The sequence below is a fragment of the Aegilops tauschii genome, chromosome 4, assembly GCF_002575655.3.
Source record: "Aegilops tauschii subsp. strangulata cultivar AL8/78 chromosome 4, Aet v6.0, whole genome shotgun sequence".
NCBI lineage: Eukaryota > Viridiplantae > Streptophyta > Magnoliopsida > Poales > Poaceae > Aegilops > Aegilops tauschii.
Window position 1 is genome coordinate 39,462,784 of NC_053038.3, and position 71,623 is coordinate 39,534,406.

General features: G+C 49.1%; 3 protein-coding genes and 1 non-coding gene across 6 annotated transcripts; 1 reads left to right on the plus strand and 3 right to left on the minus strand.

The window, feature by feature from the left end:
• Positions 1-19,006: 19,006 nt before the first annotated feature.
• LOC109772997 (thioredoxin-like protein AAED1, chloroplastic) lies at positions 19,007-22,212 on the minus strand. Of its 3 annotated transcripts, none has more exons than XR_002235240.4 (9): positions 21,816-22,212; positions 21,479-21,525; positions 21,237-21,351; positions 20,864-20,908; positions 20,320-20,379; positions 20,125-20,220; positions 19,872-20,010; positions 19,662-19,726; positions 19,007-19,365 (listed from the first exon to the last, which is right to left on the minus strand). XR_002235240.4 is itself a non-coding variant. In XM_020331702.4 (8 exons), the coding sequence occupies exons 1-7, from the start codon at positions 22,089-22,091 to the stop codon at positions 19,891-19,893; spliced, it is 759 nt and encodes a 252-aa protein (XP_020187291.1). In that variant the 5' UTR covers positions 22,092-22,194; the 3' UTR covers positions 19,500-19,726; positions 19,872-19,890. The 3 variants fall into 3 exon arrangements, 1 of the variants encoding a protein (XP_020187291.1); XR_002235241.4 differs by having other exon boundaries at positions 19,007-19,290; positions 21,816-22,194; XM_020331702.4 differs by lacking the exon at positions 19,007-19,365 and having other exon boundaries at positions 19,500-19,726; positions 21,816-22,194.
• Positions 22,213-32,863: 10,651 nt separating this feature from the next.
• On the plus strand, positions 32,864-35,549 carry LOC109772995 (G-type lectin S-receptor-like serine/threonine-protein kinase At1g34300). Its single transcript, XM_020331700.4, has one exon. The coding sequence runs from the start codon at positions 32,864-32,866 to the stop codon at positions 35,354-35,356; it is 2,493 nt and encodes an 830-aa protein (XP_020187289.1). The 3' UTR covers positions 35,357-35,549.
• LOC109772996 (uncharacterized) lies at positions 35,418-38,600 on the minus strand. The gene is made up of 8 exons (XM_020331701.4): positions 38,316-38,600; positions 37,952-38,025; positions 36,927-37,069; positions 36,752-36,798; positions 36,567-36,675; positions 36,366-36,427; positions 36,151-36,268; positions 35,418-35,723 (listed from the first exon to the last, which is right to left on the minus strand). Exons 1-8 carry the CDS (start codon positions 38,484-38,486, stop codon positions 35,557-35,559), a joined length of 891 nt encoding a protein of 296 aa, XP_020187290.1. The 5' UTR covers positions 38,487-38,600; the 3' UTR covers positions 35,418-35,556.
• A 2,009-nt stretch (positions 38,601-40,609) lies between these two features.
• On the minus strand, positions 40,610-41,516 carry LOC109773009 (uncharacterized). The gene has a single exon (XR_005753155.3). It is a non-coding gene; the product is annotated as an uncharacterized protein (transcript).
• Positions 41,517-71,623: the final 30,107 nt, after the last annotated feature.

A 71,623-nucleotide genomic window follows, 5' to 3' on the forward strand; every position in this document is an offset into this window, starting at 1 on the left:
GCCCCGTTTTTGGCCGGACGGTCTCTCCACCGCCTCTCTCCTCATCAACGTTCGTCTGACTCGTGCTCGTGGGAACTTTGCACCACATCATCTTCTCTTCGGTAGCCCACCTTCATATGATGATCTTCGTGTTTTTGGGTGTCTCTGTTATCCTAGCACCGCCTCCACTACTCCTCATAAACTCGCACCTCGCTCCGTGGCATGCATCTTTCTCGGATACCCACCAAACACCAAAGGCTATCGTTGCTATGATCCGGTTTCCCACCGAGTTTTCACTTCACGCCACGTTTACTTTGACGAGAGGTCTTTTCCTTTTCACCAGGTACCGCCGTCGGCCGACTCACCATCGTCATCCGCGCCTCCCCGTGCCCCTAGGGGAGGCCGCTCACTTGCGGTCGGGCCCTCTCCCGGCTTCGGGCCCCGTGCAGCACGTGGGCCTCCCCCTAGCTTCGGCGCCCCCGCCGCGCCTGGGCCCCGCTCTGGGTCCGCGGCGTCGGACCCAGACCCCTCGCATAGCGGTTTGCCGGCCTTCTCGCCGGCCTCCTCGCCGGCGGCCACGGCGCCTCCGACTCCCCTTGAGTCCGTAGCCCGGTCAGCGAGCGCATCCCATGCGCCTGATCCGGGCTCCTCGCCGGCGGCCACGGCGCCCCCGACTCCCGTTGAGTCCGTAGCCCGGGCAGCGAGCCCATTTCCCGCGCCTGACCCCTGCTCCTCGACGGGCTCTTCACCTACCTCATCTCCGGCCCCGTCCGCCTCGCCAGCTGCGCGGCCGGCCCCACCGATCCCGCCGGCCGCCCCGGACACCCGCATGGTCACCCGTGCTCGCGCCGGCATTCACCGGCCCCGCACGCGCTATTCTGCAGATGAGTATCTCCTCGTTGCCTCGACGTCTGCGCCGTCACCTCTCCCGTCATCCGCTCGAGCCGCACTTCGCGATCCGCATTGGCTCGCGGCGATGCAGGAGGAGTTCGACGCGTTGGTGCGCAACCGCACCTGGCAGCTTGTCCTGCGGCCACCCCATGCCAACGTCATCTCTGGCAAGTGGGTCTTCCGGCATAAGACTCGCCCTGATGGGTCTCTCGAGCGCTATAAGGCTCGGTGGGTGGTCCGCGGGTTTTGGCAACGCGCTGGAGTCGACTTCACCGACACGTTCGCCCCGGTTGTCAAACCGGGCACGATTTGCGCGGTCCTTCAGCTCGCGGTCTCTCGCGCCTGACCGGTGCATCAGATGGATGTGTCGAATGCGTTCTTACATGGCCATCTCTCGGAGCAGGTTTTCTGTCAGCAGCCAACCGGCTTCGTCGATGCGACTCAGCCTGATCATGTGTGCCTGCTCTCCCGCTCTTTGTACGGGTTGAAGCAGGCCCCTCGCGCCTGGTACCAGCGGATCGCCGGCTTTCTACGGCATCTCGGGTTCCGGGCTACTCGCTCCGACGCCTCGCTCTTTGTCTACCACCAGGCTCCGGCGACCGCTTACCTACTCCTCTATGTCGACGACATCATCCTGACGGCTTCCTCGCCCGAGCTCCTTCGCCAGCATACTGTTGGGGAACGTAGTAATTTCAAAAATTTCCTACGCACACGTAAGATCATGGTGATGCATAGCAACGAGAGGGAAGAGTGTTGTCCATGTACCCTCGTAGACCGAAAGCGGAAGTGTTAGCACAACGCGATTGATGTAGTCGTACGTCTTCACGATCCGACCGATCAAGTACCGAACACACGGCACCTCCGAGTTCAGCACACGTTCAGCCCGATGACGTCCCTCGAACTCCGATCCAGCCGAGTGTTGAGGGAGAGTTTCGTCAGCACGACGGCGTGGTGACGATGATGATGTTCTACCGACGCAGGGCTTCGCCTAAGCACCGCTACGATATTATCGAGGTGGACTATGGTGAGGGGGGCACCGCACATGGCTAAAAGATCAATGATCGATTGTTGTGTCTATGGGGTGCCCCTGCCCCCGTATATAAAGGAGCAAGGGAGAAGGAGGTCGGCCCTAGGAGGGGCGCGCCAAGGGAGTAGGATTCCTACTCCTAGTTGGAGTAGGTTTCCTCCTTTCCTAGTCCAACTAGGAGAAGGGGGAAAGGGGAGAAGAGGAGAAGGAAGGGAGGGGGCGCGCCCCAAACCCCTTGCCCAATTCGGACTGGGCTTGGGAGGGGCGCGCGCCACCTCCTGGCTGCTGCCTCTCCTTCCCACTAAGGCTCATTAAGGCCCAATACTTCTTTCCCGTATTCCCGTAACTCCCCGGTACTCCGAAAAATACCCGAATCACTCGGAACCTTTCCGATGTCCGAATATAGTCGTCTAATATATCGATCTTTACGTCTCGACCATTTCGAGACTCCTCGTCATGTCCCCGATCTCATCCGGGACTCCGAGCTACCTTCGGTACATCAAAACACATAAACTCATAATATAACCGTCATCGAACTTTAAGCGTGCGGACCCTACGGGTTCGAGAACTATGTAGACATGACCGAGACACGTCTCCGGTCAATAACCAATAGCGGAACCTGGATGCTCATATTGGCTCCCACATATTCTACGAAGATCTTTATCGGTCAGACCGCATAACAACATATGTTGTTCCCTTTGTCATCGGCATGTTACTTGCCCGAGATTCGATCGTCGGTATCTCAATACCTAGTTCAATCTCGTTACCGGCAAGTCTCTTTACTCGTTCTGTAATACATCATCTGCAACTAACTCATTAGTTGCAATGCTTGCAAGGCTTAAGTGATGTGCATTACCGAGTAGGCCCAGAGATACTGTTGGGGAACGTAGCAGAAATTCAAAATTTTCCTACGTGTCACCAAGATCAATCTAGGAGATGCTAGCAACGAGAGGGGAGGAGTGCATCTACATACCCTTGTAGATCGCGAGCGGAACCGTTCAAGAGAACGGGGTTGATGGAGTCGTACTCGTCGTGATCCAAATCACCGATGATCCTAGCGCCGAACGGACGGCACCTCCGCGTTCAACACACGTACGGAGCGGGGACGTCTCCTCCTTCTTGATCCAGCAAGGGGGGAGGAGAAGTTGATGGAGATTCAGCAGCACGACGGCATGGTGGTGGAAGTAGCGGGATCCCGGCAGGGCTTCGCCAAGCGCAAGCGGGGAGGAAGAGGTGTCACGGGAGGGAGGGAGGCGCCAGGGCTTGGGGTGCTGCTCCCATGCGCCTCCCCACTATATATAGGGGTGGAGGGGGCTGGTTTCTTGCCCTCCAAGTCCATTGGGGCATTGACAAAGGTGGGGGAAAGAAATCCCATCATTTCCCTTCCCCACCGATTGTTATCCCCCTTTTTTAGGGATCTTGATCTTATCCCTTCGGGATATGATCTTATTCCTTCTAAGGTGGGATCTTGGTGCGCCTTGACCAGGGGTGTGGGGCCTTGCCCCCACTACCCACGTTCATGTGGGCCCCCTCATGCAGGTGGGCCCCACTTCGGAACCTTCTAGAACCTTCCCGGTACAATACCGAAAAATCCCAAACATTTTCCTGTGGCCAAAATAGGACTTCCCATATATAAATCTTTACCTCCGGACCATTCCGGAACTCCTCGTGACGTCCGGGATCTCATCCGGGACTCCGAACGACTTTCGAATTTCCGCATACTAATATCTCTACAACCCTAGCGTCACCGAACCTTAAGTGTGTAGACCCTACGGGTTCGGGAGACATGCAGACATGACCGAGACGACTCTCCGGTCAATAACCAACAGCGGGATCTGGATACCCATGTTGGCTCCCACATGTTCCACGATGATCTCATCGGATGAACCACGATGTCGAGGATTCAATCAATCCCGTATACAATTCCCTTTGTCAATCGGTACGTTACTTGCCCGAGATTCGATCGTCGGTATCCCAATACCTTGTTCAATCTCGTTACCGGCAAGTCACTTTACTCGTACCGTAATGCATGATCCCGTGACCAAACACTTGGTCACATTGAGCTCATTATGATGATGCATTACCGAGTGGGCCCAGAGATACCTCTCCGTCATACGGAGTGACAAATCCCAGTCTCGATTCGTGCCAACCCAACAAACACTTTCGGAGATACCTGTAGTGCACCTTTATAGCCACCCAGTTACGTTGTGACGTTTGGCACACCCAAAGCATTCCTACGGTATCCAGGAGTTGCACAATCTCATGGTCTAAGGAAACGATACTTGACATTAGAAAAGCTCTTAGCAAACGAACTACACGATCTTGTGCTATGCTTAGGATTGGGTCTTGTCCATCACATCATTCTCCTAATGATGTGATCCCGTTATCAATGACATCCAATGTCCATGGTCAGGAAACCATAACCATCTATTGATCAACGAGCTAGTCAACTAGAGGCTTACTAGGGACATGTTGTGGTCTATGTATTCACACATGTATTACGGTTTCCAGTTAATACAATTATAGCATGAACAATAGACAATTATCATGAACAAGGAAATACAATAATAACCATTTTATTATTGCCTCTAGGGCATATTTCCAACAGATACCTCTCCGACAATTGGAGTGACAAATCCTAATCTCGAAATACGCCAACCCAACAAGTACCTTCGGAGACACCTGTAGAGCACCTTTATAATCACCCAGTTACGTTGTGACGTTTGGTAGCACACAAAGTGTTCCTCCGGTAAACGGGAGTTGCATAATCTCAGTCATAGGAACATGTATAAGTCATGAAGAAAGCAATAGCAACATACTAAACGATCAAGTGCTAAGCTAACGGAATGGGTCAAGTCAATCATATCATTCTCCTAATGATGTGATCCCGTTAATCAAATGACAACTCATGTCTATGGCTAGGAAACTCAACCATCTTTGATTAACGAGCTAGTCAAGTAGAGGCATACTAGTGACACTATGTTTGTCTATGCATTCACACATGTATCAAGTTTCCGGTTAATACAATTCTAGCATGAATAATAAACATTTATCATGAAATAAGGAAATAAATAATAACTTTATTATTGCCTCTAGGGCATATTTCCTTCAGTCTCCCACTTGCACTAGAGTCAATAATCTAGTTCACATCGCCATGTGATTTAACATCAATAGTTCACATCACCATGTGATTAACACCCATAGTTCACATCGTCATGTGACCAACACCCAAAGGGTTTACTAGAGTCAATAATCTAGTTCACATCGCTATGTGATTAACACCCAAAGAGTACTAAGGTGTGATCATGTTTTGCTTGTGAGATAATTTTAGTCAACGGGTCTGTCACATTCAGATCCGTAAGTATTTTGCAAATTTCTATGTCTACAATGCTCTGCACGGAGCCACTCTAGCTAATTGCTCCCGCTTTCAATATGTATCTAGACCGAGACTTAGAGTCATCTAGATTAGTGTCAAAACTTGCATCGACGTAACCCTTTACGATGAACCTTTTGTCACTTCCATAATCGAGAAACATATCCTTATTCCACTAAGGATAATTTTGACCGCTGTCCAATGATCTACTCCTAAATCACTATTGTACTCCCTTGCCAAAATCAGTGTAGGGTATACAATAGATCTGGTACACAGCATGACATACTTTATAGAACCTATGGCCGTGGCATAGGGGAATGACTTTCATTCTCTTTCTATCTTCTGCCGTGGTCGGGCTTTGAGTCTTACTCAATTTCACACCTTGTAACACAGGCAAGAAACTCTTTCTTTGACTGTTCCATTTTGAACTACTTCAAAATCTTGTCAAGGTATGTACTCATTGAAAAAACTTATCAAGCGTCTTGATCTATCTCTATAGATCTTGATGCTCGATATGTAAGCAGCTTCACCGAGGTCCTTCTTTGAAAAACTCCTTTCAAATACTCCTTTATGCTTTGCAGAATAATTCTACATTATTTCCGATCAACAATATGTCATTCACATATACTTATCAGAAATGCTGTAGTGCTCCCACTCACTTTCTTGTAAATACAGGCTTCACCGCAAGTTTGTATAAAACTATATGCTTTGATCAACTTATCAAAGCGTATATTCCAACTCCGAGATGCTTGCACCAGTCCATAGATGGATCGCTGGAGCTTGCATATTTTGTTAGCACCTTTAGGATTGACAAAACCTTTTGGTTGCATCATATACAACTCTTCTTTAAGAAATCCATTAAGGAATGTAGTTTCGACATCCATTTGCCAGATTTCATAAAATGTGGCAATTTGCTAACATGATTCGGACAGACTTAAGCATCGCTACAAGTGAGAAAATCTCATCGTAGTCAACACCTTGAACTTTGTCAAAAACCTTTTTCCGACAAGTCTAGCTTTGTAGATAGTAACACTACTATCAGCGTCCGTCTTCCTCTTGAAGATCCATTTATTTTCTATGGCTTGCCGATCACCGGGCAAGTCAACCAAAGTCCACACTTTGTTCTCATACATGGATCCCATCTCAGATTTCATGGCCTCAAGCCATTTTATGGAATCTGGGCTCATCATCGCTTCCTCATAGTTTGTAGGTTCGTCATGGTCAAGTAACATGACCTCCAGAACTGGATTACCGTACCACTCTGGTGCGGATTTCATTCTGGTTGACCTACGAGGTTCGGTAGTAACTTGATCTGAAGTTACATAATCATCATCATTAGCTTCCTCACTAATTGGTGTAGGAGTCACAGGAACAGATTTCTGTGATGAACTACTTTCCAATAAGGGAGCAGGTACAGTTACCTCATCAAGTTCTACTTTCCTCCCACTCACTTCTTTCGAGAGAAACTCCTTCTCTAGAAAGGATCCATTCTTAGCAACGAATGTCTTGCCTTTGGATCTGTGATAGAAGGTGTACCCAACAGTCTCCTTTGGGTATCCTATGAAGACATATTTCTCCGATTTGGGTTTGAGCTTATCAGGATGAAACTTTTTCATATAAGCATCACAACCCCAAACTTTAAGAAATGGCAACTTTGGTTTCTTGCCAAACCACAGTTCATATTGTGTCGTCTCAACGGACTTAGACGGTGCCCTTTTTAACGTGGATGCAGCTATCTTTAATGCATAACCCCAAAACGATAGTGGTAAATCGGTAAGAGACATCATAGATTGCACCATATCTAATAAAGTACGGTTACGATGTTCGGACACACCATTACACTGTGGTGTTCCAGGTGGCGTGAGCAGTGAAACTATTTCACATTGTTTTAACTGAAGACCAAACTCGTAACTCAAATACTCTTCTCCACGATCAGATCGTAGAAACTTTATTTTCTTGTTATGATGATTTTCCACTTCACTCTGAAATTATATGAACTTTTCAAATGTTTCAGACTTCTGTTTCATTAAGTAGATATACCCATATCTGCTCAAATCATCTGTGAAGGTCAGAAAATAATGATACCTGCTACGAGCCTCAATATTCGTCGGACCACATACATCAGTATGTATGATTTCCAACAAATTTGTTGCTTGCTCCAATGTTCCGGAGAACGGCGTTTTAGTCATCTTGCCCAAGAGGCATGGTTCGCAAGCATCAAGTGATTCATAATCAAGTGATTCCAAAATCCCATCAGCATGGAGTTTCTTCATGCGCTTTACACCAATATGACCTAAACGGCAGTGCCACAAATAAGTTGCACTATCATTATTAACTTTGCATCTTTTGGCTTCAATATTATGAATATGTGTATCACTACGATCGAGATCCAACAAACCATTTTCATTGGGTGCATGACCATAGAAGGTTTTATTCATGTAAATAGAACAACAATTATTCTCTAACTTAAATGAATAACCGTATTGCAATAAACATGATCAAATCATATTCATGCTCAACACAAACACCAAATAACACTTATTTAGGTTCAACACTAATCCCGAAAGTGTAGGGAGCGTGCGATGATGATCATATCAATCTTGGAACCACTTCCAACACACATCGTCACTTCACCCTTAACTAGTCTCTGTTCATTCTGCAACTCTTGTTTCGAGTTACTACTCTTAGTAACTGAACCAGTATCAAATACCGAGGGGTTGCTACGAACACTAGTAAAATACACATCAATAATCTGTATATCAAATATACCTTTGTTCACTTTGCCATCCTTCTTATCCACCAAATACTTGGGGCAGTTCCGCTTCCAGTGACCAGTCCCTTTGTAGTAGAAGCACTTAGTCTCAGGCTTAGGACCAGACTTGGGCTTCTTCACTTGAGCAACAACTTGCTTGCCGTTCTTCTTGAAGTTCCCCTTCTTCCCTTTGCCGTTTTCTTGAAACTAGTGGTCTCGTCAACCATCAACACTTGATGTTTTTCTTGATTTCTACCTTCGTCGATTTCAGCATCACGAAGAGCTTGGGAATTGTTTCCGTTATCCCTTGCATATTATAGTTCATCACGAAATTCTACTAACTTGGTGATGGTGACTAGAGAATTCTGCCAATCACTATCTTATCTGGAAGATTAACTCCCACTTGATTCAAGCGATTATAGTACCCAGACAATCTGAGCACATGCTTACTGCTTGAGCTATTCTCCTCCATCTTTTAGCTATAGAACTTGTTGGAGACTTCATATCTCTCAACTCGGGTATTTGCTTGAAATATTAACTTCAACTCCTAGAACATCTCATATGGTCCATGACGTTCAAAACATCTTTGAAGTCCCGATTCTAAGCCGTTAAGCATGGTGCACTAAACTATCAAGTAGTCATCATATTGAGCTAGCCAAACGTTCATAACGTCTGCATTTGCTCCTGCAATAGGTCTGTCACCTAGCGGTGCATCAAGGACATAATTCTTCTGTGCAGCAATGAGGATAAACCTCAGATCACGGACCCAGTCCGCATCATTGCTACTATCATCTTTCAACTCAGTTTTCTCTAGGAACATACATAAAACATAGGGAAGCAACAACGCGAGCTATTGATCTACAACATAGATATGCTAACCGGTGCATCAGATGGATGTGTCGAATGCGTTCTTGCATGGCCATCTCTCGGAGCAGGATTTCTGTCAGCAGCCAACCGGCTTCATCGACGCGGCTCAGCCTGACCATGTGTGCCTGCTCTCCCGTTCTTTGTACGGGTTGAAGCAGGCCCCTCGCGCCTGGTACCGGCGGGTCGCCAGTTTTCTACAGCAGCTCGGGTTCCGGGCTACTCGCTCCGACGCCTCGCTGTTTGTCTACCACCAGGCTCCGACGAACGCTTACCTACTCCTCTACGTCGACAACATCATCCTGACGGCTTCCTCGCCCGAGCTCCTTCGCCCGCATACTACTCGCCTCAACGCTGAGTTCGCCATTAAGGACGTCGGCCCGTTGCACTACTTCCTCGGCATTGAGGTGGTACGACGCGCCGATGGGTTCTTTCTTCATCAGCAGCAGTATGCACAGGACCTCTCGAGCGGGTAGGCATGCCTAACTGCAAGCCTGACCCCACGCCTATCGACACGAAGGCCAAGTTCTCTGCGCTTGACGGCTCGCCCGCGCCAGATGCAGCGTTCTACCGCTCCATCGTCGGTGCTCTCCAGTACTTGACACTCACTCGGCCGGACCTGCAGTACGCCGTCCAGCACGTGTGTCTCCACATGCACGCCCCTCGCGACGCTCACTGGAACCTGGTGAAGCGGATTCTTCGGTACATCCGCGACACCATGGCTCTGGGTCTTACGTTGACGACCTCGCCCTCGACTGACCCGGTCGCCTATAGTGACGCCAATTGGGATGGCTGCCCGGACACGCGACGCTCGATTTTAGGCTACTGCGTCTACTTGGGGCCTTCGCTCATATCGTGGTCGTCTAAACGACAACCCACGGTATCCCGCTCTAGTGCCGAGGCTGAGTATCGTGCTGTGGCCAATGCCGTCGCCGAGTGCTCGTGGCTTCGCCAGCTTCTCCAGGAGTTGCTTCTTGATGTCCCGAAGGCCACCATTGTCTACTGTGACAATGTCTCTGCAGTCTACCTCTCCGCCAACCCCGTTCATCATCGTCTCACGAAGCACATTGAGCTCGACATTCACTTCGTGCGAGAGCAGGTGGCTCTTGGGCGCGTCCGCGTTCTTAATGTTCCCACCGCTCAGCAGTTTGTCGATGTCATGACGAAGGGGTTACCGACGCCTGCCTTTGAGGAGTTCCAGTCGAGTCTATGTGTCACTGGTGACGTATCGACTGCGGGGGGGGGGGGGGGGGGTGTTGAACATATTTGTGCATGTATCTGTGAGGATAATCTCCTACCGGCCCCGCCTCTAGTTTCCTTGTATAGATGAGGGTGAGGGCTGCCCTTGTACCCATATATACGTGCACCGTGCACCTGATCAATACATCGAGAGTTGCATAGCCTTCAACATGGTACCAGTTTCCCTTCCGATCCAACCCTACCTTCCGCTCCTCGCCGCCGTCGCCGCAGCTCCTCGCCGCCGCCGCCGCCATCTACTTACGCCAGCCGCCGCATCCTCACCCCGCCGCCACGCGCGCCTCCCCATCCCCATCCCCCCTCTCCCAAGCCGCCTCCCTCTCCCTCCCGAGCCACCTCCCTCCCATCCGATCGCCATCTCCCCGCCAGCCGCGCCGCCACTCCTTCCCTCGGTCGCCGCTGCACCCATGGCTTCTCCCGACTCCGCCGCCTCCCATCCCTCCAATCCCTTCGAAGGTCCGGCCCCTCCCCTGGTGGAGGTCGTCCGCGATCTCGACATCTTCGCCCGCGTGCCCGTCGTATTAGGAAACATAGGTTAGACTAGGAAATATTTTGGCTTGCCTTGTACTCCAAGTAGATCAGTACTCCTATATATATGCCCACGAGGCTCAAGCAATACAACAACTATTCCACCAAACCTCTCTCTCCCTTCTAACATGGTATCAGCCTAATCACGATCCAAACCCTAGCCGCCGCCGCTCCCGCACCCGCGCGCCGCCCCCGGGGCGGTCGGCCTCCATGACCGCCGCCGGGGGCCGCGCCGCCCGTAGCTAGGGTTCGTTCGCCGGCCGTGTTGGCCGGCTGCCCTAGAGAGTCTTTTTCCCGAGCCCTTGCTACTGGTTTTTTCGCTCTCTCGCTGGTCGTTTTGATCAGTGTTTTTCTTTTTGTTTTCCGATGTAATCTTGATCGGTTTACGTCGCCCGCCGCCGCCGTCGACCCCCGTGCGCCTCTACTCCGACCCCGGCGCGACCAGTCGGCCTCTCATCTGACCCGGCGGCCACGCGCGCCGAGGCGGCTCGTCAGGGCCAGCTGCCTTCCGCGCGCCAGCCGTCACCGCCCTGCTCCGATCGGGACACCTGCATCGCCCCGACCCGGCGGCCTCGCGCCATGCGACGGCCAATCATAGCCGTCGCTCGCGCACCGGCCCCCCATCGATCCACGTCACCCGCCTCCGTCGTGTCTGCACGGCGGGCCGGCGGTCTACCTCACCGGCCTCGTCCTCGACTGCGTCGGGCTGACTGCGTCAGACTCGTCGGCTACCTCAGCTCGGGCCCCGCTGCTACGTTGGTCGCTCGGGCCTCGCTACCCAGGCGCCGGCGGTGCTTTGGCAGCCCGGGTGCCGGTGCTGACAAGCTTGTCCGCACGACGTCCCACGCCGTCCGTCGTCGCCGGCCTCATCTCAGACTCCGCCGCCACCACTCCTCCACCGAGCGGCGTCCCCGACCTCCCGCGCGATCGGCTTGATCACTCGCTCGCCGCCGCGATCCGCCGCCTCTACGCCGCGCGACCGACCTGGCCCGTTGGTGACGCGCGCCTCCGCAGGTCCTGTGAAGATCGTCCTGAGTACCGTGCACCTCTCCGCCGATCGAGCATCGGGCTGCCGCTGCGTCGCCCCGTCGGGCCGCAGCGCCGCCGCCCCGTGGTTCTCCTTGCGGCTGCATCGACTTGTGCGTCGCCGCTGTGTCGCCCCTTCGGGTCGTAGTGCCGCGATACGCGGTCCCCGCCGCCGCCCCGAGGCCGTCCCCACGGCTAGACCGACTCGCAAACCGCCGTTGTGTCGCCCCTTCGGGCCGCAGCATCGCGGCCCGCAGTCCCCGCCGCCGCCCCGAGGTCTTCCCACCGTCGCCCCGACCCGCCTGCCGCTGCGTCGCCCCTTCAGGCCGTAGCGCCGCGGCCCGCGGTCCACTCCGCCGTCACCGCGCGTCGACCTCCCGTGGTGTTGGGAATCGTAGCATAATTTAAAATTTTCCTACGCTCACCAAGATGCATCTATGGAGTCTACTAGCAACGAGGGGAAAGGAGTGGATCTACATACCCTTGTAGATCGCGAGCGGAAGCGTTCCAATGAACGTGGATGACGGAGTCGTACTCGCCGTGATCCAAATCACCGATGACCGAGTGCCGAACGGACGGCACCTCCGCGTTCAACACACGTACGGTGCAGCAACGTCTCCTCCTTCTTGATCCAGCAAGGGGGAAGGAGAGGTTGATGGAGATCCAACAGCACGACGGCGTGGTGGTGGATGTAGCGGGTCTCCGGCAAGGCTTCGCCGAGCTTCTGCGAGAGAGAGAGAGGTGTTGCAGGGGAGGAGGGAGGCGCCCAAGGCTTAGATCTTGCTGCCCTCCCTTCCCCCCACTATATATAGGGCCAAGGGAGAGGGGGGGGGCGCAGCCTTGCCCCTTCCTTCAAGGAAGGGTGCGGCCAGGGGGGAGTCCTTCCCCCCCAAGGCACCTCGGAGGTGCCTTCCCCCTTTAGGACTCTCCCTTCTTTCTTATCTCTTGCGCATGGGCCTCTTGGGGCTGGTGCCCTTGGCCCATATAGGCCAAGGCGCACCCCTTACAGCCCATGTGGCCCCCCGGGGCTGGTGGACCCCCTTGGTGGACCCCCGGACCCCTTTCGGCACTCCCGGTACAATACCGATAAAGCGCGAAACTTTTCCGGCGACCAAAATAAGACTTCCCATATATAAATCTTTACCTCCGGACCATTCCGGAACCTCTCGTGACGTCCGGGATCTCATCCGGGACTCCGAACAACTTTCGGGTTTCCGCATACATATATCTCTACAACCCTAGCGTCACCGGACCTTAAGTGTGTAGACCCTACGGGTTCGGGAGACATGCAGACATGACCGAGACGCCTCTCCGGTCAATAACCAACAGCGGGATCTGGATACCCATGTTGGCTCCCACATGTTCCACGATGATATCATCGGGTGAACCACGGTGTCGAGGATTCAATCAATCCGTATGCAATTCCCTTTGTCAATCGGTATGTTACTTGCCCGAGATTCGATCGTCGGTATCCCAATACCTAGTTCAATCTCGTTACCGGCAAGTCTCTTTACTCGTACCGCAATGCATGATCCCGTGACTAACGCCTTAGTCACATTGAGCTCATTATGATGATGCATTACCGAGTGGGCCCAGAGATACCTCTCCGTTTACACGGAGTGACAAATCCCAGTCTCGATCCGTGCCAACCCAACAGACACTTTCGGAGATACCCGTAATGCACCTTTATAGTCACCCAGTTACGTTGTGACGTTTGGCACACCCAAAGCACTCATACGGTATCCGGGAGTTGCACGATCTCATGGTCTAAGGAAAAGATACTTGACATTGGAAAAGCTCTAGCAAACGAAACTACACGATCTTTTATGCTATGCTTAAGTTGGGTCTTGTCCATCACATCATTCTCCTAATGATGTGATCCCGTTATCAATGACATCCAATGTCCATAGTCAGGAAACCATGACTATCTGTTGATCAACGAGCTAGTCAACTAGAGGCTTACTAGGGACAGGTTGTGGTCTATGTATTCACACATGTATTATGATTTCCGGACAATACAATTATAGCACGAATAATAGACTATTATCATGAACACAGAAATATAATAATAACCATTTATTATTGCCTCTAGGGCATATTTCCAACACGTGGTATGCGCCGCGCCGTCTCCCTTGGCGCGGGAACGCCACCGTCCGCGCCGGTCTCCGTCGCGCTGTCAGGGTTCTTCGCCTACTTCGAGCATAGCTGCCGCACTCCTAACCTAGCCGCCGACGCCGCCGTCAGGCCGTCGCCACCGCTCTTCTTTGGCCGCCGCGGCCGCCCGTCCACCCCCTTCGTCTTCGTCCAAGCACCGGCCCGTCGCCAGCGTCACCGTCATATACCCCGACCACTTCGTCTACTCCGACCACCGTTGGTGACATTGGCCCCGCGCCGATGGATGCCGCAATTGTCATCGAGTTCTTCTCTGCTGGCCCCTCCGACTTCTCCGACATGGCGTACAGCTCGGTCAGGTCCCTCGTCTACGCATGCCCGGTGCTGGCAACACCGATGCGTGCCTTCATTCACGACGTGTCCCCGGGCCTGGCAAGCCTGGTCGGCGCTTCGTCAACTTCGTCTTCGTCCGTCTACGCATGCCCGGTGCTGGCAACACCGGTGCGTGCCTTCATCCACGATGTGTCCCCGGGCTTGGCAAACCCGCCGCGACGCGTCGTCAACAACATTTTCTTCCGGCGCACCCCTACTTTGACACCACTACAACCATGCTAACTCGGCGCCCTCTTGCGCCCGCGGCTCCACGACGACTTCCTCGACACCGGCCACCCCGACTCGACATCGACCACGGCATTCTTCGCACGGCTACCTCGACCACGACTCCACCACCCACGCTCTTGGTTACATCGACAAACGACACAAAGGGCTACCGCCTGCTTGAGCAACCTCGTTGGTTTCCACTCCAGCCATGACTCCGCGATGCGTCGACCGTTACGACTGTGGGGGGGGGGGGTGTCCGTCGGCTTGCCTTCGGATTCTTCTCCAGTCTCACCGTCTGCGTCCCTACCGTTGTGACTGCGGGGGGATGTTGAGTAACGTGTTTGTGTTAGGAAACATAAGTTAGACTAGGAAATATTCTGGCTTGCCTTGTACTCCAAGTAGATCATGTACTCCTATATATATGCCCACGAGGCTCAAGCAATACAACAACTATTCCACCAAACCTCTCTCTCCCTTCTAACATGTTGAAGGCTATGCAACTCTCGATGTATTGATCGGGTGCACGGTACACGTATATATGGGTACAAGGGCAGCCCTCAACCTCATCTATACAAGGAAACTAGAGGCGGGGCCGGTAGGAGATTATCCTAACAGATACATGCACAAATATGTTCAACACCCCCCCCCCCCCCGCAGTCGATACGTCACCAGTGACACATAGACTGGACCCGAACTCCTCAAAGGTAGGCGTCGGTAACCCCTTCGTCATGACATCGACAAACTGCTGAGCGGTGGGAACATGAAGAACGCGGACGCGCCCAAGAGCCACCTGCTCTCCCACGAAGTGAATGCGGAGCTCAATGTGCTTCGTGCGACGATGATGAAAGGGGTTGGCTGAGAGGTAGACCGCAGAGACATTGTCACAGTAGACAATGGTGGCCTTCGGGACATCAAGAAGCAACTCCTGGAGAAGCTGGCGAAGCCACGAGTACTCGGCGACGGCATTGGCCACAGCACGATACTCAGCCTCGGCACTAGAGCGGGATACCGTGGGTTGTCGTTTAGACGACCACGATATGAGCGAAGGCCCCAAGTAGACGCAGTAGCCTAAAGTCGAGCATCGCGTGTCCGGGCAGCCAGCCCAATCGGCGTCACTGTAGGCGACCAGGTCAGTCGAGGGCGAGGCCGTCAACGTAAGACCCAGAGTCGTGGTGCCGCGGATGTACCGAAGAATCCGCTTCACCAGGTTCCAGTGAGTGTTGCGAGGGGCGTGCATGTGGAGACACACCTGCTGGACGGCGTACTGCAGGTCCGGCCGAGTGAGTGTCAAGTACTGGATAGTGCCGACGATGGAGCGGTAGAACGCTGCATCTGGCGCGGGCGAGCTGTCGAGCGCAGAGACCTTGGCCTTCGTGTCGATAGGCATGGGGATAGGCTTGTAGTTAAGCATGCCTGCCCGCTCGAGAAGGTCCTGTGCATACTGCTGCTGATGAAGAAAGAACCCATCGGCGCATCGTACCACCTCAATGCCGAGGAAGTAGTGCAACGGGCCGAGGTTCTTAATGGCGAACTCAGCGCTGAGGCGAGCAGTATGCTGGCGAAGGAGCTCGGGCGAGGAAGCCGTCAGGATGATGTCGTCGACGTAGAGGAGTAGGTAAGCGGTCGCCGGAGCCTGGTGGTAGACAAACAACGAGGCGTCGGAGCGAGTAGCCCGGAACCCGAGCTGCTGCAGAAAACCGGCGATCCGCTGGTACCAGGCGCGAGGGGCCTGCTTCAACCCGTACAAAGAACGGGAGAGCAGGCACACATGGTCAGGCTGAGCCGCGTCGACGAAGCCGGGAGAGCAGGCACACATGGCCATGCAAGAACGCATTCAACACATCCATCTGATGTACCGGCCAGGCGCGAGAGACCGCGAGCTGAAGGACCGCGCGAATCGTGCCCGGTTTGACAACCGGGGCGAACGTGTCGGTGAAGTCGACTCCAGCGCGTTGCCGAAATCCGCGGACCACCCACCGAGCCTTATAGCGCTCGAGAGACCCGTCAGGGCGAGTCTTATGCCGGAATACCCACTTGCCAGAGATGACGTTGGCATGGGGTGGCCGCGGGACAAGCTGCCAGGTGCGGTTGCGCACCAACGCGTCGAACTCCTGCATCGCCGTGAGCCAATGCGGATCGTGAAGTGCGGCTTGAGCGGACGACAGGAGAGGTGACGACGCAAACGTCGAGGTAGCGAGGAGGTACTCATCCGCAGAATAACGCGTGCTGGGCCGGTGAATGCCGGCGCAAGCACGGGTGACCATGCAGGTGTCCGGGGCGGCCGGCGGGGCCGGCGGCGCAGCCGGCGAGGCGGACGGGGCCGGCGACGAGGCAGGCGAAGAGGCCGTCGAGGAGCCGGGGTCAGGCGCGGGAGATGCGCTCGCTGCCCGGGCTACGGACTCAACGGGATTGGTGAAATAGTTCGTTGTATTGCTTGAGCCTCATGGGCATATATATAGGAGTACAATGACCAACTTGGAGTACAAGACAAACCAGGATAAATCCTAGTCTATCTCGTCTTTCTTAATAATCAATATACTCAACATCCCCCCGTAGTCACAACGGTAGCGACGCAGACGGTGAGACTGGAAAAGAATCCGAAGGCAAGCCGACGGACACCCCCCACACACACACACAGTCGTAACGGTTGATGCATCGCGGAGTCGGGGCTGGAGTGGCAACCGACGAGATTGCTCAAGCAAGGCGGTAGCCCTTTGTGTCGTTTGTCGAAGTAGCCGAGAGCGTAGGGTGGTGTAGCCGTGGTCGAGGTAGCCGTGCGAAGAACGCCGTGGTCGATGTCGAGTCAGGGTAGCCAGTGTCGATGAAGTCGCCGTGGAGCCGCGGGCGCAAGGAGGCGCCGAGTTGATCATGGGCGCAGTACTGTCGAAGTAGTGGTGCGTCGGGAAGAAGATGTTGTTGACGACGCTTCGCGCCGGGGTTGCCAACCCCGGGGACACATCGTAGACAAAGGCACGCGTTGGTGTTGCCAGCACCAGGCATGCGTAGACGAACGAAGACGAAGTTGACGAAGCGCCGAACCAGGCTTGCCAGGCCCGGGGATACGTCGTGGACGAAGGCACGCGGCGGTATTGCCAACACCGTGCATGCATAGACTGGGACCTGCACGAGCTGTACGCCATGTCGAAGAAGTCAGAGAGGCCAGCAGAGAAGGACTCGATGACGGCGCGGCGCCCATCGGCGCGGGGCCAATGTCGCCCGCGGTTGTCGGAGTAGATGAAGCGGTCGGGTAGATGACGGCGACGCTGGCGACGGGCTGGTGCTGGACGAAGACGAAGGGGGTGGACGGGCAGATGCGGTGGCTACGGGGTAGCGGCGGCGGCTGAAGAAGAGCGGCGGCGGCGGCTAGGTTAGGAGCGTGGCGGCGATGCTCGAAGTAGGCGAAAAACCTTGACAGCGTGACGAAGACCGGCGCGGACGGTGGCGTTCCCGCGCCAAAGGAGACGGCGCGGCGCATACCACAGGAAGTCGACGCGCGGGGACGGCGAAGTGGACCGCGGGCCGCGGCGCTACGCCCCGAAGGGGCTACGCAGCGGCGGCAGGCGGGTCGGGACGACGGCAGGAAGACCTCGGAGCGGCGGCGGGGACCGCGGGCCGCGACGCGCGACGGCCCGAGGGGCGGCGCAGCAACGGAACCCGGGTCGGTGCAACCGCGGAAACGACTCAGGACAGCGGTGTGAACCGTGTGCCACGCTCGCTACGGCCCGAGGGGCGGCGCAGCAACGGAACCCGGGTCGGTGCAACCGCGGAAATGACTCAGGACAGCGGCGGCGCGAGGGTCGGTGCAGCCACAAGATGGCCAGATCGATCGCGCGACGCGGATGAAGCGGACCAGCGGACAGGTGATTAATCTAACCACTTGCAAAATCAGCGGCGGACTGATGTAGCAGGAGCATGCAACCGGCCTGAACACACGTACCGTACATGAAGGCGGATTGGAAACGTACAACCACATAAGCAGCATGCCTACATAGGACGCAACTTCAACCAAGACTGTACGAACATGTGCTCCGGGGCAAGCGGCAGGCCACACCAGAGCCCGCTCGCATGGCATGCGGTAGGGGACGGCCAGGGCAGCGCATGCGCTGCCGTTGCACGTAACGTGATGCATGGACGAAGCTGGGCCGGCCGCGTTGTGGATGGAGGCGAAGTGGATGCAGATGTTTCGATCAGATCATGGTGGTGACGGCCGGCGGATGCACGGACGGCGGCCGTTCCAGGCCGCCAAGTCGGAGAAGATGCCGTTGTAGTTGAGGCCAAGTAGGAGTAGAGACGCGTGGAGGTCGACGGCGGCGGCGGGCGACGCAAACCGATCTTAGATCAGAAAACGAAAAAGAAAGCACTGATCAAGACGACCAGCGAGAGAGAGAAAAAACCCCGGATCAAGGATCAGAAAAAAGACTTTCTAGGACAACCGATCAACACGACCGGCGCACGAATCCTAGGTACGGGTGGCGTAGCCCCCGGCGGCGGTCATGAAGGCCGACCGCCCCGGGGGCGGCGCACGGAGTGGAAGCGACGGGCAGCGGCTAGGGTTGAATCGGTTAAGCTGATACCATGTTCGAAGGGAGAGTGATGATTGGTGAAATAGTTCGTTGTATTGCTTGAGCCTCATGGGCATATATATAGAAGTACAATGACCAACTTGGAGTACAAGACAAACCAGAACAAATCCTAGTCTATCTCGTCTTTCTTAATAATCAATATACTCAGCGAGATGTAACTCCAAAAAGGCTTTTGAAGCCATCAACCTCCCTGGAGGGCTCCAGTTTGACCCCCCAAAAAAAGGCTTCCAAAATAGCAGCTTCCTTGGTCTCCACGGGGTAGGTGGGTCAGAGACTGGGGTTTTGACCATTGGAGATCCTGTGTAGCATTTGCGCTCCTTGATATTAGTACTGCCCAATTGCATGATGTGCAGGTAGCCAGGTATGCAGCATTCTACAAGAAAATGGACACTTGTGGATATATGCAACATTCCAAGAGAAATAGTACTATACATTATTGCTATAATATTTTAGAAGAAAGACCCAAGAAGCACCCGGCTTTAAATTGATAAAGCCCAATACACATGCTGAAGATAACGTATCGCTATATTTTAGCTCACTGTGCACTGTTCGTAATTAGTTACATATATCTACCAAAAACCAACCCTGCTAAGCTTCTATAATTAACAAGGTGTTAGAAAGTTTGCCAAAAATCTTAATACATGTACATGGGGCGGATGCTACCCTTACATCAGGATCCAGTATCTCGAAAGTCATCTGATGCCAAGCTTATGAAATGTCTCTACGAGAAGCACCTGCGCAGTAAGTTTATGCAGTAAGAATGGACCCTGCGCTGACATAAAAAAAACTGAAAGTACTCTTTACACCAACCAAAAAAGAACACTTAATGTGGCATTGTTGTGTGTTAGGATGGGAATAAAAGCACGAGATCTGGCATACCAGTTTGTAGGATTCAACATCAGGCTACTGGAACTTTACAGCAGATGTTCAGGACATCATCTAATGGTGCATGATCACCTGTGCCCTCATCCTTCCTTGCATATAACAGTTCTTTCCCTTTGAACACGAACATTCCACCCTAACGAATATAGCAAACAAAAATGCAGTTCCATCGATCAAGAAGACTCTGTAAAATCGTTAATGAAGTTCAGATAGTAGTTGCAGACAGTTGATTATGGGTAAATGATCTAACCTGTTGCAGGACACTTGGCCTGTCATCTGGGGTGGCTTCGATTGTATAGTTCTTTGTCGCCTCCTTGAGGGAATCAAACCGAGAAAATACTTTCACCTTCAAAGAAATGTGTTCTTGTTCAGGACAATGTCCACGCGACTTTCATGATAAAACAACTATACAAATAAAAAATCACTGCTACAAAATGATGCTTACACTGGCTGGGTTGAAGAATGTGCGACCAACACCAAAATATAGGCCCAAGAGATCATAAGCCTGAAAAAGGTAAATGGAAGTCATGCACTTAGAGACGGAGTAAGTAAAATGGTTTTGTTTGATTATGTAATTTCCAATCCTCAGATGATTGATCCTCATGTACCAAATAGTGTATGTCCATGTGTCTATCTCATTTACCTATCTACATGGCTGCATGTAAGTTTGAAGAAACGAGCAAAATGTATACATAGGCTTAACGAGGAGAACCACAGTAGCAACAAGGACCATTTCCAACAGAAAAACTAATCATTACATATGCTCATGATCGCTGGCCCAAAAATAAGATAATTTCCAACACTCTTTCTTCAAAATAGTCACATTTCTATGGGATCAATCCTGCTAGGACTTCGTACAATGCAGCCAATGGCTAGGAGATGCTAACAAGTTTAACAGATATAATGTAAATGCGAGCAGTATATGATGTGCCCATACAGTATAGCAATATCCAGTAGGTACATTAAGGCATGAGCATGCGAATTAGTACCTTGCGCTCAGGATCAGCGTAGAGGTAATCCAATGGAAAGGGCAACTGCATTAAACATATTTTAAACAAAGTTACTTAGGGCTGAAAATATTCAAATATCACCAGCAAATATAACATATATGAACAATTGTGGTTTAAAGACATCCATTGTCTAGCTAGTCCCACATGAGGTGAACAAGTTAAATTAAAACATCAGCAGGATTGTGCAATTATGGCAATGATCTATTGCAATTATTGATGGGCGAATACCCTCAAAAAGTTGAAGCTCAAATGGTAAAAAATCTGTGTCTGAATAAGACTATAGATGTCATCAAAGTTCGCAGTGTGTGCTGAGAGGGTACGAGATAAGCTATAAATAAAGTGTATTACATACACGCTCAGCAAGAATACGGGCTTTATCAGGAGTGCCAACACCAACAGCAATTAGTTTGACGCCAGCAGAATCAAATCTTTCTTTCGCGTCCTTCAGCGTCAAGGCCAACTCCCAGCTGCAGAGGACACGGTCACAAGTAGAGTTCATGATTAGCTCAGAAAAAAAAAATCAAACCAACACGCACAAACTATATCCAGGTGATAAAATTCGTCTACAGAAGGAGGGGGAGCTATCTCTCTTACCAGCAAGGACATCCGAAATGCCTTAGCAACGCCACGACAGCCATTCCCTGCACAAACAGCGAATTACTCCCCCAATTTAGTTATGTACCGCAACAAATTAAAAAGGGAAATCAAATGATTTCTTAGCTAAATGGGATTTAGTGTTTCGACCTACAGAAGGAGTACAATTTGTTCAAGCAAAGCAACAAATGAATGGACGCCCCTGATTCTGACAAGAACCTCTGAGTTGCAAACCTGAACCTCAAACTAGATACAGTAGAATATTTCCTATGCTACATCTCCTCGTAAGACAAAGACTAAGCTAATCGGAGAAAAGGGTGAGCATCTGCATCTCTACCTCGTTCTGGTCCCACAGATCCCTGATCAGGACGGGCTCGCCGGTGGCCGCGGAGAAGATGGCGACGCCACCGATGCCCGACCCTGGTTCCGGTGAAGAATACGGACCGGACGGCGAGCTCGCGGCAGCCGCAGGTGCCACCGGCGAGCGGTGGAGACGGAGGCCGAGGCGGCGGCGGTTGGGGACGGGGGCGAGGTCGGGGCGGTAGCGAGAGGAGGCGACGGCAGGGAGAGCGGCCGTCGGCGGGAGGGAGAGGCGTGGTAGCGAGGCGGCCATGGCTAGGTGTACGCGGCGAAACCCTGTCCGAGAGCAAGACAGGCCGAGCAAGAGCAAGCGGACCGATGCGGTGCGTGGAGATGGGTTTCCCGGTGGCGGGACGGGAGGCGTGGCCACAGATTCGTCAAGGAGAGTGCAATATTTTTTTCTCTCTTTTTTAATTTGATTGAAGTGCATATCTAGTCCTTATTAACTCAAAATTTGCAAAGTTTCAAAAATAAAAATTGCTCAAAATTCCTTTTTTTCCATTCAGAGGGGAGTGAAACAGACATCGTTCTCATTGAAGGTTGGCCGTCACAGCCGAGACCAAGCTCTAGTGTACTTGAAATGTAGGCCCGCCATAATTGACACACGCTAACCGTCATATACCGAGCTTCTCTTTGATCGCGGTGTGATGCAGATCTGGTTTAGATAGCAAAAGGTTTCTGTGTCTTTCCTCAAGAAATGACCCCGAGTTATCGAAGTCATCAGAGAATGTGCCCTACAACAAAGGCTCGCTAATGAATTGAATTTCAGTTTTTCAATCGGACCATTAACAGTTTTTTGGGTGTAAACACTATTTTTTTAACATGCATGGGTATGAGGTCTTACTCTCACAACAATATTTTTATGTGTGGAAACTTTTCTTGATAATAAACACAACTCTCGAAGACAACCACTATCATGCGCGTCCACTTTGCTTTCGCTGCCGTACTAACCTCTTCTTTCACTATTGTAAGGTGGCCGTAGGATGGGGTTAGACCAAGGAGGCATGTGTGAGAACTGAGAAGGGTCGACGATGTCGCTGGTGTTGGAAATATGCCCTAGAGGCAATAATAAAATGGTTATTATTGTATTTCTTTGTTCATGATAATTGTCTATTGTTCATGCTATAATTGTATTAATTGGAAACCGTAATACATGTGTGAATACATAGACCACAACATGTCCCTAGTAAGCCTCTAGTTGACTAGCTCGTTGATCAATAGATGGTTATGGTTTCCTGACCATGGACATTGGATGTCATTGATAACGGGATCACATCATTAGGAGAATGATGTGATGGACAAGACCCAATCCTAAGCATAGCACAAGATCGTGTAGTTCGTTTGCTAAGAGCTTTTCTAATGTCAAGTATCGTTTCCTTAGACCATGAGATTGTGCAACTCCTGGATACCGTAGGAATGCTTTGGGTGTGCCAAACGTCACAACGTAATTGGATGGCTATAAAGATGCACTACAGGTATCTCCGAAAGTGTCTGTTGGGTTGGTACGAATCGAGACTGGGATTTGTCACTCCGTATGACGGAGAGGTATCTCTGGGCCTACTCGGTAATGCATCATCATAACGAGCTCAATGTGACTAAGTAGTTAGTCACGGGATCATGTATTACGGAACGAGTAAAGAGACTTGCCGGTAACGAGATTGAACAAGGTATAGGGATACCGACGATCGAATCTCGGGCAAGTAACATACCGATAGACACAGGGAATTGTATACGGGATTGATTGAATCCCCGACATCATGGTTCATCCGATGAGATCATCGTGGAACATGTGGGAGCCAATATGGGTATCCAGATCCCGCTATTGGTTATTGGCCGGAGAGGTGTCTCGGTCATGTCTGCATGGTTCCCGAACCCGTAGGGTCTACACACTTAAGGTTCGGTGACGCTAGAGTTGTTATGGGAAATAGTATGTGGTTACCGAAGGTTGTTCGGAGTCCCGGATGAGATCCCGGACATCACGAGGAGTTCCGGAATGGTCCGGCGGTGAAGATCGATATATTGGACGAAGGGTATTGGAGTCCGGAAGTGTTCCGAGGGTACCAGGCTATGGCCAGCATGACCGAAAGGTGTTTCGAGAGCCTCGACAAGTGTTGGAGGGCCTCATGGGCCAAAGGGGAAGGGGCAAACCAGCCCACTAAAGGGTGGTGCGCCCCCCACACCCTTTCCCACGTTACTTGGGGAGGTGGGGCGCCTCCACCTGGCTTGGGAGGCAAGCCTCCACCTGCTTGGCTTTGGGGGCAAGTCTCCCTAGGATTTTCCCTAGGGAGATCCAATCTGCTTGGCCGCCGCCCCCTAGGGGAAACCCTAGGGCGCCTCCCCCTCTCCCCTTGCCCCTATATATAGTGGAGGGGTGGGAGGGCAGCCGCACCTCTTCCCTGGCGCAGCCCTCCCTCCTCATACACCTCCTCCTTCTCCTCCGTAGTGCTTAGCGAAGCTCTGCCGGAGAACCACGAGCTCCATTGCCACCACGCCGTCGTGCTGCTAGAGTTCTCCCTCAACTTCTCCTCTCCCCTTGCTGGATCAAGAAGGAGGAGACGTCCCCGGGCTGTATGTGTGTTGAACGCGGAGGCGCCGTCCGTTCGGCGCTAGATCGGATCTTCCGCGATTTGAATCGCTGCGAGTACGACTCCATCAACCGCGTTCTTGTAACGCTTCCGCTTAGCGATCTTCAAGGGTATGAAGATGCACTCTCTCTCTCTCGTTGCTAGCATCTCCTAGATTGATCTTGGTGACACGTAGGAAAATTTTGAATTATTGCTACGTTCCCCAACAGTGGCATCATGAGCTAGGTCTATGCGTAGATTCTATGCACGAGTAGAACACAAAGTAGTTGTGGGCGATGATTTGTTCAATTTGCTTGCCGTTACTAGTCTTATCTTGATTCGGTGGCATTGTGGGATGAAGCGGCCCGGACCGACCTTACACGTACTCTTACGTGAGACAGGTTCCACCGACTGACATGCACTTGATGCATAAGGTGGCTAGCGGGTGTCTGTCTCTCCCACTTTAGTTGGATCGGATTCGATGAAAAGGGTCCTTATGAAGGGTAAATAGCAATTGGCATATGACCGTTGTGGCTTTTGCGTAGGTAAGAAACGTTCTTGCTAGAAACCCATAGCAGCCACGTAAAACATGCAACAACAATTAGAGGACGTCTAACTTGTTTTTGCAGGGTATGCTATGTGATGTGATATGGCCAAAAGGATGTGATGAATGATATATGTGATGTATGAGATTGATCATGTTCTTGTAATAGGAATCACGACTTGCATGTCGATGAGTATGACAACCGGCAGGAGCCATAGGAGTTGTCTTAATTTATTGTATGACCTGCATGTCAATGAAAAACGCCATGTAATTACTTTACTTTATTGCTAACCGTTAGCCATAGTAGTAGAAGTAATAGTTGGCGAGACAACTTCATGAAGACACGATGATGGAGATCATGATGATGGAGATCATGGTGTCATGCCGGTGACGAAGGTGATCATGCCGCGCCTCGAAGATGGAGATCAAAGGGCGCAAGATGATATTGGCCATATCATGTCACTTTATGATTTGCATGTGATGTTTGTCATGTTTACATCTTATTTGCTTAGAACGACGGTAGCATAAATAAGATGATCCCTCACTAAAATTTCAAGAGATGTGTTCCCCCTAACTGTGCACCGTTGCGAAGGTTCGTTGTTTCGAAGCACCACGTGATGATCGGGTGTGATAGATTCTAACGTTCGCATACAACGGGTGTAAGCCAGATTTACACATGCGAAACACTTAGGTTGACTTGACGAGCCTAGCATGTACAGACATGGCCTCGGAACACAAGAGACCGAAAGGTCGAACATGAGTCGTATAGTAGATACGATCAACATGGAGATGTTCACCGATGATGACTAGTCCGTCTCACGTGATGATCGGACACGGCCTAGTTGACTCGGATCATGTATCACTTAGATGACTAGAGGGATGTCTATCTGAGTGGGAGTTCATTAAATAATTAGATGAACTTAATTATCATGAACATAGTCAAAAGGTCTTTGCAAATTATGTCATAGCTTACGCTTTGGTTCTACTGTTTAAGATATGTTCCTAGATAAAATTTAGTTGAAAGTTGATAGTAGCAATTATGCGGACTGGGTCCGTAAACTGAGGATTGTCCTCAATGCTGCGCAGAAGGCTTATGTCCTTAATGCACCGCTCGGTGTGCTGAACCTCGAGCGTCGTCTGTGGATGTTGCGAACATCTGACATACACGTTTTGATGACTACGTGATAGTTCAGTGCGTAATGCTAACGGTTTAGAATTGAGGCGCCAAAGACGTTTTTGAAACGTCGCAGAACATATGAGATGTTCCAAAGACTGAAATTGGGATTTTAGACTAGTGCCCACGTCAAGAGGTATGAGACCTCTGACAAGTTTCTTAAGCCTGCAAACTAAGGGAGAAAAGCTCAATCGTTGAGCATGTGCTCAGATTGTCTGAGTACTACAATCGCTTGAATCGAGTGGGAGTTAATCTTCCAGATGAGATAGTGATGGTTCTCCATAGTCACTGCCACCAAGCTATTAGAGCTTTGTGATGAACTATAACATATCAGGGATAGACATGATGCTCCTTGAGCAACTCGCGATGTTTGACACCGCGAAAGTAGAAATCAAGTAGGAGCATCAATTGTTGATGGTTAGTCAAACCACTAGTTTCAAAAAGGGCAAGGGAAAGAAGGGATACTTCATGAAACGGCAAATCAGTTGCTGCTCTAGTGAAGAAACCCAAGGTTGAACCCAAACCCGAGACTAAGTGCTTCTGTAATGAGGGGAACGGTCACTGAAGCAGAACTACCCTAGATACTTGGTAGATGAGAAGGCAGGCAAGGTCGACAGAAGTATATTGGATATACATTATATTAATGTGTACTTTACTAGTACTCCTAGTAGCACCAGGGTATTAGATACCGGTTCGGTTGCTAAGTGTTGGTAACTCGAAATAAAAGGCTACGGAATAAACAGAGACTAGCTAAAGGTGAGATGACGATATGTGTTGGAAGTGTTTCCAAGGTTGATGTGATCAAACATCGCACGCTCCCTCTACCATCGAGATTGGTGTTAAACCTAAATAATTGTTATTTGGTGTTTGCGTTGAGCATAGACATGATTGGATTATGTTTATCACAATACGGTAATTCATTTAAGGAGAATAATGATTACTCTGTTTATTTGAGTAATACCTTCAATGGTCTTGCACCTAAAATGAATGGCTTATTGAATCTCGATCGTAGTGATACACATGTTCATGCCAAAAGATATAAGATAGTACCACATACTTGTGGCACTGCCACTTGAGTCATATTGGTATAAAACGCATGAAGAAGCTCCATGTTGATGGATCTTTGGACTCACTCGTTTTTGAAAAGATTGAGACATGCGAACCATGTCTATTAGTATATATGCATGAAGAAAGTCCATACAGATGGATCGTTTGGACTCACTTGATTTTGAATCACTTGAGACATGCAAATCATACCACATGGGCAAGATGATTGAAAGGCCTCGTTTTCAGTGAGATGGAACAAAAGAGCAACTTGTTGGAAGTAATACATTTGATATGTGCAATCCAATGAGTGCTGAGGCACGCAGTGAATATCGTTATGCTCTTATTTCACAGATGATTTGAGTAGATTCTAAGGATATTTACTTGATGAAACACAAGTCTAAAATATTGAAAGGTTCAAGTAATTTCAGAGTGAAGTTGAAGATCATCGTGACAAGAGGATAAAATGTCTGATATGATCATAGAGATAAATATCTGAGTTACGAGTTTGGCACACAATTAAGACATTGTGGAAATTGTTTCAAAACTAATACCGCCTGGAACACCATAATGTGATGGTGTGTCCGAACATCATAACTGCACCCTATTGGATATGGTGCATACCATGATGTCTCTTATCGAATTACCACTATCGTTTATGGGTTAGGCATTAGAGACAACCGCATTCACTTTAAATAGGGCACCACGCAATTCCGTTGAGACGACACCGTATGAACTATGGTTTAGAGAAACCTAAGTTGTCGTTTCTTAAAAGTTTGGGGCTGCGACGCTTATGTGGAAAAGTTTCAGGCTGATAAGCTCGAACCCAAAGCGGATAAATGCATCTTCATAGAATACCCAGAACAGTTGGGTATACCTCCTATTTCATATCCGGAAGCAAAGTGATTGTTTCTAGAAACATGTCCTTTCTCGAGGAAAAGTTTTTCTCGAAAGAATTGAGTGGGAGGATGGTGGAGACTTGATGAGGTTATTGAACCATGCTTCAACTAGTGTGTAGCAGGGCACAGGAAGTTGTTCCTGTGGCACCTACACCAATTGAAGTGGAAGCTTATGACAGTGATCATGAAACTTCGGATCAAGTCACTACCAAACCTCGTAGGACGACAAAGATGCGTACTACCTCAGAGTGGTACGTAATCCTGTCTTGGAAGTCATGATGCTAGACAACAATGAACCTACGAGCTATGGAGAAACGATGGTGGGCCCAGATTCCGACGAATGGCTCGAGGCCATAAAATCCGAGAGAGGATCCATGTATAAAACAAAGTATAGACTTTGGAAGAACTACTTGATGGTCGTAAGGCTGTTGGGTGCAGATGGATTTTAAAAGGAAGACGGACAATGATAGTAAGTGTCGCCATTAAGAAAGCTCGGCTTGTCGTTAAGATGTTTTTCGGCAAGTTCAAGGAGTTGACTGCGATGAGACTTTCTCACTCGTAGCGATGCTAAGAGTCTGTTGGAATTATATTAGCAGTTACTGCATTATTTATGAAACCTTGCAGATAGGATGTCAAAAACATTGTTTCCTCGACGATTTTCTTGAGGAAAGGTTGTATGTGATACAACCAGAAGGTTTTGTCAATCCTGAAAGATGCTAACAAGTATGCAAAGCTCCAGCAATCCTTCTAAGGATTGGAGTAAGCATCTCGGAGTTGGAATGTACGCTTTGATGAGATGATCAAAGATTTTGGGTTTATACAAAGTTTATGAGAAACTTGTATTTCCAAAGAAGTGAGTGGGAGCACTATAGAATTTCTGATGAGTATATGTTGTTGACATATTGTTGATCAGAAATGATGTAGAATTTCTGGAAAACATACAGGGTCATTTGAAAAGTGTTTTTCAATGCAAAACCTGGATTAAGCTACTTGAACATTGATCATCAAGATCTATAAGGATAGATCGAAAACGCTTAATAGTACTTTTAAATGAATGCATACCGTGACAGGATTTTGAAGGAGTTCAAAATAGATCAGCAAAGAAGGAGTTCTTGGCTGTGTTACAAGGTGTGAGTATTGAAAGACTCAAGACCTGACCACGGCAGAAGAGAGAGCAAGGACGAAGGTCGTCCCCTATGCTTTAGACGTAGGCTCTACAGTATGCTATGCTGTGTACCGCACCTGAAGTGTGCCTTGCCATGAATTAGTCAAGGGGTACAAGAGTGATCCGGGAATGGATCACATGACAGCGGTCGAACTTATCCTTAGTATCTAGTGGACTAAGGAATTTTCTCGATTATGGAGGTGGAAAAGGAGTTCGTCGTAAAGGGTTACGTCGATGCAAACTTTGACACTAATCCGGATGACCCTGAGTAGTAAACCGGATTCGTATAGTAGAGCAGTTATTTGGAATAGCTCAAAGTAGCGCGTGGTAGCTGCATCTACAAGATGACATAGAGATTTGTAAAGCACACACGGATCTGAATGTTGCAGACCCGTTGACTAAAACCTCTCTCGTAAGCATAACATGATCAAACCCTAGAACTCATTGAGTGTTAATCACATGGTGATGTGAACTAGATTATTGACTCTAGTAAACTCTTGGGTATTAGTCACATGGCGATGTGAACTTTGAGTGTTAATCACATGGTGATGTGAACTAGATTATTGACTCTAGTGCAAGTGGGAGACTGTTGGAAATATGCCCTAGAGGCAATAATAAAATGGTTATTATTGTATTTCCTTGTTCATGATAATTGTCTATTGTTCATGCTATAATTGTATTAACTGGAAACCGTAATACATGTGTGAATACATAGACCACAACATGTCCCTAGTAAGCCTCTAGTTGACTAGCTCGTTGATCAATAGATGGTTATGGTTTCCTGACCATGGACATTGGATGTCATTGATAACGGGATCACATCATTAGGAGAATGATGTGATGGACAAGACCCAATCCTAAGCATAGCACAAGATCGTGTAGTTCGTTTGCTAAGAGCTTTTCTAATGTCAAGTATCGTTTCCTTAGACCATGAGATTGTGCAACTCCTGGATACCGTAGGAATGCTTTGGGTGTGCCAAACGTCACAACGTAACTGGATGGCTATAAAGGTGCACTACAGGTATCTCCGAAAGTGTCTGTTGGGTTGGTACGAATCGAGACTGGGATTTGTCACTCCGTATGACGGAGAGGTATCTCTGGTCCCACTCGGTAATGCATCATCATAACGAGCTCAATGTGACTAAGTAGTTAGTCACGGGATCATGTATTACGGAACGAGTAAAGAGACTTGCCGGTAACGAGATTGAACAAGGTATAGGGATACCGACGATCGAATCTCGGGCAAGTAACATACCGATAGACACAGGGAATTGTATATGGGATTGATTGAATCTCCGGCATCGTGGTTCATCCGATGAGATCATCGTGGAACATGTGGGAGCCAATATGGGTATCCAGATCCTGCTATTGGTTATTGGCCGGAGAGGTGTCTCGGTCATGTCTGCATGGTTCCCGAACCCGTAGGGTCTACACACTTAAGGTTCGGTGACGCTAGAGTTGTTATGGGAAATAGTATGTGGTTACCGAAGATTGTTCGGAGTCCCGGATGAGATCCCGGACATCACGAGGAGTTCCGGAATGGTCCGGCGGTGAGATCGATATATTGGACGAAGGGTATTGGAGTCCGGAAGTGTTCCGGGGGTACCAGGCTATGGCCAGCATGACCGAAAGGTGTTTCGGGAGCCTCGACAAGTGTTGGAGGGCCTCATGAGCCAAAGGGGAAGGGGCAAACCAGCCCACTAAAGGGTGGTGCGCCCCCCACACCCTTTCCCACGTTACTTGGGGAGGTGGGGCGCCTCCACCTGGCTTGGGAGGCAAGCCTCCACCTGCTTGGCTTTGGGGGCAAGTCTCCCTAGGATTTTCCCTAGGGAGATCCAATCTGCTTGGCCGCCGCCCCCTAGGGGAAACCCTAGGGCGCCTCCCCCTCTCCCCTTGCCCCTATATATAGTGGAGGGGTGGGAGGGCAGCCGCACCTCTTCCCTGGCGCAGCCCTCCCTCCTCGTACACCTCCTCCTTCTCCTCCGTAGTGCTTAGCGAAGCTCTGCCGGAGAACCACGAGCTCCATTGCCACCACGCCGTCGTGCTGCTAGAGTTCTCCCTCAACTTCTCCTCTCCCCTTGCTGGATCAAGAAGGATGAGACGTCCCCGGGCTGTATGTGTGTTGAACGCGGAGGCGCCGTCCGTTCGGCGCTAGATCGGATCTTCCGCGATTTGAATCGCTGCGAGTACGACTCCATCAACCGCGTTCTTGTAACGCTTCCGCTTAGCGATCTTCAAGGGTATGAAGATGCACTCCCTCTCTCTCGTTGCTAGCATCTCCTAGATTGATCTTGGTGACACGTAGGAAAATTTTGAATTATTGCTACGTTCCCCAACAGCTGGAGCATATGAGGTGGCAGGAGGAAGACGAGCCATAGGTGTTGAATGAAATATACACCACTGGGTTTGTATCTGTGTTGATGTGTTTGATGACCGAGTGCAACTTGTGTTGGCAATATGTTCCATTTTACCTGTATAGTTGGAACAAAAAAAATGGGACAAAAAAAAAATAGACCACAAACATAGTGGACATAAGGTTACCTGTAACCATCTTTCATGAAGGAAAATTTTCATAATCCGGCCCAAACTTTGTTTCGTGAAGTATTATACATTTGGTAAAATATGAAAACAGATCACACGATTCCCCATAAATAATCATTATACTTAAGACCGTATTCATTGGGTGTATGTATCATCTTCAAATATTTTTTATGTTAAGGTGCAGCATTTGAGTGCACTCCAACTACTAATGCTAATCAAAAGGGTTGTATTTGGACATTTGACTTGATCATCCACATATATGTCCCCTTCCATATGACTTGCTTAATTATGGAAAATATTTATCAAACTTCAAGACATAGCTGAACTAATTTAATTGTGGTTCCGTAGCAACGCACCAACACCTTGCTAGTAAGGTCTTAATTTTTACTCGGTAATTATGGATATTTTCTATGATATCAGTTCATTGTGCATCAGCAATTACACTATTCATGAGAACATTATAAGTATTCATAGAGAGGCTTTGGTAAGCTAGACCGGGGACCCATGGCACGATTCAATGGACTCCTCCTTCACATAGCTCATTCACTTTCCTATCCATGTGGCACCGAATTCCTTCCTAGTTTTCAAGGCATCATCCGTTTCGCGAAAATACGAAAACAAGCTGGTAGTAGCTCTGTGCACATCTGATCAATTTCCGTCATTTTTCACAACCCATTTCGTCCCCTTTTACGACCCATTTTCGTTTTCAAAAGTCTACAAACCCATTTCCTGCCCAAGTAGAGAAAATGAATAGCCAATGGGTCACATCACAGGCTGCTATCTTGTCCAGCGCAAATTGTAAAATCAGTGAGCAGCCATGCCAGCCAGGTCGTCCAAGACCAATCTCGTCAAGAGCCATCGCTCGCCGGGAATCAATTTTCTTCGCTCCTGTTCCGTTCCGTTCCGTTCGCGCGCAGACAAAGACTAGGAATAGTCAACTCTCAACACAACCAATATACTACTCCAAATTGGACAACTGGTGCTACTACTAGTTAACTGTTGGGGATTAGCACTAGAAGTACACCGCTTCCACCAGATTCATCCATCCATTCCAGCCGCAGTCGGTCGGGCACCGATCGAATCCCCAATTCCCCATGGCCCTCCTCCGCCTCCTCCTCCTCCTGGCGTTCGCCGGCGCCCAGGCTCAGCAGATGCCCTCCTTCCCCGCCGCCAACGACGCCACGCCCTGGCTCCCGACGGAGGCCAGCCGCATCCTCGTCTCGCCAAGTCGCGGCATGGCCGCCGGCTTCGTGCCGTCGGACTCGTCCGCCGGCAAGTACCGCTTCGCCGTCTGGGTCGCCAACGTCTCCTCCCGCGCAGACGGCAAGACCATCATATGGTACGCGCACAACACTTCCAACGGCGTCGTCGTCGAGGCCGACGGCAGCTCCACCCTCGTCGTCAACGCCGCCGGCGTGCTCACCTGGGCCGGGGCCAGCACCATCTGGACCCTGCCCAACGGCGCCAACGCCACGGCTCCTCGGCTGACGCTCAACGACACGGGGAGCCTCGCCTTCGGCTCCTGGTCTAGCTTCGGCGACCCCACGGACACGCTCATGCCGGGGCAGGACATACCCCAGGGGAACAACAACAGCGCCGACGTCACCACGCTGCGGTCCGCCAGCGGGCGCTACCGGCTCGTCAACTCCATGGCGCTCAAGTACTTCTCCGGCGCGGACACGTCGGGCTCCATCTACGCCAACATGAGCGGCGGCGGCACGCTGCTCAACCTCACCACCGAGGGCGAGCTGAAGCTCAGCGCCGGGAACCCGCCGACGCTCATCGCCTCCGACAAGGGCGCCAGGGACCGGCTGCGGCGCCTCACGCTCGACGACGACGGCAACCTGCGCCTCTACAGCCTGCTCCCCACGAGACGCGAGTGGCGCGTCGTGTGGGAGCTCGTGCAGGAGCTCTGCACCATCCAGGGCACCTGCCGGGGCAACAACACCATCTGCGTCCCCAAGGGCGCCGACGGCGTCACCTGCGTCTGCCCGCCCGGCTTCCGCAACAGGACCGGTGCAGGGGACGGCTGCGAGGCCAAGAAGAGCGTGGCGCGCGCCGGCGGCAAGTTCGTCCGGCTGGACTTCGTGTCCTTCTCCAGCGGCGCGCCCAAATCTTCCTCCGATCCTGGCCCGTACATGGCCAAGCAGCCGCCCAGTAACCTGCAGGTGTGCGAGCAAAAGTGCCGGGACGACCCCAGCTGCCCGGCGTTCGGCTACAAGTTCGGCGGCGACCGGACGTGCCTGCTGTACAAGACGCGGCTGGTGGACGGGTACTGGTCGCCGGGGACGGAGATGTCCACCTTCGTGCGGGTGGCGGAGGCGGAGAACGACACGAACCCGTTCACGGGGATGACGAGCATGATCGACACGGTGTGCCCGGTGCAGCTGGCGCTGCCGGTGCCGCCGAAGCAGAAGGCGAAGACGATCCGCAACATCGCCATCATCACGGCGCTGTTCGCAGTGGAGCTGCTGGCGGGGGTGCTGTCCTTCTGGGCGTTCCTGCGCAAGTACTCGCAGTACCGGGAGATGGCGCGCACGCTGGGGCTGGAGTACCTCCCCGCCGGCGGGCCCCGGCGGTTCTCGTACGCGGAGCTCAAGACGGCGACCAAGGACTTCACGGACGTGGTGGGGCGCGGCGCGTACGGCACGGTGTTCCGCGGCGAGCTCCCCGACCGGCGCGCGGTGGCGGTGAAGCAGCTGCACGGCGTGGGCGGCGGCGAGGCGGAATTCTGGGCGGAGGTGACCATCATCGCGCGGATGCACCACCTCAACCTGGTGCGCATGTGGGGGTTCTGCGCCGACAAGGACCAGCGCATGCTGGTGTACGAGTACGTGCCCAACGGCTCGCTGGACAAGTACCTCTTCTCGAGCTCCTCGTCGGCGGCGCCCTCCGGCGGCGACGCTCAAGGCGACGGCGAGGAGAGCTCGCAGGGTGAGGGCCAGGGGCGGCAGCCGGTGATGCTGGACCTGCACACCCGGTACCGGATCGCGCTGGGCGTGGCGCGGGCGATCGCGTACCTGCACGAGGAGTGCCTGGAGTGGGTGCTGCACTGCGACATCAAGCCGGAGAACATCCTGCTGGAGGACGACTTCTGCCCCAAGGTGTCGGACTTCGGGCTGTCCAAGCTGACGAGCAAGAAGGAGAAGGTGACCATGTCGCGGATCCGGGGCACGCGCGGCTACATGGCGCCCGAGTGGGTGATCCACCGGGAGCCCATCACGGCCAAGGCGGACGTGTACAGCTTCGGCATGGTGCTGCTGGAGATCGTGTCCGGGCGGCGCAACTACGGCTTCCGGCAGGAGTCGGTGGGCAGCGAGGACTGGTACTTCCCCAAGTGGGCGTACGAGAAGGTGTACGTGGAGCGGCGCATCGAGGACATCATGGACCCCCGCATCCTCCTCGCCGTCGACGACGACGCCGACAGCGTCGCCACCGTCGAGCGCATGGTCAAGACGGCCATGTGGTGCCTCCAGGACCGCGCCGACATGCGCCCCTCCATGGGCAAGGTCGCCAAGATGCTCGAGGGCACTGTCGAGATCACCGACCCCGTCAAGCCAACCATCTTCTGCGTCCAGGACGACTAACTAACAAGTCTTCTCTCTTTGCTTTACTTTAGTCGTCGTATAATATAAAAACAAAGCCAAATTGTTAGTTACGTGTATAATACTATTATACTACCTCAGATCCAGTTCAGTTGACTGATTGATTGTCGACTACGTATACATGCATGCTCTTGGAAAAGTCAAGTCCAACCACATGTTATAAATGGTTCACAAATTATGAACTATCCGCGTTGCTGCTGTGCTTCTTGGTGATGAGCAGAGTCTGACCACAGCATGAGCGCAGAAAGGAGTGATATCGTAGCTGTCTCCACGCGTAGCCTGCATGGACCAAGACCAACGGGAACCGCACCAGCCGCCTTCAAAACCCCCACCTCCTCCTCCGTAAAGTCTGACCAAACGTGGAAAACAACCATATTTGAAACTAACCAAGTTCAATTGAATGCAACTACACATCCTGTGTTCAACTGCTCTCGGCCTCTGGAACCGACAAATAGGTGAAGTACAGAAAACTTTCTATGATCTTACTATTTTGGGTGGCTATTTTGCATAGGATAAACCATTTTGTTCAGCAAGTGCAGGAAGCTCGTATCAGATGAAGAAACATGAAGCGCGGATTTGGGATAAGCAAGTTGTAATTAAGCATCTATGTGAAAATGCTAGTATGCTAATGCTGACCAGGTGTCACTTTCGTTGAAACACTTAGATAGATAGATATAAATCACGCAAGATTTATGCTAATACTGACCAGGTGTCACTCTCGTTGAAACACTTTGATAGATGGATGGATATAAAGCAAGCAAGATTTACTACGTTACCTCCTTCTGGTCCAATGATTAAAAGCCCACTTTCCTCCTCGCTGCTGCACTTTGGCAAAACGCTCAAAACAGGAGGCGCTTCAGCAGATGCTAAGAAAGCAAGCTTCGATTGCGACACCTGATAACAGAAAAATTCCAAGCAGCCAATGCATGAGTATCTGATTGGTTGCGGTGTTACGCGCAAAGGTCACAAAGAATGGATTGTGAGTGCTTACAGCCAGCGGAAGATCATGTATCTCAAGTGGGGGCTTCAGTGACATATCATGCACTCTCTGGCCTAAACAGCACAAGAGTAATGCAGTTAGTTGCACTGACATCTTCGTCACAAATGTTATCTTGACACTGAACAGCTAACATATAGCCATTCATTCAGCATATAACAGTCTAACAGATAGAGAGATACTCCGACTTCATACATTGTTTAACTGCAGCTAGCACCAGCCGTTGCAACCTGTCCACTCTATTTTCCGCTATCGTATGGCATCGTTCAGTCAAAAGAGGCGTAACACTGGAAGCGCCAAGTTCCTACACAGATGAAGTATAAACTGATTTAGAAGTAGACAAACAAGAAACTGGACAGATAAAGCAGTACATAACATACAGTACATTTCTCTATAAGCCAATCTGCACGTCCACCTTTCAGCGTCCCTGGGGGTTGGGATTATGAAATTGTCAAGGAATGGGGTAGCAAAAACTTTCCTGATGTACAGATCAACTCCAGAAAATCTACGGAAGCTCAAAAGAAAAAGAAAAACTCTGAAAGTTATGTGGCTCACCAAATGCAGCAAAGACATGCCATTGAATGCCTTGAGGAGCAATGAGCCTCGCATTCTCTAATAACTCAACATCTGATCCATTCTTGTCAACCTTTTGTATGGATCCTTCAACTAAGCCACCGGCCCCATCAAATAGTTCGACCCTTCAAAAGATTGTTTCAAAGTTTTAACATGTGCAGAATCCTTTGTAGAATCATTATAAAACATGTAAATGGTAGTAAAATTCTACTGAAGATACATGACAGAGTAGATTTCGTGCTAGATGACTAGGGAAAATATCATGTGCAATTGAAGGCTTCTGTAGAAATCTGAAATTTAAGTGAACAGGTATTCATCAGAAGTAGAAATATTAGATTTGGTTGTATGCCACTAGGGGAAATATCATGTTCAAACAAGCACTTTTGTGCAAATCTGAGAATAAAGGGTGAAAAGCACTTGCTCAGGTTTACAAAATGTCTAAAAAGATTTACAACTAGGTTAGGTATGTTTTACATTCCATCTTCAGTTCAGTGTACTTTTCAAGAAGAAAAGGAGCCATGTCTTAGTGTCATCATATTGTGCTTTGTTCACTAGGCATTTGCCCCTTTTGTATATCTCATTGTATCTGAATTCGTAGTGCTAATTCACACTGGAGCCTATACTATATCAAAAAATAGGACTGGTCTTCCAGAAAATGGTATACTAGACACAAATGTACTATGTGCATGGGCATACCGGCTGGCGGCTAAAGCATTTCTTCGAATCTCCTAAAGTCATTAGATATTTTTTGAGGGGTTCCTAAAGTCATTAGATGTGTGTGGTTGTTGTTGTAAATCGGAAAGGTTCACCATAAAAGAGCTTTTGCATATAGTATAAGAAGTTGGGGAGAAGTACTAAACTAACCAAATAGAGCTTCTGATACAACTTAAAACTGGTATATCAAGCAGTGGATATCTAGGAAAATTTACCCTTAACAAATTTAAGCTTGACATTATCGAGTATCACATAGAAGTTACACAAGAAAAAAGAAATGGAAGCAGTGCAACCTGTCATTGACGCCAAGGCGCAACACCCGTGTCATGTGCCAGAACTCGTCACCTTGGATGCGAACCACCTCACCCTGCAGATTAACATCCATGACCGCTACGATCAGTATGAAGCCGCGGAACACCACACATCACAAATAATCCAACACAAGAGGGCTGCTCGACGAAATGCCTAAAAGGTGGGAAGAGAAATGTTTCATCCGACAGACGTCGTCTTGTCACCGCAATATATTGAGGAACACGGACATTTCTGCTCCCAGAACATAAGATACCAAGAACAAATATTACAGGTTTCAGGAACGAACGCAAAGCGCTCGACGAAATGCCAACACGGAAGAGAACGTGATAAGATGAGCGCGGTTACCTTGGACGAGGGGAGAGACGGGGAGTGGAACCGCGGCAGGCCGCCGCGAGCACGGCTTGCCCCGGCGGTGCTGTGCGCGCGTGCGGCGGCGACGACGAGGAGGCGCCGGGCCGGCGGCGGAGGCCGGCGCATCAACGCGGAGAAGGACGAGAAGGTGGCGGCGGGTTGCATCGCTGCGGCAGTGTCCTCGCGTGCGGCTCAGCCGGGCCTGCGCCGCTGGTGGTTGGTCCGGTCCGAGGTGGATATCGGAGCAGGAGCCAAGTGAGCACCGGAGAGGGAAGAGAACGAGGAGGCAGTTGCGGGCCGCATTTAGGCAACGTCGGCCTTGGACCTGCAGGCTCGCGCCAATGTAATTCGGCCTGTTCAGCTGGTTTGGACTGACTCGCCGACCCGTTGAGGCCCAGTTGGGCGGTATATCAGGCTGGACTTGGCCGAGCCTACAAAAGGACTGTCCTACCCCTAAAAAAAGGACTCTTCTAAAAAAAACCTAAAAAAGGACTGTCCTCAAACCTCTCTAAATACAAAGGAGTGTCCGATTCTTAAAAAAAAGGAACTGTCCTCAAAGGGGAAAAAACTACAAAATGACAGGTAGTTTTGAGTAAAAAGAAGGTTTTTTGTTACGATGTACTCTTAAATCATATGTGAAATATTCAATAAGGTGACTAAAACACCATTTCATGTATGGGGTTGAAATATTCAATAAGTAGACAGACACTCACATCATTAGTTTCTTAAATAATATGTGAAACATTGAAGCCAAAACATTATTAAACAAGCAGAGTGCATGCAAAAAAGAAAGCATTGGCAGACTAGATAAAATAAACATTTGGCAATTTTTGGTCTTCTCGGGCATCGCCGCCTCTTAGATTCACGGCTCCTAGGTCGTTTAGGTTGACGCTTTGATGGATCGTGCCACTTTGATATCGTATGGATCGTGCCATCTCTTGCGCAAAGATTTCTTTTACAAGATATAAGAACCAAACACCTGCAACTAAGTCCATATTTTTGCACACAATGTGTATAAGAAGTAATTATGCATCCGCTCCAACATTGCCAAATCTAGTTGTGTCATCGACACAAAGATTTTCACCTTAAATGATAGGTCAAACCAATCAGGACCAGTACATCGGCACAAAGTCGAAACATTCAATAAGGTGACAATGCAAGTCAACCCCATACATGAAATGGTGTTTCAGTTTGCCATCTTGATGATAGGTTCGAAGACTTCACCATCGAGTAATCAGCTCGAAACCACTCCTGTCATCCTATGGACGAGGTGGGTGCTCAAATAATATCTTTCATATGCCCTCACTGGTCACATGCAACTGCTACCGCAATTGAATGACTCTCGGGCGATGTAATTTTACACGTAAGCTCTCTTGCGAAAGTAAGATATTGAACATGGGTTAAAATTATCAATCATGGTGAGCTGGCCATGTTTCGTCTGTATTCTTTTTGCGAAAAGATCAAATATCATATATTAAGTAGCATTGACCCTTACAAATGCTCTTACAAAAAAACATCTAAATAATTAGGGGTTCTGAAGTCTTCTTCCCTCTGCATCCACTGATGTGGTGCTATTGGCAAAGTTCGTTGCCGCCTTTGGGCCTCAATCTCAGCGGGGCAAACTTGTTAACACATGAGCTTATAGAAGCAGTGGCCGGGGAAATCGTCAATGTAGACCAGAAGATGCCGACGACCACGGTTTGCATAACAAATCGACGCCTCAGAGAGGGCATGTATGACGTCGCATGCCGACCAAACGGAGTCTCGAAACACAACTCTCACACACTCGCTAATGAGGCCGGAATTGCCAAGCATTCGTTAGTCGGAATTGGAGCCGGAGGACCAAGACGCACAGCTGCATCATCCGCTCCGCGGGATAGCTCCATCGAGATAAATCTGTAGAAGAAAAAACACAACCTGAAGAACCTAATATGGGGGGATCACACCCACATGTCTCCCAATAATTCCAAGAAGGCAAGAAGCACAATGGCAACAAGGACGAGATGGGGGAGGACTTACTCCATGCCGATGATGGTGCCATTGCCTCACCACCGATGACTGAATACCAGAATCTAAGTTAAAAACATGACCGTACCATTACCGGTCCGAAACTTTCCCACTTCCTTGTATTGCTGATGCGATGGACGGAGGGAGCGGGGACCCATGATCTCGCGTGGGAGGAGAGGCAGAATGGAGGAGGAGGGGGGGGGGGGGGGGGGGGGGGGGGACGCTTCGTGTACTGTGGGCTGAATTCAAAAAACCCACAAATTCCTAGTGAATCCTCCGTGGATGCAGCAAAGCTCGGTTAATTTCATGTTTCATCTATACGATGGATCACAGCACGATATACACATAGTACAAGTTTATATATCTGTTTCTGCACAATTTTACACACTGCAGTGGTATTGTTACATTGGTTATGTACGTGGTGGTGCACCACACAGCACCAGAAACAAACACAAGTACAGCACCCTCCCTCAGCCCTGCGCCCCGCCCCGTGGCGGCAGGGCCCTCTTCCTGGCCGGGATCACCACCAGCTGCCGCGACAGGTGCAGCCTGGGCGCCGGGGACGCCGCAGGATCGTCGCCCTGCGCGGTGGCAACGTCGCAGCCGTACTTACACGACATCACCCCGGCGTACTTGGCTCCCGCCGCCGTCCAACCGCTCCAAATGCCGCACCCCTGAACAGCGGCATCGCCTCTGCCCCTGTTCTTCTTCTGTTGCCCCTTCGCCGGAGCGGCGTCGACCTTGCCGCCGCTCTTGGTGCAGGCCACGTAGGCGGCGAGGAACGGGTCGTGGTGGTGCACCCTCCTCAGGACCCAGCCGCTCCCGTGCCGGCTCGCCATGAACGTGGAACCGGCTGGCCGCCGAGAGTCCGCTGGCTGCAGGTGCGCCCTGCTCGGGGGCAGCGGCAGCGGCTTGGCGACGGCGGCGCCCGGCACGTCGTCGAGGCTGTCGTGCACGAAGAAGATCGGGTTGTTGGACACGGTCGTGGAACGAGCCGGCGGCTGCTGCTGCCGCCGGTCGCCGCGCCTGGTGCGACGGCTCATCGCTGCACGTCTGGCTCTTCGATCGATCCTCGGGACGATGGAGGCACAAGGCGGTGTTTTCATCCTGACGGCCGTCGTCGGGGCATTTTATCTAGGAGCTCGGCGCGAGCCCGTGAACGATTTCACCCTTTGCCGTGGCACGTGAACAAGGAGGCGTGGAGGCTTTGGTTGGTGTTCCTTGGGGATATCAGGCATCGCTCGTGGCCTCGTAGTGCGTAGTACTACTGTAACTATTTACTGTTCGGGCCGTGGACTTGTGTGCGTGCTCGTCCAAATTGTGGATTTGGGTGTCACGGTCTCACGGATGCCACGAGCACACGAGACGTAAGTGCAAATCATTTGGATACGGAGAGGATCCACGGGAATTCTGTTCGGTTGCATGGGCACCCAAGCGATCGACTCCGTACGTACATGCTCACAAGACATCGACCGTCCCGTCGTGTCACGGACCGTTGTACACGCATCGCCATCTTAGCTTTGGTTGCGTCTTGTGCGATCAGTTGTCAACGTTGTGCATCACGTCGACCTCGACTGGAACAAAACGAGATGAAGCCTAGGTTTTATTTCCCAGACAAAAACTTTCGTATTATCGCAAAAAGAAGAAGATTATAACTATGTCTTGTCATAAAAGGATAGCGTATGAGAACATCTTCAGCCGAACTTGTCTAATTTGAACCCCATATGTCTGTCGATGTGTCGCTGGACAGAGACGGTGAACCCTCATCTGTTCGTCGGGGCAACCACATCCCTCATTTCCAAAACCTTATTTCCACGCAAACACATGAAAGTCGGGTCGGCCCTGAGGGGGGCGGGAGGGGCGGCCGCCCTGGTCCCTCGATGATGTTTAGCCCATATAATGGATGGATTATATAAAAAAAAGTGCCACACGTCAGAGACAAGCACATTACAATTCTGAACGTTTTTTATAGCAAGTTTAGTGACGCGAGGATGATAACTTTTGTGATTCAGTTTATTTTTGACAGAAACTTGCCGCGTGTCGCTGGAATTTGCCATCCTTACGTGATTCGAATTGCCATTGAAAAAACGTCGGGACCGGAGTGCCATACACCCGACGCGTGACATTTATCATTTGGCAAAAATTATAACTAATAGATGGATTGGTTACTTCTCAGCTTGCAACGCATTGCACGCACAATCTCTCCTTCTTCTACCCCATCTCTTTCCGGATTGGCAACAAATCAGCCAGGTCGACGACGCCCCGCTCACTTTATCTAACCATGATTTTTTGGTTGTTGGCGTGATTAATGTAACATAATCCGGTTTTCTTGATTCCCATTTACTTCCTCTGCATTGCAAATCCCGTCCCTCCTTTATATGTTCATTTGTTTGTGAAGGTCATCCATGTGCATCTATCTGTCTCGCGCTCCGATTGCTCGTGTTGATTGGAATTAGATAAGAGGAACTCGGATTTTTGTTTGTGACATGTAATTAGTAACAAACCTTGCAATTTCTGTTTTTTCTAGCCATCCAGGTGATCACGCGCCATGTTACATGCCTTTGCGTTGCATTTCTTATTGAATCAACAGTGTTCTTAATTTCTTCTATCATGTGTTTGTGTCTTATTTCCATGACTTGTTCCAGTAATTAGCAAGACTGCTCTTGACATAGCAAGATCTCATCTAGAAAGTATCCAGTAATGAGAAAAGAAAAAGAGAAAACATGCATATGAGTTAATGGAGACCCAGAAATGAGCTATTGCATTTCACCTTTGAATTTTGAGAAATTATCTTCAGTTAATTTATTTATTTTGCGAAGAGAATCAAATCTATTACTTTTCTCCATTTCTTCAAGGATGCTCATCATCACTATCAAGTCTTCATGTTCGTCGTCATCCATGTCTGAATTCGGCGAATCGATGAACTCATCAAGCTCCGGGTAAGCAGACTCATCGTCCAACGAATCCATCCATTGCCTACAAATGTGCAAAAGAACCTTAAAAAAAAAGCTCCGACATTTCATCAAACTCAATGGCGGGCGGAGTAGGATGTATCAGGGCAGCGTTCGGAACGTCGACCGTGCCTGAGGTTGACAGAGGACGGCGGTGGCGAACTGCTGGTTGGGCCTGGACGGGAGCGTCAGTAGAGCTAGGGTGGGAGAGCAGGACGAACAAGGGGCAACGTGAGCGAGGACAGAACATAGAGGAAAAGGCAGCAGGTTGGGCAAGGGTGGAAGTCGATTTTGGGGGATTTGGCATGGGTCCGACATGGCGGACGCGACTAGACGGGCCCAAATCCGTCTATGAGCTGGGTTGGAGAAGTGTCGGATAGCCCAGACATATGACCAGAGTATGGAGATCCGATTAGGTGGCTTTTTTCGGATAGTGCCTGGGCTATCGGCCTGGACATGTGAGGATTTGGGGGGGGGGGGGGGGGGACAGCAACAACCACTGAACGAAGCATTGAATTCTGAGGTTGAGCGCCTAAAACTGTGCAAAAGTGAACGCAAGGTTGAGTGTCTGCACTTTGGCAGCTTATGTATTGAATTCTGACCAACTTTTCTGTGCGGGTTGATTGAGTGGAACGGCAAGGGGTTTTGTGCAAAAGTGCAGGCGCTGATCGGTCCAACCACCAGGGTGCCACTTGTTGCATTGTGATTGGCTTTCGACCAAAACATCACATGAGGTGCAAGTTGAAGGAGCCCTCAGTTCACTTTTGCAAGTTTTAGACCAAATCATCACATTCCCTGCAAGTTATAGGATCTGGGGTGCGGTTACCTCTTCTGGTTGGGAGATGTTGTAAGTATGTATGATGTCTATCTTTGAATATATAGAAAGCAATACCAAAATATTAGTACAAGCTCGTACAAGATGCTCCAAAACTTCAGGTACTCCCTGTGAGGATGACCTACACGTACGAAGCGGAGTCCGGCATCATTGCACGCCCGGCCGGATTGCCAAGGGTGCAGGAAACCTTTATACCAGAGACAGTACGAGGAGTGCCTGTACTACCTTTTCAGCACGTACAAGCATGCATACGCGTGTAATTACATTACTTTACGCGCACATAACTTTTTTTTGCTTCCACTGTATAATACGGCACACGTGATTGCGCATTTGCACCTGCGCCTTCTCCCTGCTCCAAACAAAATCATCAGCAATTAATCATCTCAGAAAGACAGACGGCAAAAAGTCACGGGCTCCTCCAAACTTGCAGCAACGAGCAAACTCCTCTCCACATCATCAGGAGACGAAGAAAATTTGTGGAGAAAAACCACGCACACGTTCAAAAGATCTCAGTTCTCAAGGCTGGCAAGCAAGCACCGGTCTCCACTCCAGCACCTGCAAGCGAGTGAAGTCTGAAATAAACCCTAAGATTGTAGAGCTCGGTGAAAACAAACCCTCACGTTTAAATTCCTGAAATTTGTACCCGACTTCACTGATCCTGGTCATTTTGAACCTTAAGGTTGTATCCAAACAGAGGTTCCTAAGTACCACCTTGAAAGACCGGGATTGATTAGTAAGCCAACACCTGCAGATGGGTCCCACGGAATCAGACTCCTTCAGTCAGCACTCAGCAGCATCGCCGTGGACTGCACCTCGTGCGAGCGGCCACGGGAGCTGCGTGACTCGCAACCACTCATGGTCGTGCCAGGATCGCCAGCGGGGGTACCAGGACCTGCTCGTTTTTGGTGCTAGCCATGGCGGCACAGCCAGCTTCCTGCACTGTCGAGTTGCCCTCCGTCTCGCCAGATCCTGCATCACTTGGGTTATCGGGCGTCTTGCCGGCCAGGCCACCGCGTCGCCGGCGCTGCCTTGTATCGCCGGTTTCTTCGTCACTGGGGCGGCTGCGCGTCTCATCGAAGCCAGGGCCGAGCGCCTCAGCGGCTCCCTTGCCACAGGCGCTGCCGCCATGCCGCGTGACTTGCTGAGACCAGGGCCATGCATCTAGTGAGGCATGCACACCGTGGTAATATTTCGGCAAGTCGGCTACACGGCACCAGGAACTCTCAAGCAACCCATGGCGGAGCACACCCGCATCTCCCTGAGATTCCTGAGCACGTCGCTGCTAGCCATCGTGGTGTGCTGCGCGCCGGGGTTGCCGTGGCTCGGGCCCCTTGGTGCCATGCACCGGCTCGTTGTAGAGCTTGACCAATGTTCGCGGGTTACATGCACGTACAAGCAAGCAAGCTACAGGCGTGCTTCTGATTACACCGGCTAGACGCGTAAAAATACGCACGTACAAGCTGCTACTGATCTGTTCCCAGCGAGAAACACGACACAAGCGAGGGAGAATGAGACGTCGGCAACGAACATGTACAGGACGAAGCACGGGACGCGGTCCGTGCAGATATCGTTCGCGGATGGGGCAGCGATCTAGAGCATCGACAGGAGGCAGTGGAGCTCGTACTGGTAGCGCTGGAGCGCAACACGGATAGCCAGCAGTGGTCAAATGGGCATGGCGGCGGCTCGCATGTGAGCACGCCCACGTGGCAATCATTAAGTCAGTCAGAGTCAGCAATCCCAGCCTCCCAGTGCCACGTCACCAAATCCTCTCCTAGAAACTTCAAAAGGTTCAAAATGACCGGGATCTGAAAGGTCAGGGTACATATTTCAGGGATTTAGCCGTGAGGGTTTATTTTCGTGGAGCTCTACAACCTTAGGGTTTATTTTAGACTTCACTCCCTGCAAGCTCTTCCCTGTGAGGTCTGTCTGCGTAGTGCGTGCGCTTTTGGGCGCCTACCTGTAAAGCGGCCCGGTGCAGGACGATCGACGGCGAGCAGGCGGGCGGGCAGGCTGCGGCGCATCATGTCATGCCATCGCCACTGTGTAGGATCCTGTAGAGAGGAGCAGCAGCAGCAGCAGCAAATGATCGAGAGGGAGAAAACACACGCACACACAGAGCATGCCATGCAGATGCAGTGTTCGTGGCGAGCTAGCTGCATTGGTGATGGATGTTGGATGCATGCAGTAGACATCGGGTAATTGGTCGCTCTCTTTTGCAGGCTGGCAGAAAGCTATCCTATTCCTAGGGCGGATTACTTACTGGCTGGTCCTCCAGACTCATGTAGTAGTACCATTTGCTTGCTGTTGCCACGAACAATGCATGGATTGTTGCTACTCCACTGTCGCCTTCCTTGGGTAACTGAATATGTAATGCCAGCTCGAACGCATCGTGTCTGTTCACTGTTTACAAGAAGAGCTGGTTTGGTTTTTTTTTAACACAAGAAAGGCGCCATCAAGCGCCAAGATTTCATTCAACTCATATGCATAGTACAACATGTATTACAGAGCCCTCAACTTGGAAATTTTGAATATGTAGCATAGTAGGGCAAGGCCTATTGCCACGAGCTGAATGAGTACAACAAATAACAGGTTCTAACCTAAAGTTGAGATCCTGATGAGCTGCATTGTGAGCAATACCATTGATGGGGTTATCCTGCGCTTGGAAGAAGAACTAGGAAAAGGAAAAAATATAGCGATAGTTTTATTCTTCGTCGCCGTAAGTAAATACGTAACTAGGAATATGGAAAATTGCATTTTTGGAATTTGCAATAATGCGATGGGCGAACGACGGGAATTGAACCCGCGCATGGTGGATTCACAATCCACTGCCTTGATCCACTTGGCTCATAGCTGTTCGGAATCCACAAACCATCCCGACCGGCGGTCTGTTCAGGGTTCCAAACTCATAGTGGCAACTAAACACGAGGGTTGCGCTCGTTGCGAGACTTAACCCACCATCTTTTTGTCTCAGTAGAGTCTTTCAGTGGCATGTTTCAGTCCTCTTCCCCATTACTTAGAAAAAGTGCTTTTAAGTGCGACTATGATCTTTTACACATTTGGATGAAACAACAAATTCGTCCAGACTCTTGGTAGAGTCTAGAAGACCACGACTGATCCTCAAAGGTAATGAATGGAAAAAATAGCATGTCGTAATAAAATCAATCTTTTTTGAATGGAATCCAAAATTACGATTTTCTGGGTCTAATGAATAAATGGATAGAGCCTGGCTCCAATTCTGGTAAAATAAAAAGCAACGAGCTGAACTTCCTAATTGGAATGATTCCATTATCACAAAGCCGCTCCCAAATTGGCCTGGTTCCAAGATGTAGAATCCATGTTTTGAAAAAGACGACTAAACAAGTTTGCTTAAAACTTATTTATTCTTAAATTTCCACCCTCAACGGATGGCTCGAGATGATCAATCTTGAAGTGAGAAAAGAAGGATTGACTCTTCCTCAATAAATAAACTATCAACCTCCAAAAAAGTTTAATTAATTTAATTACTAGAATTAGAATTCTAGTAGTAATATATTTTTTCAGTACCAAAAACAGTACTCTATGGTTTGGTGCTTTAGCAGGTTTATTGATAGAAATTAATCGTTTATTCCCAGATGCTTTGTCATTCCCTTTTTTTTAATTCTAGTTATTGCTATGGGAGGGATAGATTTTTTCGTGATATGACAAAATTTGATCCTTTTCAATCTTTTTTTAGTATCGGAAGGAAAAAGAAAGAAAAGATGGATTGGGTTGAACCTCAGAGTCATTAAAAATTTGGTAAACCCCATTTTTGAAAATAGAAATTCAATTTAAAGGGGTACCCAAGCTAAATAAGCCTCTATCCCTATCCTCTAGGTACAGCGTTTGCATCAATAGAGAACCTTTTCCTCTGTATGAATCTATATTATTCCATTCCAATTTCTTCCCGAAACTTCCCAAGAAAAATCCCGAATTGGATCCAAAATTGACGGGTTAATGTGAGCTTATCCATGCGCGATAAGCAAATTAATGTGACTTGTGAGGTACAACAATTATTAGGAAATAATCGAGTTAGAGCTGTAGCTATGAGTGCTACGGACGGGTTGATGAGAGGAATGGAAGTGATTGACACGGGAGCTCCTCTCAGTGTTCCGGTCGGTGGAGCTACTCTCGGACGAATTCTTTTGATTCAACCATCTCTTTCTCAACTCAGCAACTTGAAGTATTAATCTTATATTTAGGATACCAAGAAAGCACATCAGATCATAATATATATCAATTCCGATACTAAAAAAAGATTGAAAAGGATCAAATTTTGTCATATCACGAAAAAATCACTATAAATAAGATAATACAATAATAGTAAGAATATTTTCAACACAAAAGCTCTCTCAAACAAGAGAAAGAAACATATCTTTTTCATTGGCATCGAGCTATTTTGCCGCAGGACCTCCCCTACAGTATCGTCACCGCAGTAGAGTTTAACCACCAAATTCGGGATGGATTGGTGTGGTTCCTCTACAATTCAAAAGGAATGGATCCAACATTATGTTACTATCGAAATTAGAAAGACTCCTTTTCGGGAGCGATTCATCCTTCCCGAACGCAGCATACAACTCCCCGTTGTACTGCGCTCTTCAAGTGTGCTTCTTCCCCCTTCTCCCTCAAGTCCATGTGAATGTGGTAAACAACATGATGTTGTGGATGAGTGTCCTGAAGAAAGCTACTAACAGGCGGTCGACATCTCCATGGCGTACTGTTGCTGCTTAGGTTCCTGGAAGCGGACATCTTAGCAATAGAAAGATTGTCCGTGAGAAAAGAGACATTCTGCAGTGGAAGAATTCGCACTATCCTGGCTCCCAGTTGAAGAGCTAAAGCTTCAGCCACAAGGGGAGAGTAAGCATCATCATTCGAAGCTTGAACCATAATGTTCCTTCATATTTGTCCCCTGGTTGGTTAATGTAGATGCCAATCCCTGTAGCTGGAGAGTTTCCTCTTCCAGGAATGTTGTTCCTGTGCCAAGAGGCATCAGAGTAAACTCTGGTACCTGTAATAAGCAGGTCAGATCTTATAGTGGAGCCTTGCACAATCTGGTCCTTAAGTCGGCCCTGAGAGTTTTGTCAAGACATTGCATCCTGCTGCCCTCCTAGAGTTGAGTCGTGCAAAGCCTGTGAAGAGGAAATGGTGAAGGAAATATGCCCTAGAGGCAATAATAAAGTTATTATTTATTTCCTTATATCATGATAAATGTTTATTATTCATGCCAGAATTGTATTAACCGGAAACATGATACATGTGTGAATACATAGACAAACATAATGTCACTAGTATGCCTCTACTTGACTAGCTCGTTAATCGAAGATGGTTGAGTTTCCTAGCCATGGACATGAGTTGTCATTTGATTAACGGGATCACATCATTAGGAGAATGATGTGATTGACTTGACCCATTCCGTTAGCTTAGCACTTGATCATTTAGTATGTTGCTATTGCTTTCTTCATGACTTATACATGTTCCTATGACTATGAGATTATGCAACTCTCGTTTACCGGAGGAACACTTTGTGTGCTACCAAACGTCACAACGTAACTGGGTGATTATAAAGGTGCTCTACAGGTGTCTCCGAAGGTACTTGTTGGGTTGGCATATTTTGAGATTAGGATTTGTCACTCCGATTGTTGGAGAGGTATCTCTGGGCCCACTCGGTAATGCACATCACTATAAGCCTTGCAAGCATTGTAACTAATGAGTTAGTTACGGGATGATGTGTTACGGAACGAGTAAAGAGACTTGCCGGTAACGAGATTGAACTAGGTATTGAGATACCGACGATCGAATCTCGGGCAAGTAACATACCGATGACAAAGGGAACAAACGTATGTTGTTATGCGGTTTGACCGATAAAGATCTTCGTAGAATATGTGGGAGCCAATATGAGCATCCAGGTTCCGCTATTGGTTATTGACCGGAGACGTGTCTCGGTCATGTCTACATAGTTCTCGAACCCGTAGGGTCCGCACGCTTAAAGTTTGATGACGATTGTATTATGAGTTTTGTGTTTTGATGTACCGAAGGTTGTTCGGAGTCCCGGATGTGATCACGGACATGACGAGGAGTCTCGAAATGGTCGAGACGTTAAGATTGATATATTGGAATGTTATATTCGGACACCGGATGAGTTCCGGGGGTTATCAGATAAAAACCGGAGAACCGGGAGGTTACCGGAACCTCCCGGGGGGTTATTGGGCCTCATGGGCCCAAGTGGTGGAAGAGGAGAGGCAGCCAGCTAGGGGCGCGCGGCCCCCCTAGCCCAAACCGAATTGGACTAGGGGGCCGCCCCCCCTTTCCTTCTTCTTCTTCTTCTCCCCTTCCTTCCCCTCTCCTACTTGGACTAGGAAAGAGGGGGGAATCCTACTTGGAGTAGGATTGACCCCCTTGGGCGCGCCTCCTCCCCTTGGCCGGCCCTCTCCTCCCCCCTTTATATACGGAGGAGGGGGGCACCCCTAGACACAACAATTGATCTCTTGATCTCTTATCCGTGTGCGGTGCCCCCTCCACCATAATCCACCTCGATCATATCGTAGCGGTGCTTAGGCGAAGCCCTGCGTCGGTAGCAACATCAACATCGTCACCACGCCATCGTGCTGACGGAACTCTCCCTCAAAGCTCGGCTGGATCGGAGTTCGAGGGACGTCATCGAGTTGAACGTGTGCTGAACTCGGAGGTGCCGTACGTTCGGTGCTTGGATCGGTCGGATCGTGAAGACGTACGACTACATCAACCGCGTTGTGCTAACGCTTCCGCTTTCGGTCTACGAGGGTACGTGGACACACTCTCCCCTCTCGTTGCTATGCATCACCATCTGTGTGTGCGTAGGATTTTTTTTGAAATTACTACGTTCCCCAACAGTGGCATCCGAGCCTGGTTTTATGCGTTGATGTTATTTGCACGAGTAGAACACAAGTGAGTTGTGGGCGATACATGTCATACTGCTTACCAGCATGTCATACTTTGGTTCGGCGGTATTGTTCGATGAAGCGGCCCGGACCGACATTACGCGTACGCTTACGTGAGACTGGTTCTACCGACATGCTTTGCACACATGTGGCTGGCGGGTGTCAGTTTCTCCAACTTTAGTTGAACCGAGTGTGGCTACGCCCGGTCCTTGAGAAGGTTAAAACAACACTAACTTGACGAACTATCGTTGTGGTTTTGATGCGTAGGTAAGAACGGTTCTTGCTCAGCCCGTAGCAGCCACATAAAACTTGCAACAACAAAGTAGAGGACGTCTAACTTGTTTTTGCAGGGCATGTTGTGATGTGATATGGTCAAGGCATGATGCTATATTTTATTGTATGAGATGATCATGTTTTGTAACTGAGTTATCGGCAACTGGCAGGAGCCATATGGTTGTCGCTTTATTGTATGCAATGCAATCGCCCTGTAATTGCTTTACTTTATCACTAAGCGGTAGCGATAGTTGTAGAAGCAATAGTTGGCGAGACGACAATGATGCTACGATGGAGATCAAGGTGTCGCGCCGGTGACGATGGTGATCATGACGGTGCTTCGGAGATGGAGATCACAAGCACAAGATGATGATGGCCATATCATATCACTTATATTGATTGCATGTGATGTTTATCTTTTATGCAACTTATTTTGCTTTGATTGACGGTAGCATTATAAGACAATCTCTCACTAAATTTCAAGATAAAAGTGTTCTCCCTGAGTATGCACCGTTGACAAAGTTCGTCGTGCCGAGACACCACGTGATGATCGGGTGTGATAAGCTCTACGTTCATCTACAACGGGTGCAAGCCAGTTTTGCACACGCAGAATACTCGGGTTAAACTTGACGAGCCTATAATATGCAGATATGGCCTCGGAACACTGAGACCGAAAGGTCGAGCGTGAATCATATAGTAAATATGATCAACATAGTGATGTTCACCATTGAAAACTACTCCATCTCACGTGATGATCAGACATGGTTTAGTTGATTTGGATCACGTGATCACTTAGATGATTAGAGGGATGTCTATCTAAGTAGGAGTTCTTAAGTAATATGATTAAATGAACTTAAATTTATCATGAACTTAGTACTTGATAGTATTTTGCTTGTCTATGTTGATTGTAGATAGATGGCCCGTGCTGTTGTTCCGTTGAATTTTAATGCGTTCCTTGAGAAAGCAAAGTTGAAAGATGATGGTAGCAATTACACGGACTGGGTCCATAACTTGAGGATTATCCTCATTGCTGCACAGAAGAATTACGTCCTGGAAGCACCGCTAGGTGCCAGACCTGCTGCAGGAGCAACACCAGATGTTATGAACGTCTGGCAGAGCAAAGCTGATGACTACTCGATAGTTCAGTGTGCCATGCTTTACGGCTTAGAACCGGGACTTCAACGACGTTTTGAACGTCATGGAGCATATGAGATGTTTCAGGAGTTGAAGTTAATATTTCAAGCAAATGCCTGGATTGAGAGATATGAAGTCTCCAATAAGTTCTACAGCTGCAAGATGGAGGAGAATAGTTCTGTCAGTGAGCATATACTCAGAATGTCTGGGTATAACAATCACTTGATTCAACTGGGAGTTAATCTTCCGGATGATAGCGTCATTGACAGAATTCTTCAATCACTGCCACCAAGCTACAAGAGCTTCGTGATGAACTATAACATGCAAGGGATGGATAAGACGATTCTCGAGCTCTTCGCAATGCTAAAGGCTGCGGAGGTAGAAATTAAGAAGGAGCATCAAGTGTTGATGGTCAATAAGACCACCAGTTCAAGAAAAAGGGCAAAGGGAAGAAAAGGGGGAACTTCAAGAAGAACAGCAAACAAGTTGCTACTCAAGAGAAGAAACCCAAGACTGAACCTAAGCCTGAGACTGAGTGCTTCTACTGCAAGCAGACTGGTCACTTGAAGCGGAACTGCCCCAAGTATTTGGCGGATAAGAAGGATGGCAAGGTGAACAAAGGTATATGTGATATACATGTTATTGATGTGTACCTTACGAGAGCTCGCAGTAGCACCTGGGTATTTGATACTGGTTCTGTTGCTAATATTTGCAACTCGAAACAGGGACTACGGATTAAGCGAAGACTGGCTAAGGTGTGACGCCCCCGATTTGCCCGTACACTAATCATGCACGCAAATGTGTATGATCAAGATCAGGGACTCACGGGAAGATATCACAACACAACTCTAAAACATAAATAAGTCATACAAACATCATAATACAAGCCAGGGGCCTCGAGGGCTCGAATACAAGTGCTCGATCATAGACGAGTCAGCAGAAGCAACAATATCTGAGTACAGAGATAAGTTAAACAAGTTTGCCTTAAGAAGGCTAGCACAAAAGTAGCAACGATCAAAAAGGCAAGGCCTCCTGCTTGGGACCTCCTAACTACTCCTCGAAGCCGAACTCCACGTAGAATCATCCTCGGGATCTCTAGCTCCTGTACTCCAGCATCTGGTTGCGACAACCAGGTATAGAAAGGGGAAAAGAGGGAGAAAAGCAACCGTGAGTACTCATCCAAAGTACTCGCAAGCAAGGAGCTACACTACATATGCATGGGTATATGTGTAAAGGGCCATATCAGTGGACTGAACTGCAGAATGCCAGAATAAGAGGGGGATAGCTAATCCTGTCGAAGACTACGCTTCTGGCCATCTCCATCTTGCAGCATGTAGAAGAGAGTAGATTGAAGTCCTCCAAGTAGCATCGCATAGCATAATCCTACCCGGCGATCCCCTCCTCGTCGCCCTGTTAGAGAGCGATCACCGGGTTGTATCTGGCACTTGGAAGGGTGTATTTTATTAAGTATCCGGTTCTAGTTGTCATAAGGTCAAGGTACAACTCCGGGTCGTCCTTTTACCGAGGGACACGGCTATTCGAATAGATAAACTTCCCTGCAGGGGTGTTGGAAATATGCCCTAGAGGCAATAATAAAAGGTTATTATTATATTTCTTTGTTCATGATAATAGTCTATTGTTCATGCTATAATTGTATTGTCAGGAAATCGTAATACATGTGTGAATACATAGACCACAACGTGTCCCTAGTAAGCCTCTAGTTGACTAGCTCGTTGATCAACAGATAGTCATGGTTTCCTGACTATGGACATTGGATGTCATTGATAACGGGATCACATCATTAGGAGAATGATGTGATGGACAAGACCCAATCCTAAGCATAGCATAAAAGATCGTGTAGTTTCGTTTGCTAGAGCTTTTCCAATGTCAAGTATCTTTTCCTTAGACTATGAGATCGTGCAACTCCCGGATACCGTAGGAGTGCTTTGGGTGTGCCAAACGTCACAACGTAACTGGGTGACTATAAAGGTGCATTACGGGTATCTCCGAAAGTGTCTGTTGGGTTGGCACGGATCGAGACTGGGATTTGTCACTCCGTGTGACGGAGAGGTATCTCTGGGCCCACTCGGTAATGCATCATCATAACGAGCTCAATGTGACTAAGGCGTTAGTCACGGGATCATGCATTGCGGTACGAGTAAAGAGACTTGCCGGTAACGAGATTGAACAAGGTATTGGGATACCGACGATCGAATCTCGGGCAAGTAACATACCGATTGACAAAGGGAATTGCATACGGATTGATTGAATCCTCGACACCGTGGTTCATCCGATGAGATCATCGTGGAACATGTGGGAGCCAACATGGGTATCCATATCCCTCTGTTGGTTATTGACCGGAGAGGCGTCTCGGTCATGTCTGCATGTCTCCCGAACCCGTAGGGTCTACACACTTAAGGTCCGGTGACGCTAGGGTTGTAGAGATATATGTATGCGGAAACCCGAAAGTTGTTCGGAGTCCCGGATGAGATCCCGGACGTCACGAGAGGTTCCAGAATGGTCCGGAGGTGAAGAATTATATATAGGAAGTCAAGTTTCGGCCACCGGGAAAGTTTCGGGGGTTACCGGTATTGTACCGGGACCACCGGAAGGGTCCCGGGGGTCCACCGGGTGGGGCCACCTATCCCGGAGGGCCCCGTGGGCTGAAAGTGGAAGGGAACCAGCCCTTAGTGGGCTGGGGCGCCCCCCTTGGGCCTCCCCCATGCGCCTAGGGTTGGGAACCCTAGGGGGGAGCTTCCCCCTTGCCTTGGGGGGCAAGGCAACCCCTTCCCCCCTTGGCCGCCGCCCCCCCTTGGAGATCCCATCTCCCAGGGCTGGCGCACCCCCCCAGGGGCCTATATAAAGGGGGGGAGGGAGGGCAGCACCCTACAGCCTTGGGCGCCTCCCTCCTCCCCTGCAACATCTCTCTCTCTCTCTCGCAGAAGCTCGGCGAAGCCCTGCCGGAGACCCGCTACATCCACCACCACGCCGTCGTGCTGTTGGATCTCCATCAACCTCTCCTTCCCCCTTGCTGGATCAAGAAGGAGGAGACGTCGCTGCACCGTACGTGTGTTGAACGCGGAGGTGCCGTCCGTTCGGCACTCGGTCATCGGTGATTTGGATCACGGCGAGTACGACTCCGTCATCCACGTTCATTGGAACGCTTCCGCTTGCGATCTACAAGGGTATGTAGATGCACTCCTTTCCCCTCGTTGCTAGTACACTCCATAGATGCATCTTGGTGAGCGTAGGAAAATTTTAAAATTCTGCTACGATTCCCAACAGTGGCATCATGAGGCAGGTCTATGCGTAGTTACTATGCACGAGTAGAACACAAAGCAGTTGTGGGCGTTGAGTTTGCCAATTCTTCTTGCCGCTACTAGTCTTTTCTTGTTTCGGCGGCATTGTAGGATGAAGCGGCCCGGACCGACCTTACACGTACACTTACGTGAGACAGGTTCCACCGACTGACATGCACTAGATGCATAAGGTGGCTAGCGGGTGTCTGTCTCTCCTACTTTAGTCGGAACGGATTCGACGAAAAGGGTCCTTATGAAGGGTAAATAGAAATTGGCAAATCACGTTGTGGTCATACGTAGGTAAGAAACGTTCTTGCTAGAAACCTACAAACCACGTAAAAACTTGCAACAACAATTAGAGGACGTCTAACTTGTTTTTGCAGCAAGTGCTATGTGATGTGATATGGCCAGAAGATGTGATGAATGATATATATGATGTATGAGATTGATCATATTCTTGTAATAGGAATCACGACTTGCATGTCGATGAGTATGACAACCGGCAGGAGCCATAGGAGTTGTCTTTATTATTTTGCATGACCTTCGTGTCATTGAATAACGCCATGTAAATTACTTTACTTTGTTGCTAAATGCGTTAGCCATAGAAGTAGAAGTAATCGTTGGCGTGACGACTTCATGAAGACACAATGATGGAGATCATGATGATGGAGATCATGGTGTCATGCCGGTGACAAAGATGATCATGGTGCCCCGAAGATGGAGATCATAGGAGCATGATGATATTGGCCATATCATGTCACTATTTGATTGCATGTGATGTTTATCATGTTTTTGCATCTTATTTGCTTAGAACGACAGTAGCAAGTAGGATGATCCCTTATAATAATTTCAAGAAAGTGTTCACCCTAACTGTGCACCGTTGCGAAGGTTCGTTGTTTCGAAGCACCACGTGATGATCGGGTGTGATAGATTCTAACGTTCGAATACAACGGGTGTTGACGAGCCTAGCATGTACAGACATGGCCTCGGAACACACGCAATACACTTAGGTTGACTTGACGAGCCTAGCATGTACAGACATGGCCTTGGAACACGGAGGACCGAAAGGTCGAGCATGAGTCGTATAGAAGATACGATCAACATGGAGATGTTCACCGATCTTGACTAGTCCGTCTCACGTGATGATCGGACACGGCCTAGTTAAGCTCGGATCATGTTTCACTTAGATGACGAGAGGGATGTCTATCTGAGTGGGAGTTCATTAAATAATTTGATTAGATGAACTCAATTATCATGAACTTAGTCTAAAATCTTTACACTATGTATTGTAGATCAAATGGCCAACGTTGTCCTCAATTTCAACGCGTTCCTAGAGAAAACCAAGCTGAAAGATGATGGCAGCAACTATACGGACTGGGTCCGGAACCTGAGGCTCATCCTCATAGTAGCCAAGAAAGATTATGTCTTAGAAGCACCGCTAGGTGATGCACCAATCCCAGAGAACCAAGACGTTATGAACGCTTGGCAATCACGTGCTGATGATTACTCCCTCGTTCAGTGCGGCATGCTTTACAGCTTAGAACCGGGTCTCCAAAAGCGTTTTGAGAAACATGGAGCATATGAGATGTTCGAGGAGCTGAAACTGGTTTTTCAAGCTCATGCCCGGGTCGAGAGATATGATGTCTCCGACAAGTTCTTCAGCTGTAAAATGGAGGAGAACAGTTCTGTTAGTGAGCACATACTCAGAATGTCTGGGTTGCACAACCGCTTGTCTCAGCTGGGAGTTAATCTCCCGGATGACGCGGTCATTGACAGAATCCTCCAGTCGCTTCCACCAAGCTACAAGAGCTTTGTGATGAACTACAATATGCAGGGGATGGAAAAGACCATTCCCGAGGTATATTCAATGCTGAAATCAGCGGAAGGGGAGATCAGAAAAGAACATCAAGTGTTGATGGTGAATAAAACCACCAAGTTCAAGAAGGGCAAGGGTAAGAAGAACTTCAAGAAGGACGGCAAGGGAGTTGCCGCGCCCGGTAAACCAGTTACTGGGAAGAAGTCAAAGAATGGACCCAAGCCCGGGACTGAGTGCTTTTATTGCAAGGGAAGTGGTCACTGGAAGCGGAACTGCCCCAAATATTTAGCGGACAAGAAGAAGGCCGGCAACACCCAAGGTATATGTGATATACAAGTAATTGATGTGTACCTTACCAGTACTCGTAGTAGCTCCTGGGTATTTGATACCGGTGCGGTTGCTCATATTTGTAACTCAAAGCAGGAACTACGGAATAAACGGAGACTGGCAAAGGACGAGGTGACGATGCGCGTCGGGAATGGTTCCAAGGTCGATGTGATCGCCGTCGGCACGCTACCTCTGCATCTACCCACGGGATTAGTTTTAAACCTCAATAATTGTTATTTAGTGCCAGCTTTGAGCATGAACATTGTATCTGGATCTCGTTTAATTCGAGATGGCTACTCATTTAAATCCGAGAATAATGGTTGTTCTATTTATTTGAGAGATATGTTTTATGGTCATGCGCCGCTGGTCAATGGTTTATTTTTGATGAATCTCGAACGTGATGTTACACATGTTCATAGTGTGAATACCAAAAGATGTAAAGTTGATAACGATAGTCCCACATACTTGTGGCACTGCCGCCTTGGTCACATTGGTGTCAAGCGCATGAAGAAGCTCCATGCAGATGGACTTTTGGAGTCTCTTGATTACGAATCATTTGACACGTGCGAACCATGCCTCATGGGTAAGATGACCAAGACTCCGTTCTCCGGAACAATGGAGCGAGCAACCAACTTATTGGAAATCATACATACCGATGTGTGTGGTCCAATGAGTGTTGAGGCTCGCGGAGGATATCGTTATGTTCTCACTCTCACTGATGATTTAAGTAGATATGGATATGTCTACCTAATGAAACACAAGTCTGAAACCTTTGAAAAGTTCAAGGAATTTCAGAGTGAAGTTGAGAATCAACGTGACAGGAGAATAAAATTCCTACGATCAGATCGTGGTGGAGAATATTTAAGTCACGAGTTTGGTGCACACTTAAGGAAATGTGGAATAGTTTCACAACTCACGCCGCCTGGAACACCTCAGAGAAATGGTGTGTCCGAACGTCGTAATCGCACTCTATTGGATATGGTGCGATCTATGATGTCTCTTACCGATTTACCGCTCTCATTTTGGGGTTATGCTTTAGAGATTGCCGCATTCACTTTAAATAGGGCTCCGTCGAAATCCGTTGAGACGACACCGTATGAATTATGGTTTGGGAAGAAACCTAAGCTGTCGTTTCTAAAAGTTTGGGGATGCGATGCTTATGTCAAGAAACTTCAACCTGAAAAGCTCGAACCCAAATCGGAAAAATGCGTCTTCATAGGATACCCTAAGGAAACTATTGGGTATACCTTATACCTCAGATCCGAAGGCAAGATCTTCGTTGCCAAGAACGGGTCCTTTCTGGAGAAGGAGTTTCTCTCGAAAGAATTGAGTGGGAGGAAAGTGGAACTTGATGAGGTGATAGTCACCCCTTCCGAACCGGAAAGTAGCGCAGCGCGGGAAAATGTTCCTGTGGTGCCTACACCGACTGGGGAGGAAGTTAATGATGATGATCATGAAGCTTCGGATCAAGTTACTGAACTTCGTAGGTCCACAAGGACACGTTCCGCACCAGAGTGGTACGGCAACCCTGTCCTGGAAATCATGTTGTTAGACAACGGTGAACCTTCGAACTATGAAGAAGTGATGGCGGGCCCGGATTCCGACAACTGGCTAGAAGCCATGAAATCCGAGATAGAATCCATGTATGAAAACAAAGTATGGACTTTGACTGACTTGCCCGATGAACGGCGAGCCATAGAAAACAAATGGATCTTTAAGAAGAAGACGGACGTGGATGGTAATGTGACCATCTACAAAGCTCGACTTGTCGCTAAGGGTTATCGACAAGTTCAAGGGGTTGACTACGATGAGACTTTCTCACCCGTAGCGAAGCTGAAGTCCGTCCGAATCATGTTAGCAATTGCCGCATACTATGATTATGAGATATGGCAGATGGACGTCAAAACGGCATTCCTTAATGGCTTCCTTAAGGAAGAGTTGTATATGATGCAGCCGGAAGGTTTTGTCGATCCTAAGAATGCTAACAAAGTGTGCAAGCTCCAGCGCTCAATCTATGGGCTGGTGCAAGCATCTCGGAGTTGGAACATTCGCTTTGATGAGATGATCAAAGCGTTTGGGTTTACACAGACTTATGGAGAAGCCTGTGTTTACAAGAAAGTGAGTGGGAGCTCTGTAGCATTTCTCATATTATATGTGGATGACATACTATTGATGGGAAATGATATAGAATTCTTGGAAAGTATAAAGGCCTATTTGAATAAGTGTTTTTCAATGAAGGACCTTGGAGAAGCTGCTTATATATTAGGCATCAAGATCTATAGAGATAGATCAAGACGCCTCATTGGTCTTTCACAGAGTACATACCTTGACAAGATATTGAAGAAGTTCAGTATGGATCAGTCCAAGAAGGGGTTCTTGCCTGTATTGCAAGGTGTGCAATTGAGCACGGCTCAATGCCCGACCACGGCAGAAGATATAGAAGAGATGAGTGTCATCCCCTATGCCTCGGCCATAGGGTCTATTATGTATGCCATGCTGTGTACCAGACCTGATGTAAACCTTGCCGTAAGTTTGGTAGGAAGGTACAAAAGTAATCCCGGCAAGGAACACTGGACAGCGGTCAAGAATATCCTGAAGTACCTGAAGAGGACTAAGGATATGTTTCTCGTTTATGGAGGTGACGAAGAGCTCGTCGTAAAGGGTTACGTCGACGCTAGCTTCGACACAGATCTGGATGACTCGAAGTCACAGACCGGATACGTGTATATTTTGAATGGAGGAGCAGTAAGCTGGTGCAGTTGCAAGCAAAGCGTCGTGGCGGGATCTACATGTGAAGCGGAGTACATGGCAGCCTCGGAGGCAGCACAGGAAGCAGTCTGGATGAAGGAGTTCATTACCGACCTAGGGGTGATTCCCAATGCGTCGGGCCCAATGACTCTCTTCTGTGACAACACTGGAGCTATTGCCCTTGCGAAGGAGCCCAGGTTTCACAGGAAGACCAGGCATATCAAGCGTCGCTTCAACTCCATTCGTGAAAGTGTTCAAAATGGAGACATAGATATTTGTAAAGTACACACGGACCTGAATGTAGCAGATCCGTTGACTAAACCTCTCCCTAGGGCAAAACATGATCAACACCAGGACGCAATGGGTGTTCGATTCATCACAATGTAACTAGATTATTGACTCTAGTGCAAGTGGGAGACTGTTGGAAATATGCCCTAGAGGCAATAATAAAAGGTTATTATTATATTTCTTTGTTCATGATAATAGTCTATTGTTCATGCTATAATTGTATTGTCCGGAAATCGTAATACATGTGTGAATACATAGACCACAACGTGTCCCTAGTAAGCCTCTAGTTGACTAGCTCGTTGATCAACAGATAGTCATGGTTTCCTGACTATGGACATTGGATGTCATTGATAACGGGATCACATCATTAGGAGAATGATGTGATGGACAAGACCCAATCCTAAGCATAGCATAAAAGATCGTGTAGTTTCGTTTGCTAGAGCTTTTCCAATGTCAAGTATCTTTTCCTTAGACCATGAGATCGTGCAACTCCCGGATACCGTAGGAGTGCTTTGGGTGTGCCAAACGTCGCAACGTAACTGGGTGACTATAAAGGTGCATTACGGGTATCTCCGAAAGTGTCTGTTGGGTTGGCACGGATCGAGACTGGGATTTGTCACTCCGTGTGACGGAGAGGTATCTCTGGGCCCACTCGGTAATGCATCATCATAACGAGCTCAATGTGACTAAGGCGTTAGTCACGGGATCATGCATTGCGGTACGAGTAAAGAGACTTGCCGGTAACGAGATTGAACAAGGTATTGGGATACCGACGATCGAATCTCGGGCAAGTAACATACCGATTGACAAAGGGAATTGCATACGGATTGATTGAATCCTCGACACCGTGGTTCATCCGATGAGATCATCGTGGAACATGTGGGAGCCAACATGGGTATCCATATCCCTCTGTTGGTTATTGACCGGAGAGGCGTCTCGGTCATGTCTGCATGTCTCCCGAACTCGTAGGGTCTACACACTTAAGGTCCGGTGACGCTAGGGTTGTAGAGATATATGTATGCGGAAACCCGAAAGTTGTTCGGAGTCCCGGATGAGATCCCGGACGTCACGAGAGGTTCCAGAATGGTCCGGAGGTGAAGAATTATATATAGGAAGTCAAGTTTCGGCCACCGGGAAAGTTTCGGGGGTTACCGGTATTGTACCGGGACCACCGGAAGGGTCCCGGGGGTCCACCGGGTGGGGCCACCTATCCCGGAGGGCCCCGTGGGCTGAAAGTGGAAGGGAACCAGCCCTTAGTGGGCTGGGGCGCCCCCCTTGGGCCTCCCCCCATGCGCCTAGGGTTGGGAACCCTAGGGGGGGAGCTTCCCCCTTGCCTTGGGGGGCAAGGCAACCCCTTCCCCCCTTGGCCGCCGCCCCCCCTTGGAGATCCCATCTCCCAGGGCTGGCGCACCCCCCAGGGGCCTATATAACGGGGGGGGGGGGGGAGGGAGGGCAGCACCCTACAGCCTTGGGCGCCTCCCTCCTCCCCTGCAACACCTCTCTCTCTCTCTCTCTCGCAGAAGCTCGGTGAAGCCCTGCCGGAGACCCGCTACATCCACCACCACGCCGTCGTGCTGTTGGATCTCCATCAACCTCTCCTTCCCCCTTGCTGGATCAAGAAGGAGGAGACGTTGCTGCACCGTACGTGTGTTGAACGCGGAGGTGCCGTCCGTTCGGCACTCGGTCATCGGTGATTTGGATCACGGCGAGTACGACTCCGTCATCCACGTTCATTGGAACGCTTCCGCTCGCGATCTACAAGGGTATGTAGATGCACTCCTTTCCCCTCGTTGCTAGTACACTCCATAGATGCATCTTGGTGAGCGTAGGAAAATTTTAAAATTCTGCTACGATTCCCAACAAGGGGTGCACCACATAACCCAACACGCTTGATCCCATTTGGCCGGACACACTTTTCTGGGTCATGCCCGGCTGCGGAAGATCAATACGTCGCAGCCCCACCTAGGCTCAACAGAGAGGTCAACACGCCGGTCTAAATCGTATGCGCGCAGGGGTCTGGGCCCATCGCCCATTGCACACCTGCACGTTGCGTACGCGGCCGGAAGCAGACCTAGCCTAGCAGGCGTTCTAGTCCAATCCGGCGTGCGCCGCTCCGTCGCTGACGTCAAGAAGAGCTTCGGCTGATACCACGACGTCGAATGCCCATAACTGTTCCCGCGTAGTTGGTTAGTGCGTATAGACCAAATGGCGAGACTCAGATCAAATACCAAGAGCTCGTTAAGCGTGTTAAGTATCCGCGAACGCCGACCAGGGCCAGGCCCACCTCTCTCCTAGGTGGTCTCAACCTGCCCTGTCGCTCCGCCATAAAGTAACAGTCGGGGGCCGTCAGGAACCCAGGCCCACCTCTACCGGGATGGAGCCACCTGTCCTTTCAGCGCCCTCACCAGAATCACTTGCGGGTACTCAACGAGCCGACCCGACTTTAGTCACCACATGTGTCAGGTATATAAAGTATATAGTATATACCCGTGATCACCTCCCGAAGTGATCACGGCCCAGTAGTATAGCATGGCAGACGGACAAGAGTGTAGGGCCACTGATGGAACACTAGCATCCTATACTAAGCATGTAGGATTGCAGGTAAAGGTAACAACAGTAGTAGCAAGGATAGGCTATGCATCAGGATAGGATTAACGGAAAGCAGTAACATGCTACACTACTCTAATGCAAGCAGTATAGAGAAGAATAGGCGATATCTGGTGATCAAGGGGGGGCCTTGCCTGGTTGTTCTGGCAAGTAGGAGGGGTCGTCTTCGATGTAGTCGAACACACGAACATCACAGCGGTCTCGGAGTCTACCGGAAAGAAGTAACGGAGGGGGAACACAATAAATAACAGAGCAATCAAATGTAACACAAAGCAAGACGCGGCGATACGTTGTGCTAGGGGTGACCTAACGTAGGGATAGGTGATACCGGCGAAAGGGGAAACATCCGGGAAAGTATCCCCGGTGTTTCGCGTTTTCGGACAGATGAACCGGAGGTGAAATGTTACAGGTTTGCTATGCTACGGATGTGTGGCGGACGAACGGGCTGCGTATTCGGAATTGTCTCGTCGTTCTGAGCAACTTTCATGTACAAAGTTTTATCATCCGAGCTACGGATTATTTTATATTAATTTATAAAGATTTAATTTATTTCTAGAATTAATAGATTAATTTAATTAGAAAAAGTAATTATGATGTCAGCGTGAGGTCAGCATGATGTCATCAGTCAACCGTCTGTTGACTGGGTCAACAGACGCGTGGGTCCCGTTCGTCATAGTCTCAGGTTAACTAAATAGTAGTTAGTTTTTATTAATTGAATAATTAGTTTTAATTATTTAGTTAAACATATTAATTAAGTTAATCAACTAAATTTTATTATTATTATTTTTATAACTCTTTTTTCTTTTCTTTTTTTTAAAAACAAGTTTCCAGGGGGGCCACTGTCAGTGGCCCTAGGGCCAAACGGGGCGGTTCGGGCGCTGGTGCCCGACAGGGCGCCGGGGGGGGGGGGGCGCTGGCGAGGCTCGAAGCGGGGCGAGGCCGGAGGCCGTGCGGGCGGCAGACGGAGGTGGCGCTCGGCTGCCGCCCAGCGGGAGCTGCGGCAGTGGCCGCCGGGAGGCTAGGCCGGAGCCGCAGGGGGAGGCGGGCGGTGACCGAAGGTGACGGCGCGCGGGACAGGGGCAGCCAGCGGTAGGAGCGGGACGCGGCCACCACAGGAGGGCAGAGAGGGAGCACGAGGCGTGCTCACGTTCGTTGTAGGGAAGAGGGCAGCGTGGCTCGATGGTGTCCGGCGAGGAGGAGGATGGGGACGAGCGACGTAGACGGGGAGGCGGCGCCGACGACGGCGGGTGGCGGGGTGGCTCCAGCGGGGGTGGTCCGGCGTCGGCGCAGGTCGTCGATTGCCCCGACCGGATCCATGCAAGAGGGGGTTGAGGAGGCGGGCGACGGCGGGGCAGCACCGGGCGGCGTCGGTGAGGTGGCGGTGGTTGGCGACGGCGGTGGTCGAGGCGGAGGCGCTTCCGGGCGGCGGCAACGTCGTCCAGCGTTTGTGGCGGGGCGATGGCGTGCGATGGCGACAAAGCGACAGCGTCGCGGGCGGTGACGTGGTGGTGGCGACGGGCGTCGGGGGCGACGGGGTCAAGCCCTCGATCTCGATCCAGATCGAGGGGGGAGTGGGCGACGTGGGGGGGGGGAGTGTGCGGTCTGGGTGGGGTTAGGGTTACGGGGTCCAGGGGATAAGGGGAGTGGGCGAGGCCGGTTGGGCCGGCCTGCCTAACAACTGGGCCGACTGGCCCAGTGGGGGGGGGGCTTCTCTCTTTTATTTTTGTGTTTACTTTCTTTTAAAATTTTCTTTTCTGTTCATTTACTTTCCCTATAGTTTTCAATTTATTTTAGTTTCAAAAATACGAAAACAACTCCTAAATCAGTATAGCTTAATATACCACTGCCACATTTAATTATGGCACCCAAGTAAAATAGTTTAACATTTTATTAATTCTAAAAAGGCATTATCTAATTGATTAAGCCACTGTTTTAATTATTTTAGTGCCTTTAATTATTTTATAAAAATGTGGGTTCTCCACCATTATTACTAAGGATTTATTTGTAACATTTAGCACATTTTATTTTTTTATGTTTGAAAACTTTTATCGTTTGACTTTAATTCAAATTTGAATTTGAATCGGTTTCGAACTAACGCGAGATTAACAACAGTTACCGAGGTGACGTTGCATCATTAGTAGAGGGTTACTGTAGCTTAATTATCCGGGCGTCACATAAGGACGAGGTGACGATGCGCGTGGGAAATGGTTCCAAAGTCGATGTGATCGCCGTCGGCACGCTACCTCTACATCTCCCTTCGGGATTAGTTTTAGACCTAAATAATTGTTATTTGGTGCCAGCGTTGAGCATGAACATTATATCTGGATCTTGTTTGATGCGAGACGGTTATTCATTTAAATATGAGAATAATGGTTGTTCTATTTATATGAGTAATATTTTTTATGGTCATGCACCCTTGAAGAGTGGTCTATTTTTGTTGAATCTCGATAGTAGTGATACACATATTCATAATGTTGAAGCCAAAAGATGCAGAGTTGATAATGATAGTGCAACTTATTTGTGGCACTGCCGTTTGGGTCATATTGGTGTAAAGCGCATGAAGAAACTCCATACTGATGGACTTTTGGAATCACTTGATTATGAATCACTTGGTACTTGCGAACCATGCCTTATGGGCAAGATGACTAAAACGTCATTCTCCGGAACTATGGAGCGAGCAACTGATTTGTTGGAGATCATACATACTGATGTACGTGGTCCAATGAATGTTGAAGCTCGCGGCGGGTATCGTTATTTTCTCACCTTCACAGATGATTTAAGCAGATATGGGTATATCTACTTAATGAAACATAAGTCTGAAACATTTGAAAAGTTCAAAGAATTTCAGAGTGAAGTTGAAAATCATCGTAACAAGAAAATAAAGTTTCTACGATCTGATTGTGGAGGAGAATATTTGAGTTACGAGTTTGGTCTACATTTGAAACAATGCCGAATAGTTTCGTAACTCACGCCACCTGGAACACCACAACGTAATGGTGTGTCCGAACGTCGTAATCATACTTTACTAGATATTGTGCGATCTATGATGTCTCTTACTGATTTACCGCTATCGTTTTGGGGTTATGCTTTAGAGATGGCTGCATTCACGTTAAATAGGGCACCAACAAAATCCGTTGAGACGACGCCTTATGAACTGTGGTTTGGCAAGAAACCAAAGTTGTCGTTTCTTAAAGTTTGGGGCTGCGATGCTTATGTGAAAAAGCTTCAACCTGATAAGCTCGAACCCAAATCGGAGAAATGTGTCTTCCTAGGATACCCAAAGGAAACTGTTGGGTACACCTTCTATCACAGATCCGAAGGTAAGACATTCGTTGCCAAGAATGGATCCTTTCTAGAGAAGGAGTTTCTCTCGAAAGAAGTGAGTGGGAGGAAAGTAGAACTTGATGAGGTAACTGTACCTGCTCTATTACTGGAAAGTAGTTCATCACAGAAACCAGTTCCTGTGACGTCTATACCAATTAAGGAAGTTAATGATGATGATCATGAAACTTCAGATCAAGTTGCTACTGAACCTCGTAGGTCAACCAGAGTAAGATCCGCACCAGAGTGGTACGGTAGTCCTGTTCTGGAGGTTATGTTACTAGACCATGACGAACCTATGAACTATGAAGAAGCGATGGTGAGCCCAGATTCCGCAAAATGGCTTGAGGCCATGAAATCTGAGATGGGATCCATGTATGAGAACAAAGTGTGGACTTTGGTTGACTTGCCCGATGATCGGCAAGCCATCGAGATTAAATGGATCTTCAAGAAGAAGACTGACGCTGACGGTAATGTTACTGTCTATAAAGCTCGACTTGTTGCAAAAGGCTTTTGACAAGTTCAAGGGATTGACTACGATGAGACCTTCTCACCCGTAGCGATGCTTAAGTCTGTCTGAATCATGTTAGCAATTGCCGCATTTTATGATTATGAAATTTGGCAAATGGATGTCAAAACTGCATTCCTGAATGGATTTCTAGAAGAAGAGTTGTATATGATGCAACCGGAAGGTTTTGTCAATCCAAAGGGAGCTAACAAAGTGTGCAAGCTCCAGCGATCCATTTATGGACTGGTGCAAGCCTCTCGGAGTTGGAATAAACATTTTGATAGTGTGGTCAAAGCATTTGGTTTTATACAGACTTTTGGAGAAGCCTGTATTTACAAGAAAGTGAGTGGGAGCTCTGTAGCATTTCTGATATTATATGTGGATGACATATTGTTGATTGGAAATGATATAGAATTTCTGGATAGCATAAAGGGATATTTGAATAAGAGTTTTTCAATGAAGGACCTCGGTGAAGCTGCTTATATATTGGGCATCAAGATCTATAGAGATAGATCAAGACGCTTAATTGGACTTTCACAAAGCACATACCTTGACAAAGTTTTGAAGAAGTCACTAGTATGCCTCTACTTGACTAGCTCGTTGATCGAAGATGGTTGAGTTTCCTAGCCATGGACATGGGTTGTCATTTGATTAACGGGATCACATCATTAGGAGAATGATGTGATTGACTTGACCCATTCCGTTAGCTTAGCACTTGATCGTTTAGTATGTTGCTATTGCTTTCTTCATGACTTATACATGTTCCTATGACTATGAGGTTATGCAACTCCCGTTTACCGGAGGAACACTTTGTGTGCTACCAAACGTCACAACGTAACTGGGTGATTATAAAGGTGCTCTACAGGGGTCTCCGAAGGTACTTGTTGGGTTGGCGTATTTCGAGATTAGGATTTGTCACTTCGATTGTCGGAGAGGTATCTCTGGGCCCACTCGGTAATGCACATCACTATAAGCCTTGCAAGCATTGTAACTAATGAGTTAGTTACGGGATAATGTGTTACGGAATGAGTAAAGAGACTTGCCGGTAACGAGATTGAACTAGGTATTGAGATACCGACGATCGAATCTCGGGCAAGTAACATACCGATGACAAAGGGAATAAACGTATGTTGTTATGCGGTTTGACCGATAAAGATCTTCGTAGAATATGTGGGAGCCAATATGAGCATCTAGGTTCCGCTATTGGTTATTGACCGGAGACGTGTCTCGGTCATGTCTACATAGTTCTCAAACCCGTAGGGTCCGCACGCTTAAAGTTCGATGACGATTGTATTATGAGTTTTGTGTTTTGATGTACCGAAGGTAGTTCGGAGTCTCGGATGTGATCGTGGATATGACGAGGAGTCTTGAAATGGTCGAGACGTTAAGATTGATATATTGGAATATATTCGGACATCGGATGAGTTTCGGGGGTTATCGGATAAAAACCGGAGAACCGGGAGGTTACCGGAACCTCCCGGGGGGTTATTGGGCCTCATGGGCCAAAGTGGTGGAACAGGAGAGGCGGCCAGCTAGGGGTGCGCGGCCCCCCTTATCCCCAACCTAATTGGACTAGGGGGTCGGCCCCCCTTTCCTTCTTCTTCTTCTCCCCTTCCTTCCCCTCTCCTACTTGGACTAGGAAAGAGGAGGGAATCCTACTTGGAGTAGGATTGCCCCCTTGGGCGCGCCTCCTCCCCTTGGCCGGCCCTCTCCTCCTCCCCCCTTTATATACGAAGGAGGGGGCACCCCTAGACACAACAATTGATCTCTTGATCTCTTAGCCGTACGCGGTGCCTCCCTCCACCATAATCCACCTCGATCATATCGTAGCGGTGCTTAGGAGAAGCCCTGCGTCGGTAGAAACATCATCATCGTCACCACGCCGTCGTGCTGACGGAACTCTCCCTCAAAGCTCGGCTGGAGCGGAGTTCGAGGGACGTCATCGAGTTGAACGTGTGCTGAACTCGGAGGTGCCGTACGTTCTGTACTTGGATCGGTCGGATCATGAAGACGTACGACTACATCAACCGTGTTGTGCTAACGCTTCCGCTTTCGGTCTACGAGGGTACGTGGACACACTCTCCCCTCTTGTTGCTATGCATCACCATGATCCTGTGTGTGCGTAGGATTTTTTTTGAAATTACTACGTTCCCCAACAAATGGCAAGGGAAGCGTGTTGAATTTGGTGAGGAAGAGAGTATTTCCTGCAAAAAAGAGCATCATTTGTTGGTTTCCAGAGACACCACATGAAGGTAAAAATGTTTTCAATAGTTGCATGTGGATGATTCATAGTTAAAAGAGCATGAATGATGTCAGGAATAGAAGAATGCCGCTGAACCAGAGAATAAGTCCTAATAGACCAGGGGGATGCAAACCAGGCAGCTCTAGAAAACGGACAAAGAAAGAAGAGATGAAGATCATCTTCATCAAGGCTGCACCTGGAGCAATGAGAGCTAATCTGAACAGAAAACTTACCTGCCCTGACTCCAGTTGGAAGAGCTCTCCTAAGAAATCGCCAAGCAAAAGTTTGGACCCTAGGGGCCATACGCTTTTGTTTCCAAACCTGGTGCTGGATATCATTTATTATTGAGTTTACCTGTGTTGGGGCATTGGCATGGTTAGAATGGATCTGTTGGAGGCATAGTTTGTACGTGCTTTTGGAGCTACATTTCACTGATGGAGACAAGTCCCAACAGAGAGAGTCCCTGCAGTCGTCATAGACAATAGATGTATCAAGAATAGTTGTAGCAACTGGTTGCTCAAAGAGATCGTTAATTAGCTGCACATTCCAGTGTTTTTGTCCAGAAAGCCAAAGATCAGAGATCTTAGCAGGGTAAATGTAGTTGTTATTCTGGATTATGAGATGGTCATAAATGCCTTCCCAAGAAGCACACCAAGGAGAACTCCAAATAGAACTATTTCCTTGTGAAATCTGAACAAAAGCATGATATTTAAGCAGAGGCATCACTTTAAGAATAGAGGACCAGAAAGCAGATTTTGGGGTGTTAGCAGAGGCTCTCCAAATAGAAGAATCGGGAAAAATATTTCGCCTGAAGAATTTTGTAGAGGTGTCCTTCAGGATTTTCAGCAAGCCTCCAAGCCGAAGCAAGAAGAAGACCTTTATTCATAGCAAGCATGTTCTTAATACCAAGGCCTCCCTTCTTCTTAGGAGTACAAAGATCCTTCCAAGCCCTAAGGTACATAGCTCTAGCATCCGACTCCTCTCTAATTCCAACCCACCAGAAGTTCCTGATAATGGCAGCGAGCTTTGCAAGGAATTTTTTAGTGAAAAGGATGTTGGACATGTAATAGACAGGGTTGTAGGATAATACAGAATTAATAAGCTCGAGTCTCGCAGCATGGGACAACTTATTCGCTTTGTAGGTGGGAAGCTTATTTTTAAACTTGTCATAGACAAGGTTGTAAGCAGAAGCACGGTCCTTAGCTGGGAGGATTAACGGGTGCCCAAGATGCGTAGATCTACTATCAATGAGAGGAACAGGGAAGATATGAGTGATTTGTTGAGCTAAAGGCTGGGACACACTAGCACTAAAGAGAATAGAAGATTTATCCCAATTCGGAATTTGACCAGATTGGTAGCAGAAATGGTTGATGAGATTGGCCATCTGATTTGCTTCCCGCATCGTAGCATTTCCACATACCAACAAATCATCGGCAAAAAGCATGGAGTGAACCGCAGGACAATTTGGACCAAGAGAGATACCAGACAAGCAATTATCAACCATAGCATCTTGGAGGCTTAAAGAGAGTTCATTAATTGCAAGGACAAAAAGATAAGGCGATAAAGGACATCCTTGCCTTATACCTCTGTTACTACAAAAATTGGCAAAAGGTTGACCATTGATAATGACCAAAAATCTAGGAGAAGAGATGCAAGCGTAAACCAAATTTATAAAATGAGCATGCAACCCTTTGCGTGAAAGAGCGGAAATGATGAAGTTCCATTCAAGACGATCAAAAGCCTTAGCCAAGTCAATTTTAAGCAAGAAAGCTTGTTGTTTCCAGGATTTAAGGGCAAAGGAGTGAGTGATTTCTTGAGCCAAAATGATGTTATTGGATATGTGCCTACCCTCGATGAAGGCTTGTTAAGAAGGATCAATATAGTCAGGAAGGTGAGGCTTGAGTCTATTAGGCAAAGTTTTGGAAATGATCTTGTAAATGACATTACAAAGGCTAATTGGTCGATAATCGGAAGGGATTTGAGAAACCAATTTCTTAGGAATAAGAACAATATA

What these genes read in the sequence shown, in the direction of transcription:
- LOC109772995 (XM_020331700.4), top strand. Translation starts at nt 32,864, where the DNA reads ATGGCCCTCCTCCGCCTCCTCCTCCTCCTGGCGTTCGCCGGCGCCCAG.
- LOC109772996 (XM_020331701.4), bottom strand. Translation starts at nt 38,486, where the DNA reads ATGCAACCCGCCGCCACCTTCTCGTCCTTCTCCGCGTTGATGCGCCGG. An exon ending in GCTAGCTGCAGTTAAACAAT is followed by an intron (nt 36,428 to 36,566) that starts GTATGAAGTCGG and finishes TGTGCTGTTTAG; the next exon opens with GCCAGAGAGTGCATGATATG. An exon ending in TACATGATCTTCCGCTGGCT is followed by an intron (nt 36,269 to 36,365) that starts GTAAGCACTCAC and finishes TTCTGTTATCAG; the next exon opens with GTGTCGCAATCGAAGCTTGC.
- LOC109772997 (XM_020331702.4), bottom strand. Translation starts at nt 22,091, where the DNA reads ATGGCCGCCTCGCTACCACGCCTCTCCCTCCCGCCGACGGCCGCTCTC. An exon ending in CATTTCGGATGTCCTTGCTG is followed by an intron (nt 21,352 to 21,478) that starts GTAAGAGAGATA and finishes TGTCCTCTGCAG; the next exon opens with CTGGGAGTTGGCCTTGACGC. An exon ending in GGCCAAGTGTCCTGCAACAG is followed by an intron (nt 20,011 to 20,124) that starts GTTAGATCATTT and finishes TATATTCGTTAG; the next exon opens with GGTGGAATGTTCGTGTTCAA.